Below are 72,089 nucleotides of genomic sequence, written 5' to 3'. Positions count from 1 at the left end.
TCTCCTTTTTCGTGCCCCCTTTTGGAAACTCGAAAAAAGCCCTACAGTTCGGACTCCCACGGTTCTGAATCTAATCTCACAAGCGCAATGAGAAATTGATAAACACCAAAGAGTCCAAATTCGGCAAATCTCTTGGAAAATCGATTTTTGAATCAAAAATGCCAAAATTGGACTATTTTGCCAGAAACAGAGTCGCCACCTAAATATTTTATTTTTGGAAAAATTTAGGAAACCCATGACTCGTGCCAAAGACCACGTGTCCGTCATCACCAAAGTTGCCACGGCTCGGGAACTTGGGTACGAGAGGGAAAGGTCATGAATTGAGCACCTCCGCTCGGCTGATCAAAGATCGACCTCTACTAATCATGATATGATTTTTATCAATATTATGTGTTCTTTTTTTCCAGTTATTAGGCTAGCTTTACTATGTGATGTGCACAAACAATTATAGGCTAAAATTGCCAGAATTAGAACAATTCAATTTCATGTTTGTTTTGTGAAAAGGGTTTGAATTTGCCACCTCAAGTGGGCTTAAAGTTTCTGAATTTGCCACCACAAAGTGGGCTTAAACACAGATTCGTTGAATCGTTCCAATTCAAATAACAAGCCTTTATCCACAGGCATTCAAGTAGTTTATCAATTAAGCATTTAGCCTCATGGCAAGCATGCTAGTCATGGCAATCACTCACATTCGTGCAAGTATGCTAAAGCATTAAAAACTCACCTAGTACCCCAAGCTAATATAAACAAAAGAGTTAGAAAAAATGCATGATTCCTAACTATGCCAAATGTCTAATGTAACACATACACAGAATGCAATTAATAGGCTCGACTACTAATATGACATATGAATTAATTCAAGACATGTGGCCTAAGTATATATTCAAAGAATTATTGAAATGACAATGCAATTTGAATGATGCGCCGAGCCTCGGTGCATGCAAGACAAGATGAATGGATGCAAGCATAAGATTTGCTAATTGAAACATGTCCCTAATCTAACCATCAAAAGCGATTAAATAAAAGGGAGAAAAACGTGGGATTGGAAGACATACATATTATTACATTTTGCTCTCACGAAGGAGAATCCAAATGATTAAACTAACTAGCTAATCAAGCTAATTTAATTAAGCTAAGTAAGCTACTTAACTAATTATTACAAAACTTGTATGAAATAAATAACTAACTATTCTAAGCTAATTAAAATATTACAACAACTAAATAATTTAACTAGACTAAGCTAATTAAATATTACAACACAAATTAATTAGCTACAACTAATTAACCTAATTAATTAATTACAAAACAATTGCAACTATAATTAAACTAAGTAACTAAACTAAGTTAATTAGCTACTCTGCCTCGGAAAATGGAGGACATGCACGCGCATGCTCAATTTTCACCCGAAAAGACCTCCGTTTTGCTCTTGAAAACCTCTATTTGCTCAATTGAACATTTCCAGAACAATTTTGTTGCACCTTACCAACATTCTGCTAAGGTTTGCATCAGTGGCGAGCCTACCACTGGTAAAGACTGCCGGCCACTGATGCACTAGTTTATCATGCTGCAATAGAGGACAAACAGTGCAAAGAAAGGGTATTTCCACAGATTGTTTGCACAATTCACCTATTCTTTTCATGAGCAAATCCAAGGAGTTATGAACTTAAGCCACAAACCACCAACTCAAGCAATTTATTGCATGATGGCTTGTGATTCAAGATGTGCAAGCTCAATAAATGCAAAATGAGACACAAACCTCCTCCCTTTCATGAGAGAACAAGGGAAGAAATTAACCTAGGAAAATTGACACAATTCATCACTTTGAGTATGAAATGTCCCAATCTTCCTTGTGTTACACGCGATTGAACACACAATACACAAGTTATTATCTTGCTCGATTTTAGTCCTAAGTTTTTAATTACTTATTTTAACTTACCAACCATTCTTTAATCTAATTAAGTCCAAAAGATGAATTAAAGTCCTATAATGGAAAGAAGGCTCAAAACACAAGTTGCTTTGGTATGAAATAAGTCTCATACCATTGGTAATGAACCCCCTAAGGGATTAAACCATTAAGAATGAAACCTCAACTCCACACTTAGGTAATCAATTGATTTGAAACCACTTTCAAAGAAAAATTAAAAGCCAAGAAAGGAGGGAGGTTGCAGAGATTATACTTGCTGAAATTAAGCATAAAAAGCACCAAAAACATGCAATCAACTCAAACAAGCTTATGAGGACCTTTACACTACAACCATGCAAAACAAGACTCAACTGACCCAAACAACCCAAAACAGCGCTGAAGCAGTCTAAAACAAAGGAAAAAGCATGCTGGAATATAACTACTAAAAGCTAGAAAAAACATGCTAACATATAGAACCAACTAGGCTAGCAAACAAAACACAAGGAGGGGAGGCTAATCCCTCCAATTTTGGAATTCAAAACAAGTTTTTTTTCACTGAAAGTACTCTGAAATTCAGTGGTTAAAGTCCCAAAAACTTTTATTTGAAAGTGGGAAACAAAGGTACAAAAGCCTTGAGAACAAGGTACAAAGAAAAATGAATCACCCCCTACCTTAAAATGGCTTCAAACCACCAATTTCAGCCCACTTTGACAAAGTTTTTTATAGCCCAACAACAACTCAAAAATAGTAGGGAAAAGGTAGGAAAACAAGTACGTAAAATAAACAAACCAAGCAAATGTTGTACCTCTTGAAGCAAAGCACAACTTTAGACACAAAAGAAAGTCAAAACCGCCTTCAAGAGCTCCAACAAAGCTTCAAGGGACCTTAGCTCAAAGGTGATCAAGTTTGGTTAAGGGATGATATGCAAAAGTGTAGTATAACTAGGTAAGTGTGCACAAAATTTAAAGAGAGAGAGAAATGTGGAGAGAGAGAGAGAGAGAGAGAGAGAGAGAATTTTGTTCTAACCCTAAAAAATGGGGGAGGACACCCCATATATATGGAAAACATGAAATCTATACAAGGAGATCCAGCCCTCCACGTGTGGATAGATACAAGCATCTGTGCAAACAGTTAGCACAGCTGGCATAAAATATTTGCGAAAACCACTAGTGATGGCCGACAAGGCACATCAATGGCCGACATACAAGAAGTCATGGCCGGCAACTTCCAAGAATGGGTGGCAGACCACCAGAGATTACAGGCTGGAAAGACCAAGGCATGGTCCAAAAATGAGACAAAATAGATACAGGGGTTTGAAAGGCTCAAATCTGTGGCATTCCGTTGAGGACTTCGAGCACTCGGCGGGCAAACAGACTTGTCATCGGATGTACCTGCAGAAACATTCAAGTCTTGAAAGGCCGTCAAAACTGCAGTGTTTACAATGGATTATTTTATTTATATACAGGGTATAGATTGTACTAATAATGGAATAAATACAGGTGGTCGAGAAATTAATTAAAAAAAATTTATAAAATTTTTGGTGACTTAGTATTTTGGTAGCCAAAGATGCAAGCAATGGTTTTTTATGATTAAATATTGGGTAAACTACCAATAGGTCCTCATAGTTTGACTTAATTCTCATCGAGTCCTATTGAAAATAAGACTTGGTAAAATTGTCACTAAAAATATTTTTTTTGTGACAATTTTTTATATTTGTCGCAAAAAATTAACAAGTACTAATTTTTTTTTGTCATGATTTTTATAAATTGTTGCTAAAACTTACAATAGTGACATTTTTTAGGACAAATTTTTTCCATATGACCTATTAGACAATAAGTCTACTTATTAGGACCTACACGTAAGTACCCCTTAAATATTTAGTACTAAAAAAGAAACAAAGGACTTTTGGCGACCAAATAGTTAGTAGCCAAAATAAATCAAGATGAGGGAAGAAACTTTTGCCGACTAAATATTTTAGTCACAAAAGAACATTGCATCCATCAGCGACTAAAATTTTTAGTCTTAATGTAATGCCCTGAAATTCCCTCACAATAATATGCTAAAACAAAAACATGAATATACCCAAAAATCATCCTTTTCATTGAACTAAGAGGTGAGGGATTACAATTCACCAAGAACAGTCCTACAATATTCATAATTCATACACCAATTCAATGAACTAGATGGCCTTACAAAATATAAGCCTCTAGGGCATCCAATAACAATGAAATAAATTGATCGTCTTGCTACAAAAATCCCAATTCAAAATAACAAAGTACACGTGAATCAACTATTTCCAAAAGGTGCCACTGCTTGCTCTCATCCATCAAGGAGGTGGTGCTTCGTCAATTCCTAAAAAATAAAAATAGAGTTGAGCTATATGCCTAGTACGAACACATTTACCCAATTATTTAATCCTTTGAATAAGATTACGGTATCCTTACAGCAAGATTTTACAACAAAACTTGTCCCCATATGTGATCTTTAACAATCATATACATTCATAACAACCAAACAATGACAATTACTAATCACGTCATCAATTACAACAATTAAATATTCAGAACCATAGAAAGCAAGCCATGAGTCCATCTGCAAGAGTCCAATTTAAAACAAGCTTTTTCCTTTCGTTCTAGAGACTGCCTCTACATTTGTCAGTTATTATACGGCGGGGAGTGGACACCCAAAGAAAATCATCCATTTTTTCATTTTCGCCGGCTATAATACGGCGGGACTATGTGGACACCCAAAAATCATTTTTCCCACATTCATCCAGCGATAAGCCTAGACAGGTCATTTGGGCACCTTTTTAAACTCCCCTCGTGGGTACCAACACAACACCACATATTCCAAAACCGACTCTTACCCGGACTCATGCATAATCAATAATTCAATCACATTTGCTCTATCCACAAGCATCCAACATCACCAAAGAATGGAATGCCACACAACATTCATGGAAAATAGCATCCATATATTTCATTCCTTCATTATTTATAATATTTCATGAAGTAAGGTAAATTCCATTCAATTTGGTATTTTCTACTTGACTTGAGAATTTAGGGTTTCACCAAATTTGGCAGTTTGTCTCTTTTATCATAGATATGGGTTTCAACAGCATTTATATACATGTTTTGAGAAGAGAGTGTAAAGAAATTTCAAGCAAGAGTCAAGTAAAATGGTTGAGTTATGTTAAATATGGAATTAATCCAACAATATTCTTAAATGGGCTTATAGGTCACAACCACACCATGGAAACCTCTTCGAAACAAAGAAATACTAGGGTAAAAGTATCCCTACCTCAACGAGTAGAAGGAAAATGAAGCCCCTTGAAGAATCCTTGGCGAAACCAAGATTCAATCGGTGGAAAAGTAAGATCTCCAAGTCTTCTTCACTTATTGCTAGGTGATCTAAGCCAAATCTTAGTGAAATAAAAGGTATTTTAGAGTGAGAAACTAGAGTTTTTCGTAAATAAGAAGAGAAGAGGGAAGATAGAAATGAAAAGTGCAAGGAATGATATAGAATCACGTTTTTAAAGTTGTTGAATTCGCACAGTCCGCTCGAGCGCCACCTTCCACGCTCGAGTGTAAAACACAAACATAGAGGCCCACTCGAGTGACAAATCTCTCGCTTGAGCGTAAAATGACAAGTCCTAGAAGTTTTGTAGAGCTATAGGGAAATAACTGGGAACCAACATTCTCCGTTCGAGTGTCCTGCCTGCAAACTCAAAAGATACTGGGAGTTAAAATTTTCCGCTCGAGCGTAACTTTCTACGCTTAAGTGGACCCAGAAACAAAAGTGTCACACGTAAAATACAATGAAATGAAAATATCTAATCTTTTGGAGGCTAAAATGTTTAGTCATGAAAACTAACAACGACTAAACTATTTGATTGCTAAATGTATTACTATTAGTGACTAAAATTTGTAGTCAATAAATGTATCAGTATTAGTAACTAAAATGTTTTAGCAACTAAATATTTTAGTCACTGGAAGAGAATTTCATTTTGATTTAATTACTTTTGGCAACTAAATATATGGCCGCCAAAACGTTATGTTTGGCAACTAAGTCCGTTTTAGTAGCCGAAGATAAGATAATTAACAACCAATGTCAATTTAGTCGCTATTGACTATTGCCGACAAGGCTTTGGTGACCAACGAGGTGACGAAGAACTTTAGTAGCCATTGACTTTCAACGACTAAAAAATAACCTTCAGCGACTAAAAATTTGGTTGCCAAAAGTGTAATTTCCTATAGAGTTGGCCCATCAAAGGCCAATAACTCGCTTTTCCTAACTAAAGAGAGTACTAATTATTTTTCTGCTGAGTTTCTTAATTTTTTAGTATTTTTTTTTTCAAATTGATAATTTTTATTTACGTTTTTTTATTTTTTATTTTTTATTTTTAGCATTCAATAGTTTATGTTGGACGAGATGAGTATTATGGAGCAAGTGCAACCATGAATTTTTGGAAACCCAGAATCCAACAAAATGATGAATTCAGCCTATCTCAGTTCTGGATCTTGGGAGGTTCTTTTGGTACAGATCACAACACCATTGAGAGCTCGTTTGGCATTGACTTTTTAGCTGGCTTTTTTGTGTTGGGACTTTTTTAACTTGGCTAACTTAGCTTCGTTTGGTTTGGCTTTTTTGGCTTTTTGGATTTTTGTGAGAGAAAAATTGTAATGGCTATGTCTTGGATGTGATATTTTGTCTTATTGGCTTATATAGTCTATTTTGTCTTTTTATGCCTTTTTAGGCCCAAAATCTTAGCCAATCAAGGGCTGAAGTTGGTTGGACAGTACTTTCACATTAATTATTATTATAATTAAAATTTTCTTGTCATTTTTTCCTTTTATTTTTATTATGAAAAATTTGATATATACTATCAAGTCTTAGTGTACTGTTTCATCTCTAGGCACAAGCGAGTCTCATTGTCTTGTGTCTAAAAATGAGAAAATTTGGTAATAAATTAGATTGTGTAAAATATTGATATTTTACTATAGGATTAATTACACTTGGCATCTTTATATTCTTGCCAACATTTCATTTTGGTCATTTTATTTTTAATTGTGACACTCAATCTCTTAAAATTTATGAAGTTGTAATATCATATTCTCATTTAATTGATATTAAATGAAACTGAAGGAGATTGACACCTGATACTTTCTTATTTGATTATCACCTCTACACTCGTATAAAATTTTAAAAATCGTTTTTGGATAAATTCTACTTTTAATTGTGACCTTGGAAAATATCACATGTAACCAACATATCGATTTCATTTAGTATAGACACCCCATTTTTTACGGCCCTTACAACTTGGACGTCATTGCTTGCACACCCGATGATGAGTCTATATGCTTGTCAAGTGCTTAAAGTCCTCAACGGAATACCACAGTTTTGAGCCCTTCAAACCTTGTACCCTGTTACTTTCATTCTTGGACCAAGCCTTGGTTCTTCAAGCCTACAGCTTCTGGTGGCCTGCCGGCCACTATTTTGGGTTGCCAGCCATTGATGTGGCCTGTCGGCCATTGATGTGGCCTGCCGGCCACCAGTCTCTTTTGCAGATATTTTGTGACAGTTGTGCCAACTATTTGCACAGATGCATGCATCTGCTCTCACGTGTAGTGCTGGATGTTCTTGAGGAGAATTCATGTTTTCTATATATAGAGGGCCTCTCTCTCACGTTTTAACGTTAAAAAAATTTTAGAGCAAAATTTTTCCTCTCTCTACAATTCTCTCTCTCTCTCTAGCAAATTCCTACACTTTTCTCTACAAATCTTCAACCTTTGCCTATACACTCTTAACCAAACCTCTTCATCTTTGAGCTGAGATATTCTTGAGCCTTGTTGGAGCTCTAGAGGGCGTGTTTGCTTGATTTTGTTGCTTGGAATTAATTTTTCTCTTCAAAGGTATAAGGCTTTACCTATTTGCTTGCTTTGTCTACCCTTTTTCTTGTAATTTTCCAACTTTTTTTGGGCTGTAAAACTTCTATATTTTTGGGCTGAAACTTGCGTTTTAAGGCCATTAAAGGTTGAGGGGAGTTCCACTCTTCTTTATACCTTATTTTGGAGGCCTTTGCCCTTGTGTTTCCCACCCTTTTACTATCTGTTTTTGATCTTTTAAACACTATTTTTCAAAGTTATTTTAGTAGCCAAAATCATGTTCTGAAATCTAAATTTGGAGGGGTTAGCCTGCCCTCCTTGTGTCTTGCTTACTAGCCTAGCTTGTGCTTCATTTTAGCCTATTAATCTAGCTATTTTTGTCTTAATTCTAGCATATTTTAGGACTTATTTTAGACTATTTTATCACTTCTATTGGGCAGTTTGTTGCATTTGAGCTTTGTTTTGCATGCTTGTAGTGTAATAGTCCTCATGAGTTTGGTGTTCTAGGCCTTAGACACCATCTCCTTTGAGTTGATTGCATTTATTTATGTCTTTCCATACTTGTAATCACACTTAATCATCCCTGCAACCTCTCCCCTTTCTTGGCTTTTGTTTTGCTTTGAAAGTGGTTTCAGACAATTTGTTTGTTTAAGCATGAGATTGAGACGTCATGCTTAATGGTTTAATCCCTTTGGGGTTCATTACCAATGGTATGATATCTCTTTCATGCCTAAGACAACACTTGGTTTGAGCCTTCTTTCTATTTAGAGTACTTAAACTCACCATTGGACTCAATGAATTAAAGGATGGTTGGTAATCTAAAATGGAGTAATAAAATTGAGGCTAAAAATGGTGAAAGATAATAAGTTGTTTGTGTTCAATCGAACGTTAATTGAACACATGGAAGCTTGAACCATTTCATACTCATTAGTGATGAAATGACTCAAGGTTCCAAAGTCACCACTTCCCTTGATCATTCATGATAGGAAGGTAGTTTTGAGAGTCTCATTTCATTACATTTATTGAAATTGCAAACTTTGGTTCATGAGCCATCATGCAATGAAATTGCATGAGTTGATGGTTTGTGGACCAAGTTCACTACTCCTTTGATTTGTTCATGAAAAGGAGGAGTGAGTTGTGCAAACAAACCCTTGAAAATACCTTATGCATGCTCTGTTTGTTCTCTGTTGCAGCAAGATGAACTGGGTAGCAGTGGCCGGCAGGTGGCCAGCAGACCACCTTTGATGGCCAGCCAGGTATCAATGGTCGGCCAGCCACTAATGCAAAATTCAATAGTGTGTTTTTCTAGCAGAGTAGAGTCATTCTAGAGGTGGACAAAGGTTTTGGTGTTCTATTGTGCAATAGAGGCTCTCTAGAAGTAAAAACAATGGCTTTTCGAGTGGAAACCGAGCACGTGCATGAACATTTCTTGCATACTGAGCCTATTTAGTTTAAATATTTAGCTTAATTATTTGTTTTAATTAATTAGTTGTAGCTAGTTAATTTTGTAAAGTGTTGTAATTAATTAGTTAGCTAACTAGTTATTCAATTTCGTCTTGTATTAACTAGAATAGTTAATTCATGTGTTGTAATAATTAGTTAAGTAGTTTAGCTATTTATTCATTTCGTTTTGTAATAGTTAGTTAATTCGTAGTAATTAGCTTAGCTAGATTATTCATTCAAACTCTCCTTCGTGAGAGCGTAATGTAATAATGTGTATGTCTTCCAACCCCACGTCTTTCTCCCTTTTACTTACTAGCTTATGATGGTTAGTTCAGGGTATCATGTTTTGTTTACCATTCTCCATGTTTGCATCCACTTGTATTGTATGCACCGGGCTCGGTTCATCATTCTAACTTGCATTGTCTTTTTAATACTTCTTTGAATACGTGCTTAGACCGCATGCTATTTAATTGATGCATATGCCATGTTAAATAGCCGAGCCTATTTAGATTGCATATCGCATGTATTGCATTAGTCATATTGCATAAGTTAGGATCATGTATCTTTCTACTTTATCATTTCTTTTTGGCTTGGAGTACTAGATGAGCCTTTACTCACTTTAGTATATCGCATCTTTTTGATTGTTGTTGTATCTAGTATGCTTGCCATGAGGCTAATTGCTTAAATGCTAAACTGCTTGAATACCTGTGGATAAAGGCTTGTTGTTTGAATTGGAATAATTTGAGTAATGTTTATATGTGATCACTTTTCAAGTGGTACATATTCGAAACAATTTTCAAAACAAACATGAATCAAATATTCCAATTCTTGCAAAGTTAGTCTATACTTGTGTGTGTGCACATCACATAGTAATGCTAGCCTAATAAACCAGAAGAAGAGCATATGATGTAAATAAAATTTATATCATGAGTAGTAGAGGTCGATCTTTAATCAGGCTAGCGGGGGTGCTCAAATTTATTCATGACCTTCCCATCTCGTACCTAAGTTCCCGATCTGAGACAATCTTGGTGATGACGGAAACGTGGCCTTTGGCACGAGTCATGGGTTTCCTAAATTTCTCCAAAACAAAATATTTAGGTGGTGACTTTGTATCTGGAAAAGCAGTGCATTTTTGACATTTTTTTATTCAAAATTGATTTTCCAAGATTTGTCGGATTAGGATTCTTTAGTGTTTATTTATTTCACATTGCACTTGTGGAATCAGATACAGAACTGCGGGAGTCCGACACTGTAGGGCTTATTCGACCTCCGAAAGCGGATGCGAAAAGTCGAGCCATATTTAGCCTCATTTATATCAAAGAGAAACAATAATCACATTACAATTTAATTAAAAATATAAAGCATTAACTATTACAATTAAATAATAAAGCCAAAATAATACTCCTTCCGTTCTATTTTGTTAGTCTTTCTTTCTATTTTGGGTGTTTCAAAAATTGGTCCTTTTTGAAAAGTCAAAGAAAAAAGTTTTTTAATTTTCCAAAATTATCCCTTAAAAAGTGGCTACAACTATACTCAAACTTGAAAAAAAAAAGAGGGGGGGGGTATTCTTGAAATAAATGTTTTTAAAAATTGAATTCAAATGTAATATTCAAATGTCCCCTAAAAAAGTTAAAATTCCTAAAAAATAACAGAATGAGATAGAGGAAGTATGTTGGTGAAAGTATACAATGCTAAATATAATTTGGGCTTATAAAATGTTACATATAATCTTATTTCTTATCTTTTTTTTCTCACACAGGCACAAGTGAATGGACCTCATGTATATTTATCGATGTGGCCCCATATATGGCTTTGAGTCTTGGAATGAGAAAATAAGATAAGGAAGAAGATTATGTGTAGCATTACTCAAAATAATAATATATCACATAGATTTGTGACAATTTTAAAGTTAAGAGTATTGCTATTCAAAACCAAAAATTAGACTCTATTTTCAAACCCAAGGACAATCAATTAGGATATTAAAGGTAATACTCTCTCATATATTCTCTAATTATCAACCAATCATATTATTTACACATCATTGGACCTATAAGATGAGTCTAAAAAGTGGGATTATATATCATTTTCTTAAACTTAAATATCAACCATGCACTTTATTTTTCTTTCAACATTATTTAAATTTATATTTTTTTTCCCTTTCATTTTATTTCTCTCGTTTGGTGACAAAAAAACAAGTTAACCCGCGTTTGTATGGAGATTACAATATCAGACATTTCAACTACTGGATTGTGAGTCTTTGTAACACTCTAGAATTTTTCCCTCTGCTCGAGTGCAAGAGTTGACTCTCGAGCAGTCTTATGAGGCTCCCAGTACTTTTGCAATCTGTCTGAGATTCAGAGAGTTGTGAATTTGCACTCGAGCGCAAGAGTGGTTTCTCGAGCGGTCAACTTTGTTGGTCTGTTCGCTCGAGCGGTCTGCCTGGTTGAGTCTGAATTTCTGGGACTATTGGAATTGCACTTGACATTTTATTATTGTGTTTGGAGCCTCCTTGTTTTATTTTGGGACATTGATCGAAGTGGTAACATGATGGCAAAGTAAGATTAGACCAAAAACCTTAATTCAGATAACTTTCTTATGGACAGCCATAACGCTTTTGGCCTTTTCATTTTCCATACTTTGAATTTGGATATGAGGTAGAACCATTGGAAAGCTTGTTTTCAAGGCTTCGATTTGGACACAAGAATGACCTAAAATGGAGTCCGGATGAGAGAGTTATGCTCGTTTGAAGTTTTAGTATCTATGTTGGAAGCAAGTGCACTCAAGCGGAGAAAGTGGCGCTCGAGTGGACTGTGTGAATTTAGCAACTTAAAAAGTGATTTTCTAAATTATTATCTCCACTTTTCTTTTCCCTCTTCCTTCCCATCATCCTAAGTCCGAAAAACCCTAGATCTTTTACCCAAATACCTTCCATTCCCCAAAGTTTTGGCTAAGATCTCTTACCAAAAAGTGAAGAAGGCTTGCAATCTTACTTTTCTACCGATTGAAATTCAGATTTTTTGATGGATTCTTCTAGAAGCTTTGCTCTATTGCTTGATCATTGAAGTAGGAATTTCTAGTTATCCTTCAATACTCTCATTTATAGATAGATTTGTGGTATTTTTTTTTCATAAACACAAAATTTATATTTTTAAGCATATTATGATAAATCATAAGATTAGGGGTTTAGGGTTTGAAATGTTGGGGTTTAAGTTTTGGGTTATGATCATGGGCTTATGAAATTGGGTGTAAAATTAATAGAAGAGTTGGAATAAAAAAATGTTTGGGTGAAAAGCTTTAATTTCCTTTAAAACCCTAGCTTGATACATGAAGACGATTGATGGTTTTGCCTAAACTGAAAGTAGAATCATGAAATAAAGGTGTTAAATTGCACATATACAAGTTTAATTGAATTGTGGAAGTGTTTGGAAATTATATAAAAGTTGCAATTGAACCCTCTTATTGTGGAAATTATAAATCATGTTATAATATGAAACCAAATTTGGGAAAAAAAATTAGTAATGGCATGGATGACATGAGCCTTGTGATGAAATGATGAATTAGAGATTTAAGAGTTTACCTTGAATTATGTTAAATTGCATTGAGCGGTGTTGAATTGAATTGTGTTGAATTATGTTGAATTGTGATGAATTATGTTGAGTTGTGTTGGATTGTGTTGAGTTGTGTTGGGTTGAATTGTGTTGGGTTGTACTAAGTCGAGTTGTGTTGAGTTGAGTTGGGTTGTGTTGTGTTGAGTTGAGTTGAGTTGAGTTACAAGGGTTGTGTTGAGTTGTGTTGGGTAAGTTGTAATTGGTACTCGCGCGGGAATGTTTTTGGGTGTCCACATCCTGCCGTTTCTGGAGCCGGCAAATATGGAAAAGCATGGTTTTTAGATGTGTGGGTTGGGTTGAAATTGGTACCCGCGCGGGGAGTCAAGGTGCCCAATTGCCCTGTTTGCACATACCACCAGACAAATGTGTGAAAAATGTTTCGGGGTGTCCACGAGCTTACCGTTTCTAGAGCTAGCAAATGTGGAAAAAACGACGGCTTTGGGTGTCCACATCCCCGCCGTTTATAGAGCCGACAAATGTTGAAGGTTGTGATGTTTTGGGTGCCCACTGCCCCACTGTTTCTGGAGTCGGCAAATGTAAGGGATGGTTTTCAAAATAAAAAGGTGATTTTGGGAGTCCACTTCCCGCCGTATCAAGTTGGCAAAAGATGGAAGGTGTTATGAAATTGGGAGCCCGCTATCCCGTCGTATCAAATCAGTTAAAGGTGGAACGTGTTGAGAAATGTGTTGAGTCTGTAACAATATGTGTGACATGTGATGAACTCGTGAAATTCCAATTTGATGTATAGTTTGGTATGAAAGGAAAATGAAAATAGAAATTATTTGGAGAGAATGGAAAATGAAATGGTAATTGGATTAAGGGTTGGTGATGATGAACTCACTAGATTGGTTGTGACTATAAATGAAGATTATGAGTTTTGTTTTGTAACTAAATGAGAAATTGAATTGAAAGGGCTTATTGATCCTGTGTTATGTTGAATTATAATTTGAGAATGCAAATGTTGATGTGATGTAGTTGTTAGACAAGTAGCACTTGAGTGTAGGAGAATTGTTTTTTAATATAAAGGAGATTTGATTTTTTACGTTATGGAGTTATAGCAATAATGGATAGACAAGTGAGAATGGATTGTATGAGAGGTGTTTTTGAATATTAAGGGAACTTGAACTTTGAGGTTATAGAGTTATAATAATTATGAATAGTAAAAAGGGGAAATGGAAACGAAATGAAGAATATTTTGAAATTGGATTAATAAATTTAAAATGAAGTTGTTCCTTAAGCATATTTGTTTTTCCAAGAGGAATTATGGTTTTTCCAATGATGAGGAATAATTTTTAAGGATGAAAGTTTTCTTTAAAACGTTCAAATAAATTTTGAGAAAAAGTACTCTACCTATAATATTTTGGAAATTTCAAAATGTCACCTTACTATATGATATCACCTTGCATGCATTATCATTTCTATCTATGTGTTAGTTATTATTGTAGAACTATGAGATCCCTACTGGGCATTAGTGTGCACCCCTCGTTATTTATTTATTTTATTTTATTTATGGAAGAGAAATTCGGATTCATTAGTTGAAGAGTTATGGAGTCCATGTATCTTTTGTGTATAATTTCATTATAAATATGAAAGGAATGAATAATGTATCTTATTGTTTGTAATTATTTATTTGTAGCTTCACAGCAGAAGCTTGGCATGCATTATTACCATTGTTGTATTCATTAAAAGAGAGAAGATATATTATTATGTTTCTATTACGCAAGGATAATTGATATTTGTTATATAAAAAAAAAATGGACCTAAATTAAAGGCCTTTGGTAATGTGTCCGAGTAATTCAAATCCCAATATTTTGATTTGTTTTCAATCTACACCATCATCCAATTTTTGTTATGTAAAATTAATTGAAAAAGAATATTTTAATCATCAAACTCAATGTGGGCATACATAAAATATATATAAATACATTTTTTTTTGTTATGTTTAATGGCTAAAATATATTTTTTTGTCAGTTTTACTTAACGAAAATAAATAAAAAGTTTACAATTTAAATTGATAAAATTAAAAATTTAGAATTTATTTGTTTTGAAGTTTTTTTATTTTTATTTTTTTATAATTTTCCCTTTACTTATTTATCTTTTTAATAATGTTTTAATTTTTTTAGGGTTAAAAAAGTGCGGTAAATTGACAGAGCGATGATTATAAAAACACAGATGCTACAACTCCTCTGTTCCGGCTTTATTCAAGTCAGCAAGAAAATAATATTGGGGCCCACCATCTCTCCTGCTTCTCGTTATAATTGTTCCCAAGGTGATGTCAACTTACTTGTGTGGAAGGTGGCATTTTATATATTAGGGTAAATTACATTCACATTGAGTGCTAGTTGATTGAAAATGCAATTAGGAGCTAGATAAAGAAAATGAAACCCTATAGCATGGTGCTAAGTAACTATATGTTGGTCATCAAACTGGCGCATTGATTTGGTTCTTCATAGGTGTGTTTATCCTTGATTGACCCTAACTTTTTCCATGAGGTATTTTTAAGAGATAATTTCATCTTAGAAAAAAAATAATAAAAATAATAATAATAATAATAAATTTAACACAAATATAGAGTGGTGCAAGTCACACTTGCACTCTATAGTTTTTACCTTTTCATTTTTTTTATTTATTTATTTTTTTTTTTATTTTTTTTTGATGATAAAACAATACATTCAAATGAATTTTACATCAAAAAATGAAAGGAAGAGCACAAAACATCATAGCAAACAAGCCAATCTCAACTAGATTGACACCAAGAAGAGAGCCCAATCATCTGCAAACTCAACCACAAAGGATTCGTGAGAGACCAAAACCGATAGGAGAAAAAGCAGACAGATCAATTGATCCCAGAAACACAAAAACTGACCCAACACACGAAACATAATCCACCAACAGCAGAGCACACCATCGCAAACTAACCCTATAGTTTTTTACTTATATCCCATTACAGATTCACTTATACCCCATATATTTTTGTAATTTTTCTTTTCTATCTCACTGTGCTATAATTCTCTTTTTTTTTTTTCAACGTAAGAGGGGGTTGTCGAGTATATGATGGGGATTATTGTTGTTATTTAAAAGGTCCACCACCAAAATTAGCATCCACTTCTACTTCAATGTTTCTCAAGTTAAGGTTGACGACGATGTTAAGCGCCCATCTCGTAAGGCTTAAAATTCAGCAATGATTTATAGGATGTCTGTACAAACTTAACTCCCCAAAATTCATTATGGTCATTGATCAACCCACCATTATTGGCCCAACCCGATTTTCCCTTTGTGGCCCTATCGGGATTAAGCCTGAGGTGCCGCAATGCTTATTGGTTCACAACCCACAAACGTGGTTTCCTTATGACGGCGAAAGGGGAGTGGCTTCACCTGAAAAAAACCACACAAAGGCTTTGGCAAGAATGATTGAGGTGAGGAAGTTCAGTATTTAGGTTTCGTTTGAAAAATTAGCTATTTTAATTTTTGACTATTTTAGTAAATTAAAATTTTTGTACTTGGAAGGATGGTTGGATTTTTTTATAGTTAGATGTGATGTTTATAAAAGAAAAAATAAAATAAGTATGAGTTTGATGTGATATTTTATCTTATTGACCATTTTAACCTATTTTATCTTTTTATGAATTTTAGTGAAAAAAAAAAGAAGCCAAAATCTCACTTGTCAAGCAGGGGCTTAGTATGACAATTAGAAAGGAGCTTAAAACAAACTTTCTTGGAAAAATTGCATCATTAGTCCCTATATTATATTTTAGGATAAATTACACTTTGCACTCATGTATTTTGCACCATCCCTACACATAAAATCCTCACAATCAACTCCCTACAGTTCTAGTCAAATCTCACTTTGATCCCTACACATAAAATCGTGATGGTCAACCACTTGTATTTTTTCTCAAATCTCACTTTGGTCCTTACACAAGTGTCAATGTCTATCTTCTGTTACTTCATTTTTAAATTTTTAACAAAATCCAGTCATGTAACAAAAATGTGACTATGAAATGAAGGTAAGAGAGGAAAATTATTCATGTTTTCCACCAATACACTTTGTCTTACATGATAAACATATGAGAGTTATATAATATATATATATATATATATATATATGTTCGTATGATGAAAATTGGGACGAAAATGCAAGAAAATAGAACTTTTGAAATTAAAAAAAAAATGCGACAAAGAAATCAAAAAGAAACAAAAATAAATAAACAGAAGATTGTCATTGTGAAAAACAGAGTTTCGTAATTCTAATTTTTCAAAATCTACGTTTTGTTTTAGCGTAATACAATCATATTTTGATGTAATTTTTGGGATAAAGTGTGTATTGGTGAAAATTGTTGATAATTTTTAGTTCCTACCCTCATGTCGTAGTCACATTCTTATCATATGACTAGATTTTGATAAAGATTTAAACAATTAAGTAACAGAAAAATGGATATTCATACTTGTATAACGACCAAAGTGAAATTTGACCAAAAGTACAGGGGGTTGACTGTCACAATTTCATGTGCAGGGACCAAAGTGGAATTTGAACAGAAATGCAAGGGATTGACTGTCATAATTTCATATGTAGGGGTCAAAATGAAATTTGGTGCAAAGTGTAATTACAACATTGAAAATTTTTACAAAAATATTTGATATAAATTTTTACGATTGACTTTAAGAAATATAAAAAAATAAATGTTCTTTGTAACTAATGTATCATGGACAATAATAATAAATAAATAAATAAAGTCATGGATATAAATTTTAAACTAAATTATATAATGATAAAGTAATTTTTTGTACAAAATAGGAGTAAAAATTCAATATAATAGTAATATTACGTTATCATTGACTTGTGATATCACCAACCAATAATAAAAAAACACATAGTGGATGAATCTCACATGTTAAATGTAACAACAATACAATAACTTCTATATATTTATTGAGATTAATTATGTTTGCATGTCAATAATAATAGATATCATCATTATATTGAAAATTTCATAGGTAATAATATGATTTAACGTAGTCTCTTTATTTTCAATGAAAATAATCATTATTGTTCTCATAATTTTAAAAATGTCATTAACACCTCACTCTAAATAATATTTTATAATTTTTTCTTTATGTTTGAAAAAAAAAAAAAAAAAAGTTTTCCAAAACTCAGGAGTGCACGTGACCCCTAGGCTCTCTTTACCTCTGCCCTTGCCTATACTCCTATATACTGGCCGACCCTAAACATTTAAGGGCCTAAAGCAAATAATGAATATTGGGTCTTGTATTTTCACATATCACTCAAAAAGATAAAATTAACTCTTTAAAGTTATTACAAAAATTTAAAAGGCTAAAATCTAGAATTATTTTTTTTATATTTTAACCATTTACCCAAGAAAATAAATACTATACAAGAAATCTAGAGTTACGACATCAGAGAAAAATTGAACGAATTATATCACAGTATCACTTTAACATTATTGTTCTTGCATTTTTAGTTGTAAAATTGAACCAAGAACTCCTAATGGAGATTTAATTAATTCTTCTATACTTTGTACAAAGTATGATTAAATAAACAATCTATTCCATTATCCAACAAACAATAGAGATTGCAATTTTTAAATAAAGTCAACAAACAATTAAATTAAACTTGAAATGATACAAAATTTAAAAGCATCTCAAGAGAATATTAAAATCTAAGAAAGTTTAATTTCATAATAGTGCATTAGGTTAGAGAAAAGTTTGGCGAAGTAAAATCAACGGCCCTTTCCTGATAAAATTGTGTTGCTTTTAGGTTTGGTATTAGGTGTTGGATTTATTGGGTTTTGGTAAGTTAAAATCAAAATAATTGAGATCCTCCACTTACGAAAATAATTTTGTTTTTGAGTTTGATTTTGAAGGCTGAATTTAGATGAGTTTTGATAAGTTAAAAATTAAAATAATTGAGCCTTTCATTTAATTGAGATCTAAAAAAAATTCAATATTATAAGAATTTTTCTTAAATAGGCCTTAATTTTTAATTGCAATCTGGAGGCTTAAAACGACGACTTCACAGACTTGCCTCGAGAGCCGGCCCTGCCTATACAAACCCCCATCTCCCCGAACCTTTAGCGATTTTCTTCATTAATTAAGCCGATGAAGCTCTCTCGAAAAAAGCATTTGGAAAGGTTGTCTTGCACCTTTGTGCGAGACTTTGGCGGTACTAATCCAAACATTTTGAGTTTTTTTTTTTTTTTTTTTTTGTGAGTGTTGAGTGTATTTGTTTTAACAGCAATGATTGAGGGTCACAATTTTTGTGGCTCAAATGACTCGAAATTGTTAAAACGACGTCGTTTTGAGTACAAAATTATTTCAAAATTGTCAAAACGACGTCGTTTTGACAATTTTGAGCCATTTGAGCCACAAAAATTGTGGCCCTCAAACATTTTCCTTGTTTTAATTTTAACTTTGAACTTCAACAAAAATTGATCAAACTAAAACTATACTAAAGTTGTCGAGACTAAATTATTTAAATTAAAATAATAAAAATCAAAAGAGAAATTCGATTTGAACAACAGGGATTAAAAGTGTAATTTACCCAAACCATATAGAATTTTCATATCTTTTTCACTAGATATTGGAACTACATTTATTTGATACAGAAGAACTTTCCAAAAAAAAATTATTTAATACAAAAGAGCCAAAAAAGCAGGCTGCTCATTGCAAGCTAGTAAAGCATAATTTCTTGAGAGAAATTTGACCAAGTAAATCCAAGGCCGAGTCAAATTCAACTGATCCTGCAAAGCAAACTGACACAGAAAAAACAAAATGGTAGGCGCCAACCAAGAATGATCGAATATCCTTACAGAGCCTTGCTCGATAGTTTTCAATTTCGTTTTCTGTATGTATTATTGAATTCCTGATTTTTTATAGATGAATTCATTTAGGATAAGTAATAGCAGCAGAGTCAGTGTTGTTGAGAGTGATTATATCAAGAACGCTCATGGTGTTGTGGTAGTGGTGCGGTGGTGGTTATTGGTGTTTATAGTACTAGTACTGCCACTGTGTTGTGGCGACAGAATGAGTATTTCTCGTGAGAAGCTTCATGATGTTGACAATTACTTGAAGCACTTCACCAAGCCTCCCCTTAAATGTGAGAGTGTAAATGGCTCCTGGCTCGAAACCCGCATGTGGCTCGAGGTGGGCCTGGCCCAAGACCCTAGGCCTGGCTTAGGCCATCATTTTGATACCCGGCCTAGCCCAGCCCATGGGCCCGACCTAACCCTGCTTAAGGCCCACTCAAGGCCTGACTCGCCCGAGGTCCAGTGTCTTTTTTAGCAAAAAATAATAAAATTTTGAAAGAAAAAAGAAAAAAATACAAAAAAAGTGTATAGGCCCGCTACAACGCCCCACTTTTTATTACTCGTTTTCCATTACCAAACCATTATTTTTAATTTCAGAGATAACAAACGAAAACTCTTTATATTTACCAGAACACATAAATAAAGATTCTCTCATCCGACTACAACATAAATACAACAGAAGTTATAATAAATAAATAGCTCATAGGGTTACATCTTCTAAATGAAGAGAAAAGGGTTTAACCCTTTTACATCAATGGCATTCCGCCCCACAAAAAAAAGGCCCCGTGGCCAACAGATAAGGAAGATTCATGACCTTGAAACACTTCTCGATGTTCACCTAAAAAAGAATTAGCAACGTGAGATGAACATAAAGTCCAGTGGGGATCTCAACATGATCCTAAACAAAAACAATTTACAGCTAGTTATGATCATGAATGCTTAGTCTCATACTATATAAATAATGTGATGGTTTATACAGAATATACATATATAAGAATTTTTCTCAAATTCATTCATTTCATTCAATAACGTAAGCAATTCATTTTTCTTTTGTCTTGTTACCTTTTTGAAAATTCGTATGACAACAAACAAGTTCCTGAAAACAATTTCACCAAGCTCATTATGTTTTCTCCCACTTTCTGGACTTACACATGATTTGTTTTTTCAAATCATGTTCACAAGTATCCGATGTCCTTCACATTATTCACAATCTCAATATAGTACTTACATCCGTTTTCAACACATTCATATCTATACATGTATACCATTAGTACAAAGGAAACAACAAGCAACCAACAACCATCTATTTAACAAATGAGGCAACTCGACCTTCTAGAACCATGACCATCATAACCCATAATATACCCAAATACATTGACGCAATAATGATAAATAAGTTATGCTCTACCTTCCTTAAGCACAGTAAGCCAAGGATACGCCTTTCCACAATGAAATTCCAATTTACCAGACATCGGCTAGAAGGTAATGGTACCTCTGCCAAGTTCTCCAGGCGCTAGCTGGTGTAGACACCCTATTTTTGACCGTCCTCAAGACTTGGACGTCATCGTTTGAACACTCGATGATCATCCATGCTCGTGTTCGTTTTGAGTTCCCGGAGGTCTCGGCCGCGCGCCTTGCCTCAAGATCTCTCAACTTTTCTATTTTGTGCTTGGTTGTGGACCAAGTACTTGCGTTTTTGCTTTTGAGGGAAGAGGGTGGCTTGTTTGCCATCCCCTCAACCCACCGGCCAAGGCTTGAGGCCATCGGCCTTGTTTTCTTTCCATCGGCCAAAAGTGTTGGCCGGTTGGCACTTTATTTGGTCAGCCAACACTTATGTTGGTCGATCGGCCAGGTTTTCTGGCCGAACCCTGTTCATCTACTTTATGCAGATATTTTATGCCAGCCGGCACAGCTGGCATGCACAATTGACCCCCTCCATACACGTGTATGGGGGGATTTGTACCATTTGCTTAGCTTTTCCTAGAAGCCTTGGAATTGAATTCCTATAAGAAGGGAGCTCCTCCTCCCTTCTCAGAGGTTCAAAAAAATTAGGTTAGAGTGATAGATTTGGTTTTGTATCTATCTTACCTTGTTTGATCTTGTTTTGTACTCTAAAGTGTTGTTTTGTCTTACTATTGCACACAAACACACTAGAACACCATCCTCTTGAAGCTGAGGTCCCTTGAGGTTGATTTAAGAGTTCTTGGACTGATTTTGATCAAAGAAAGTAGCTGGAGTGGTGTTCTTGAAGGCGTTCTTCAAGGGTGAGCATTCTTGTTTTTAATACCCCATTCTTGCTTAAGCTTTTAGCACTTCTTACTTATTGTTTTAAGCTTAGATTATAACTGATAAAAGTTCTATTTTTTTATGCTTTAGATCTTTGTTTAAGGTCCTTTTTTGGTTTGGGGTTGTTTCACCCCTCTTAGGCCTTGTTAGGCCTTATTTTAAGCCATCTCTTTTGGCCTTTGTTTTTGTCTTTGCATGACCTTTATACCACTAAAATGTAGAGGATTTTCAATAGTGGAAAGGTAGTTTTGAGATCTTAAATAGGAGAGGGTCATCCCTTCTCCATGTTGTCTTGTATGCTAGTATAAATGACTTATATTGGTAGCATGTTTGCTTGGCTTGTTTTAGCTTCATTTCAGTATGTATTAGGCTTTGTTTTGCCATGATATGACGCTGTTTTGACTTGGTTTGGACGTACCATGTATGCTTCATATGCTTGCCTTGCAATCCTTTTATTTGCCTTAACATGCTTTATGCTTTAAGCCATGTTTCTAGCATGATTTTGGCTCGACTCCATGAAACTTTTAGCCTTGTTGTAGCATGCTTAAGCTCTGATTTGAGTTGTATTAGTCATATATGTCATGCTTTGTATAGTTATCATGTATTCTAGCTTATTAGCTTTGGGTGTTTAAGTCACTAGCATGCTTTGCTTGGGCCATTTCAATGATTTGGCATCATTTGTAATATTATTTCAGTCCATGTTTCATGCTCATGTACTTGCACTTATCACTCCTTTAGTGCTTTAAAGAGTTGGTGTTTTTTTTTTTGGGGGGGTGGGTAAGTCATAAATTAAAGACAGTTTACACGTTTACAAGGGCATACCCCAGGTAATACAACAAATCCGCATCTCCCCCAAAAGAGGGGGGGATTAAAACAAATAACTTATTAAAAAAAAAATACCAAAGTAAAACAAAAATTGTCCATTTATCAATTTGTCCCCAAGTACTTACTATCATCAAAAAGATAATAGATGAATACCTGGGGAAGATATATGGACAATTTATACAAAAGAAATTCAAATAAACAACTAAGCTCGTCACAACACAATATAGAATACCCATTTAGTAATATAACCATAAAGTCCAAATGGGCCCCACCATAAAGTCCTGATCCACGTGCAACCTGAAACTTCACCAAAGTTCACCAATCAACCTCTTCAGGAAATATCAACTTTCCCACCAAGGATCCTCTAGAGTGAAATTTTCCTAAAGTTTCCTAGAGTGTTACATTGTGTGGTTGAGATTTACTGGCAAGTCACATCAGAAAAATTGATGTGACTTGCCAGTAAATCTCAACCACACAATGTAACACTCTAGGAAACTTTAGGAAAAAATCACTCTAGAGGATCCTTGCTCCAACTTTCCTCCCAAAATTGAAGTCAAAATTCAAACAATAACACACGGGCCCACAATGCACCTATGTGCATCCAGCTATACACATGAACTTGCGTGGGCTGGAAAATATCAAAACCGTCCCACGTGCGGCTTGTCCCATACACAAATCCCCGTCAACCAGTTTTGTCTTCCCCGTGTATCTGCAACAGATAGCTACAACACGCCTGCCTAGTGTACGCAATACACCTAGCGTCGTGGACAGAACAACACGCACCTACCAGACGTGAATGGCCGAAAGTACATAAACGCTCCACCCCAGAGGATAAAAAAAACACGCGGGAGGCCGTGAGGCACACGCCTAGCAAAAATTCACCATGGCCGTCACTGGTGTAGCAGCGATGCCAACTGTCTGAAATCATAGCACCGGCACCGAAAAAGATACGGATGGCGCCGGATTCCATTGCCAAACCAATACCGCAAGAAAACTCGGAAAAACCCAGCACCTGAGCAACAACCCAGATTCACAAAGTCCAGCGGACGTTAAGTCACACCCAGGCTACAACATCATCACCGGCGATGGCAACTGAACAGAACCAGCAATCGAAGCTGGATAACATCATAGCTGGGAAACAAAAAGCAACAGAAAATCCAGACCTGGATCATCACCGACAGCTCTTGGACATGGCAAAATCAGGCTGTGCTGGAGAAGAAACACAACATAGGTTCACCAAAAGCAATCACCTGGCAAAGACCGACCATACAAACACTGAAATAGAACTAGCACGCCGGTGTAGAAACTAAGCACACCAACCCACGGAGAAACATCCAACAATTATCGAAGGCATTTTCAGACCTCTTCTTTCAGCAACTAGGTTACTCAACCACATAAACCACAGACAATCAAAGAACCCGCCAAACAATGACCAAACTCCGAATTAGGCTCAACCCATGGACGATTTGACCAACGGGGGTGACAAATGATAGCCATGGCTAACCGTAGCTCAAGAGACCATGGATATCGAAGTAAGATTGGACAAGAAAACCTCCCAAAAACTACCAGAAAACTCCAAACAAATATAAAAATTACACACAAAATCAGCAAAACCCCTAACCGGGGCTTACCAGACCTAAAACATACTCACTCACCGTCAGAAACATGGGTAGAGGAGCTAAAACAAGCTGGCAGGAACAGTACCAGTGCTTTACCACCATGTTACACCTCCGGGGGGAGCTTTCTCTCTTTAGAATCTAGAGAGAGAGGCTCTAAGAGTTGGTGTTTTATGCCTCATAATTGGACCATTATGCATGCCTCCATGTTTAGGCCTCTAGGATGCCATTTCAATATGTTTTTGGAGTTATTTTGCCATGATATAACTCTGATTTTGGTTTCTTAAATCATGCCATGTTTGGTTTTACTAGGTGTAGTGTAACACCCACTTTGTAGCCTTGCATGCCTCATGCTTTTGGCCCTTTGTTCTAGCTTATTTTGGCTTTGGTCCTTGCATGTTTTAGGCTCATTTTGACATGATCTAGGACTATTGTGGATTATACTTGCCATTTGCTTCATGTTTTGCATAGTCTTGGTTTGAGTCTCTTGGCCAGTTTCAAGTTTTGGGCTTTTTTGCATGCCATGCTTGCATCATTTGGTTGGTTTGGCACCTTTCCATGCATGATTTCAGAGCTTATCATGTTTGTCACATGTCCATATTTGCCTCCTTTTAAGTGCTCTTGAAAGTTACCCTTTTATGCTTAGGTGATAGGCCATCACATGCGCATGTTTGTATGTATTTTTGTCCATCATTTCTTAGCATTTTGGCCACTGATTTGGGCATGTTTAAGAGCTTTCCACTTTAGTTTAAGTCCATCTTTGCATGTTGTTGGATGCTTGTCTTGCATGTTGTTGCATGCTTGCTTCATTTTGCATGTTTGTTGCATGCCATGTATGTTTACATGTTAGGTTGCATGCCTATTGCACATTAGATGCATTGCATGATCTTGTTGCATACTTATTGCATGCTTGAGTTGTTCGCATCATGCTTGCATGTTTGCATTGCATTATGTGTGCATCCCTTGCCTCTTGATCAAGCATGATAGAGATTGGGGCCCCTTGTGTGTTTTTCTGCATTTTATTCCATATTGAATTGCACACTTGGCCTTTTTGGCCATCATGCATCGAAATGCGTGATTCGTGGTTCGAGGGTCGAGGACTACACTCCTTTGAGTCTCAAACATGATAAGGGGTGTGGTTGTGCAAACATTATCTTGCAAATGTATTGTCATGCTCTGTCTGTCCTCTATTGCAGCAAAAGAAGCATTCAGCAGGAAGAGATGGCCGATCGGCTATATTCAGTGTCGGTCGGCTAACAATGTTTGGCCGAGAGCCTTATTTTTGGTCGATGACCAATTTCTCATGGCCGATGGCCCTATCTTTTGGCCGATGGCCTCTCAGCATGCCCACAAGGTGGTTCAAAAGTGTCACAAAAGTTGGCACAGTCTTCAAAGGTACAGAGCAGTGCAAACAGAGGCAGCATGAAGCATGGCAACGGATTTCTGAGGGAAGCCGACCGAGCATGCATGTGTCCCTCTTCCTGAGGCTACTTTACTATTTTCATAGCTTACTTAATTTGTTTAATTAGTTAAGATTGTGTAATAATTAATTAGCTTGTTAGTTAGTTAATTAGTTAATTTGTATTATTCTTTTGGTCCCTCCGTTGAGAGGGTGCAATTGTGTAATAAGCGTGCGTGTGTGTGATGCATGTCTTCCAACCCCCATTTCTTTCTCCCTTTTATTTCACCGCTTATGATGGCTAGTTCTAGGGCACGTTTCATTTAGCATACCTTATGCTTGCATGTTTGCATCCATTCATCTGTATTGCATGCACCGGGCTCGGCGCATCATACTAATTGCATTGTATTTTAATACCGATTTGAATGCATGATTATCAATTTGCATCTCACATGCCATTTTAGAATAGCTGAGCCTATTTCTAGCTGCATTTTGCATGTGTTGCATTAGCCGTCTTAACATGAATTAGGATCATGCATTGATTACTAACTAGTTCTTTGTTTTGGCTTGGAGTACACTGTAAGTGTTTATACTTTAGCATCTTGCTTGTATGTGAGTGTTAACATGACAGCATGCTTACCATGAGACTAATTGCTTACGTGATATAACTGGCTGAATGCCTGTGGGTGAAGGTTGGATTACTTGAATTGGGACAATTCATTGAACTCCGTGTTTTAGCTTACTTGCGAGTAGCAAACTTCAAACCATTTTCCAAACAAACGAATATGCGATACTTTGTTCCAAATTAGGCGATCTAGTCTATACTTGTGTGTTGTACGCATCACATAGTAATTTTAGCTAATTAATCGGAATAAGAACGCATGTGTTTTCAAAAACAAGATATCATGTTTAGTAGTGGCCGATTTTTGATCGGGCGAGCGGGGGTGCTCATTGCATGACCTTCCCCAATCGTACCCAAGTTCCCGAGCCGAGGCAACTTTGGTGATGATGGACACGTGGCTTTAGGCACGAGTCAGGGTTTCCTAATTCCCAAAAAAAAAAAAAAATTTAGGTGGTGACTCTGTATCTGGCAAAGCAGTCCATGTTTAGCACTTCTTTCTTAAAAATCAGTTTTCCAAAACAATTTGTCGAATTTGGACTCTTTGGTGATTTATCGGTCTCGCATTGCACTTTGCGAGATTAGATTCAGAACCGTGACATTTGAGCCCAAACTATAGTAGCAAAGCCCATGGGTGCATCTACAGCTGGAAAGTAGTGGTACCTCTTATTCTAAGCGTAGCCAATTCTCCAGGCGCTAGCTGGAAGGTAATGGTACCTCTCATTCTCAGCGCAGTAGACATTACCAATCATCACAACATGACAAAGTACAACCAATAAGGGCAATGCATACACATAACTATTCAACACAACAATGTCGTCCTCCACCGATGACCAAGGACAAAACCTCTAAAGGTGTGTATTCAACACACGTATTATAATAATCCAACTCTCATGAGGTTTTAAATCCAACAACAATAGTAAAATAAAATATTCATAATTCATTCTCAAGTTAATTTCTGAAATTCACATAGTGTTATCATTCCATTCTTCCATTTCCAAAAAAAAAAAAAAAAAAAAAAAAAAAAAAAAAAAAATTCACTTATTTTCCAAGTTAACATACTCCACCCTTTATCTCAATCCATTCTTTTCAACTCAATAAAAGTGTAACCCAATGATTTTAATCTCATGGTTAAACCCCCTTTTTAGCAACTAACAAGCTACCAATTGGTTATACTTAACTATGAACAACCCAACACAAAGTTCATACTAAAATTCATGAAACCGACAAATCTCAAACTAATCACCCACTCATCAATCAAATCCCTTAATTCATAACATAATTATTTCACTATTTCACCCTTTTTACCCATTAAACATTATTATAAAAATTAGGGCTTTACCTCTTTCACAACACCAACATGTTAAACCACTTCCAAATTAACCCAAACAACAATTCAATTTCACAAAAATCTCAAACTCGAAATCAAGTCTTAGATCTTCTATCATGGTTTTTATGCAATAAAACCTACCACATGTCTATTTATAGACGAGGTAATGAAAAAGATCAAAGAAATCCCTACCTCAAAGAGAGAAGAGGAGAAAAGCTCAAAAATCAACTTTGTCGGAATTCGATCTCCACTGGTCAAGACGAAGCCCTCGGTATGCTCGTCGTTTTGGTATGAGGAACTAATACCAAAATCTCCATGGATTCTTGAGATCAAAAGAAAATGCAAACATTTGGGAGTTTGGATAGAGAGGGATGAGAGCAAAAGAGAGAAGAGATTGTAGAGAGAGAGACACATTCAGAAAATTAATGGAAAAGGGGCAAGAGATCAAAACATAGCTGAAAAGCACAAAAAATGAGACAATTTTACGCGTCTGGCCGCACATGTGGAGCCCCTTCCCGCACATCTTGTGGGTGGCCCGGCCCGGCCCGGCCCGGCTCGTGCCCCGTGCCCACATGTGGAGCCCCTTCCCGCCAGGGCCATCATTTTGAAGCCCAGCCCAGCTTGTGGCCCGGCCCGACCCGACCCCACTTAAGGCCCACTCAAGGCCCAGCCCGCGCCGAGGTCTATTGTCCTTTGTAGTGAAAAATAATAAAATTTTGGTAAAAATAATAAAAAAAAGTGTTCAAGCCCGCCCAAGCCCGAGTCTAGGCCCACCAGCTCGTCCAAGGCCCAAAGACCCCTTGGGCGAGGGCTTAGGCCTAATTTTCTGGCCCATGGCCCGGCTTGGCACGACCCGGTTCAAATTTTGACGAGAGCTCGCGAGGCCCGACAAGGGCCAGGCCAGGCCAAGCCAAATTTACACTCCTACTTAAATCCATCAAGGTCCTCTCCCCACTAACACCCTTTTTTGTTGATTTAATTTTTTTTTTTTTAAATTACATTAGTGGTGTCTGCATTTATTGTTTGTGTCATTTGTTCTCTATAATTTCCATTAGCTTATTGTTGACCCTTAATTTGAAAAATTGTATTAATTTGGTCTAATTGATAATGCCCATTAGAGTTTTCAAAAGAAAATTCTCACTGAATTGGTTGAGGTTAAACAAATTTTCAATTTCACCTACAAAAACATAATACATGCCGATTATGTCCACATTTTTCATCAAAGAAAAACTAATAATTGTAATCAATCAGATCACAATGAGACAAAATCATAAATTGAAAGTGAAAATTGAGTCAATTAAAATTACAGAAACTAAAATGACATTGAGTCAAAATGTCATGATCCAAACCTGTCCCTAAAAGTTTAGGCCATGACCGGCTTGTGCTTAGGCCTCAAAACAAAAATTCAAAAGAAGGAAATCACATCGGGGCCTAAAGCAGAAATAAACAAAAATTAGAACGTCTATTGAGCAGTGCATATATGCCAGGATCATTACACATCCTATCGTTAATGGAAAAGTCCACATACACAGTTCAAATAGCTACAAGTCCAAGCCACATATATACATATACAAAGAGTTAATAACCCAAAAGTTGCATAATCACAAAATGTTAAACAAAAGCCACCAAGTACTAAATAAAAATTTTCATGAAATTTTCATGAAAGGTTTTTCATGATACCTAATATTACTGAAAATTTATATATGATGAAATAGGATAATATTTATAAATAGTTTATGCAGTGATGGCTTCAACAATTGCGTCTTATTTAAAAATTTCTTGATTACCTCAAGACCCCCCTCAACTATTAGAGAGTATTATTTCACTCTCCTCATTTATGAAGCCGTACATATTGATCGTCTCATTATAAAAAATCGTACAAATATACTCCTTTTGTAGGTAGTCTAGAGAGGATGAAAGTGATATATTTTTATAGTTGATGTGGTCAAAATGTATGAATTCATAAATTATGAGAATAAAATAATATTCACTAATAGTTGAGAGGATCTTGACATAAGTTCCTGATTACACTATGACGAAAGAGTGATTGTGGGTTTAGTCCCTTAGTGCTGAAAAATTTTACCGGCCCTTCTCTTGGCTTTTAAGATTTTGAAGGTAGATGGCACGAGTTGACAAATGTGACTTAAGATCTAGGATTTCCAGACTCTTGCCCCCCTCCCCCTCTTCTCCCTCCTTGGAGCTCGTCCATTTGTTGGTTGATCATTTTGCTCTCATGTTTGAGTGTTTACTCGTTGTTTAGGCTGGTAAGTGAGATATCTGCTCATTGTAGTCACCTCCAGGGTGGTGAATCAATCATTCAACATCCCTTTACTTATGAGAGGATCGAATGAAAAAATAAATAAATAAAACTCAAAAATAAAAAAAGTAATGAAACCTGCAATGGCTAATGAATAACTTTTTTTTACTTTCTCAATAATAAAGCCTTTGACTTTTGTATTCATTCTCCAAATTTTGTCCAATTCTATCCAAGCCCAGTTTTAGTGTAATTTACTCATTTTCTTTTCACAAGTTGAATTATATGAAATCAACTTCTATTGAATGAAATTATTCATAAAATTGTTTAATTTCAATTCAATTCAATTTCCTATGATTTCAATGAAGTAAATTGTAATTTGTAAATCCTTTGGGTTATTTTGTAATGTAACTCCAAAATAAGGGACAAAAAGGACTAAATCAACCTCAAAGAGTAAACAGGATTAGAATAACCCTAAAATTATAGTATTTTTCATTAATTCAATAGAATCACATGAAAAAACTTGGGAATTTTTTTTTAAGGTCTCTGATATTAAGATTTTATAAGATAAATGATATATGATATTTTCAAAGTAGTTGGGATCCCTTAGTATTTTTATAGAGAAAATTCAATACAGAAAAATTTCAATTTTCATAGAGAAATTTCTCTAGTATGATCATAAAGAAATTTTATCGAGGGACCTTAGCTAATAAAAAAAATATTGGACCTCTTCTACTACTCAAAGTTTGAGAGAAATGTCTTACTAATTTTTCTAAAAAACTCATAAAAAAATTGTGAACTCATTATATATATTTTAAATTTTTTTTTTTTTTTTTTTAATGAGGCCAACTGGCCCCATTTGATTATACTTAGTGCTACCCTGAGGCAATGAACACTTATCATTAATAAAAATAAATAAATAAAAAATCTTATTAACATATTTTTAAAGTATATGTTATATATTTTTTTAAATTGTACATTTATTAAGGAAGTTTTTTTTTGATAAACTCACTTTCTAAGAGCTTTATTCCATCCAATCCATATTTTTTTTTACTATTCCATTAGGTCCTATTTGAGATAAGAAGATCAAAATATCCTTTTCATCTACTTATGTTCTATTTAGCTCACATTATTTTCTTATGTTTCAATAAGTCTTATGGGTGACATAATTACCAAAATACCCATAATGTAAATGTTCACACCGTCAATGTAAATGTTCATGTCATCAATGTGTAGGGGCCCGACCCATGTACAATGTGAATATTCACATTGACATGTTAACATTCATATTGATAGGAGTGTAAAATTAGCCCGCGGCCTATGGGCGGCCCGAAACCCGCACGCGGCCCGTGGGCTGCCCGGGGCGGGCCTGGCCTGCCCCGTTGACAATGTGAATATTCACATTAACATGTTAACATTCACATTAATAAGAGTGTAAAATTGACTCGCGTCCCATGGGCGGCCTGGGGCGAGCCCGACCCGGCTTGGCCCGTGACAATGTAATATTCACATTGACATGTTAACATTTACATTGATAGGAGTGTAAAATTGGCCCGCGGCTTGTGGGCGGCCCGAAACCCGCCCGCTGCCCGTGGGCTACCTTGGGCGGGCCCGACCCGGCCCGTTGATAATGTAAATATTCACATTAACATGTTAACATTCACATTGATAAGAGTGTAAAATTGACTCGCGTCCCATGGGCGGCCTGGGGCGAGGCCGGCCCGGCCTGGGACAATGTGAATATTCACATTGATATGTTAACATTCACATTGATGGGAGTATAAAATTCGCCCGCGGCCCGAAGCCCGCTTGCTGCCCGGGGCGTGCCCAGCCCGGCTCGTAGACGATAGCCTCGGGTCGGGCCGGTGGGCTTGGGCCTAACCTTGAGCTTAGGTTGGGCTTGGGTGGGCCTGGCCATTTTTTTTTAATTCTTTTTAATTTTTTTTACCAAAATTTTATTATTTTCCACAAAAAAAGACATTGCACCTCGGGCGGGCTGGGCCTCAGACCGAGCCTTGAATGGGCCTTAAGTGGGCCGATGGGCCGGGCCGGGCTTCAAAGTGGTGGCCTAGGCCCTAGCCTAAGGTCTCTGACATGGTCAGGCTCGGACCCAGACGAGCCTGCCCTAGGCCGTGGGCGGGCTTTGAGCAACTCACGGGCCGTGGGCCAATTTTATATTTCTATTAATGTGCATGTTAACATGTCAATATGAATATTCACATTGTCAATGGGCCGGGCCGGGCCGGGCCTACCCGTGCCGCGGGCGAGCTTCAGGTAGTGGGAAAATTTTACACTCCTATCAATGTTAATATTAACATGTCAATGTGAATATTCATATTGTCACGGGTCAGGCCAAGCCCGCCTCGGGCTGCGGTCGGGCTTCGGGCCGCCCATGGGCCGCTGGCCAATTTTATAGTTTTATCAATGTGAATGTTAACATGTCAATGTGAATATTCACATTGTCAACAGGCCGGACCAGGCCCGTCCTGGGCCGCGCCACGGGGCGTAGGCGAGTTTCGGGCAGCTACAGGGCGCAGGCTAATTTTACACTCCTATCAATGTGAATGTTAACATTTCAATGTGAATATTCACATTGTCAACGGACCGGGCCAGGCCCGCCCTGGGCCGCAGGCGGGCTTTTGGCCGCCCATGGGCCGCGGGCCAATTTTGTACTTTTATCAATGTGAATGTTAACATGTCGACGTGAATATTCACATTGTCAACGTACCGAACCGGGCCCGCCCTGGGCCGCTATCAATGTTAATGTTAACATGTCAATGTGAATATTCACATTGTCACGGGTCGAGCCAAGCCCGCCTCAGGCTGCGGTCGGGTTTCGGGCCGCTGGCCAATTTTATACTCTTATCAATGTGAATGTTAACATGTCAATATGAATATTCACATTGTCAACAGGCCGGGCCCGGCCCGTCCCGGCCCGAGCCATAAGTCGTGGGCGGGCTTCAGGCAACCACGGGGCGCGGGCTAATTTTACACTCTTATCAATGTGAATGTTAACATGTCAATGTGAATATTCACATTGTCAACGGGCCGAGCTGGGCTCGCCTCAAGCAGCGGGCGGGCTTTTGGTTGCCTATGGGCCGTGGGCCAATTTTATACTCTTATCAATGTGAATGTTAACATTGTCAACGGGCCGAACCGGGCCCGTCCCGGGCTGCTATCAATGTTAATGTTAACATGTCAATGTGAATATTCACATTGTCGCGGGTCAAGCCAAGCTCACCTCGGGCCGTGGGTGGGCTTCGGGCCGCTCACGGGCCTTGGGCCAATTTTATACTTTTATCAATGTGAATGTTAACATGTCAATGTGAATATTCACATTGTCAACGGGTCGGACCGGGCCCACCCCAAGCCGCCCATGGGCCGCGGGCGGGTTTCGCGCCACCACGGGACGCGGGCCAATTTTACACTTCTATTAGTGTGAATGTTAACATGTCAATGTGAATATTCACATTGTCAACAGGCCGGGCCCGCCTTGGCTCGCAGGCGGGTTTCGGGCTGCCCACGGGCCAATTTTACATTCCTACCAATGTAAATTTTAAAATATGAATGTTCACATCATAAAATTACTAACCGTTCAAAAAATATTTATAAGGGTATCAAAATTAAATATAAGGGTATAAGTGTCCAAGAAAATAGTGTCAATCAAGAAAAGGGACTTTATGGAATAAAACTATACATACATGAGACTAAATGAGTTAAAATATTCATTCATGGACTTATTAGGTTAAAACACTTTTAAATGAGATTTATTAATAAAAATCTCATTTATTAATGTATATTATTTCATACAAAATGAATTAACATTTTAAAACTCCTTTAATACACATTAATAAAATTCATAAATGAATAAAATACTTTTTCTATACAATTGGAATTCTCTCTCAATTTTTGTGCTAAAGAAGATCACTTTGAATAACATAGGCCTCGTTTGGGAAGTGGCTATTTTAGAAGTTTTTTTGGTTTTTTAGCTATTTTAGTAGGTTATTTTAGTTTTTGTGTTTGGGAAGATGAGATTTATTTTTATTTGAGTTGTTGTATTGAAAAATGTGTTGAAATAATGTTTGAGGTTAAAATGACAAATTTGTCCCTAATCTCATTTTTTTCAAAATTAGTGTACAGGGGCAAAAGTGTCATTTTGTACCGATGGAACAGCCATCAAGTGACAGGGGCGGGCTGCAGAGCTATTTTCTATAGGCTGTAGAGCTATTTTCTTTCTTTTTTTTTTTTTTTTATAGGTCTATCAATGATTTAGGCCAAGTTTGGGAAGACTAAATAAGTGCACTTTTTGACTTTTTTTGTATTATGTGTAGAAAAAATAGAGAAGAGATGTTGATTGATGTGACCCAAAAAAGATAAAAAGATGAAATAAATACACTTTTTTTGATTAGCCAAACTTGACCTTAGTTTCAGTGGTAGGCTAAATGACTTTTTCTCATCCTGAGACTATAATAGCCTACTTGACTTCCCAAATACCGCCATAAAGAGCACTAGCCATTTGAAAATATTTGAAGTGGGAGGTTGACTTTAGAGTCCCAAAGTTGGTGGTGTTTGGGAAGTAAGTTCCCAAATTTTTTTCTCATTTTTTCTACTAAAAGACAAAAGTTTTGCAAAACCAAAAAAAACACATCCAAACAAAATATCACATCCAACCCCATAATCATTTCACTTTTTCTCTCACAAACATCACATCCAACCACATAAAAACCCAAATATCTTCCCAAACACTAAAAATTTTTTATCTCATAAAAACCTCCATCTACTAAAATCTACATAAAAACTCACTTCCCAAACACCATCATTAACTTTTTTATTTTCAAACAATTGGCTTTAGTTCGTGGCCATATATATTGCTTGCATTAAATGTACCTAAGATAAGTGAAACAATAAACGAAGTAAATGAAATCCTAAATCCAAAGTGAAACAATAAACGAAGTAAATGAAATCCTAAATCCATCATGCTGCCTAGATTAGCCAGTAGATCAAAACTTGCATTTGCTTCCCATGACTCTGGTTAATTTTTAAAATCTCCAGCTCATTCAATAGGAACCTGCAGTAAAAAATCGGGTTTGTTTGGTTTGTTTTTGGAAGAGTTGTTTTTGAAAAAAATTTAGGAGAGTTGTTTTAGCAATTTTTTTGATTTGTTTGGTTATATATTTTGAGAGAGAAATTTTTTGTGAGAGTTTAAGATGATTTGATAGTTTAGAAGAATTGAGTAGATGTGTGTGAGAGAAAAAGTGATTGATTGATGTATAGGAGAGAGAAAGTGATTTTGGAATTTTTTTTTTAAGAAAAACTCATACCAAACAATTTTTGAAATTTTTTTTTCTAAAATTCACGTCCGAAACTCAAACCAAACAAGCCCCATATTTTTAAGCTTAGAATTCAATTTGTTATTATCGTGAACAGTGTCCATAACCATTTTTGCATCCAGTTTCACAGTGAGTTTTCTGATGTTCGCTTCAGTTTCTAGCCTAAGCCAATCTTACAATGGATACTTAAGTATCATCTCACTCACTGTCTCTCTTTTTCTCACTCTCTTCTCATTTCTGCACACACCGATCGATCACTCTGTTTCTCACAGCCGATCTACTTCATCGCACAGCCGATCTACTTCATTCACAGGTGACCTCTCTCTCTCAATCTCTGTCTCTCTCTCTCCCGATCGTTGATTTTTTGTGGATGAACAACTTCACTAATTTTTTTCATCTCCGATCTACTTCACAGGTGATCTCGCAGGTGATCTCTGATTTTTTTCATCATCGCACAGCCGATTTTTTTCATCGCACAGCCGATCACTCTCTTTCTCATCTCATCGCACCGATCATCATCGCACAGCCGATCTGCTTCACAGGTGAACTCTCTCTCTCAATCTCTGTCTCTCTCTCTCCCGATCGTTGATTTTTTGTGGATGAACAACAGATCTGATTTTTTTCATCTCTGATTTTTTCATCGCACAGCCGATCTACTTCGTAGGTGATCTCTGATTTTTTTCATCATCGCACAGCCGATCTACTTCACAGGTGATCTCTCATCTCTGATTTTTTGTGGACGAACAGATCTTATTTTTTGTGGACCAAAACAGATATGATTTTTTGTGGACCAAAACAGATTTGATGGGATCTGATTTTTTGAATCTGCCTGTTTGAATGTGTTTGTTTGAATGTGTTTGTTTTATTTAATTTTTGGAATTCAGATTATTTAATCTGTCTGTGTCTTAGTTGAATCTGTTTGTTTGATTTAATCAATCAGTAGAATCTGTTTATTCTGTTGCTGATGTATAATTGTCTCGTCTGAATTTTTTCTCATTATACATTCCATCTGCATCCAATGCTAATGTGCTTCCTTCTGAATATACTTTGGCTGGAGAAAGGAACAAAAGATATTAAACTGTGTGAACATTTTGTACATCCTCCACGATTACTATACTGAATCATATACCAGACAATATAGTCAAAATGGTTTTTCTCTGTGGGAACATGTGGAGAGGTGTTGGGTATGGTGAGAGTGTTGTTGCAGTGCTTCTTCGAAGGTGGGTTGTTGAAGGTGAAAGCGAGAAGATGATGATGAGAAGAAACGAGGGGAGAGATGGAAATGAAAATTGAAGTGAGAGAGAGGAGAAGGGTGTGAGCGAAGGAGATGTAAAATTGCTCTCATTGACTGACACTCTGTTTTTGCATCTCAGTTGAGTCTCGAATCTATAACTTTCAGTAATGATTCCAAACATTTTCCTATAGCCTTGGCTTCCAATTCCAACGTCCAAATTTGGAACAAACAACACTTGACATACTTGCACTTCTTTTTCTCAAGCGAAATGACAAATGGTTTTGATTTATTATGGAGAGCCTTCAATCTTTACCATAAAAAAAATTAACTTGATTTCATAATTTTAATATCTTTATTTTATTATAATTTTTTTTCTAAAAAATTGATTGGTTTATTTCAAAAATATATGATACTGGATTGAACTAATTTTTTTCATAAATTATATAAATTGGTGGCTTTACAAAATGAATAATTTGAATTATCAAAATAGGACCTGTGATGAATTCTACAAACGACTAAGAAAGGCTTAAGCAGCGAATCAGAATAATCGTCTGGTAGATTTGCCAAAACAAAGAAAGAAAGTATAGTTCGTAGTCTCCTTTGAGGCCTTACGGCGGAGATATCAACCCGGGACACAGAGAGGAGGAGAGAGAGAGAGAGTGTTTTTGTCTTTTTGACTCTAATCTCACTCGAAAATTTTCTCATTTATTTTTCAATTTGCTCGATTTGATTGAGATCTCTGAAAGGTAATTACTTCTTTTTTTTTCTCTGTATAATCTTTGTAGATTTTGATCTATATTTCTTGAAATTTGTATCATAAATGTGATTTTTGTATATTTGTACCTTCGGATTTATGATTATCGTTTATCAATTTGTTCTTATCGATTTTTTGTTTTGAATTGCACATTTTGATGTTATTTTTTTCTTTTTCTTTTCTATTTATTGGATTTGTGAAGTTTAACTTTTCTGCTAGTTATATTATCTATATTTACAGTTTGCTGATATGGTTGTTGTCAATGCATATGATGATGATTTTGAGGTTTATAGTTTTGAAGTTTTAGATTTTTCTTCAAGACAAACACAGATTAATGTCGTTACCTAAGTTTGATTATTAATAAATATAGAATTGAACTATCAAAGTAGGTTGGCTGGATAGGAGTAGTGTTTTTTGCGTATTATTATATTATATATCAATACCTACAAAATTTAAAGGAAAATTTTATACAATAAGGTGAATGATGCTTTATGGGACAAAAAAAAAAAAAAAAAAAAAATTTCCCATTATAATGAAAAACCTATTGCAAAGTCTACTATGTAGGCCCAATGCCATAATAATTGCTCCCTTTTATTTGCATTCAAATTTTAGTGCTTTGCTTCTCTATTACTCATGGATTGCCCAAGTCAAATTAAGCTTTGATGGAAATATTTTAGATGCCCTTTGACCATGCGACTGGATTACATGGGACTATTAGTCTCGACCCTCTCGTGATTAATAATTATGCAATCATCAATCTCATAGAATTATGTATCATATCTCACGTTTAGAATACCTTTGAATTAGGAAGAAGATTAGTAATCTCACGTTTATATGGAATCACTTGGACTACATGGAGTAATAACCATAGTTTGAGGATATTTTGGTTAAAAACCCCCTAATCTGGATCTCTTTGAACCTCCCATTTTGTATCTCACCCCTCCATTGGACTCAGTTGTCCAAATATGGAGATATACAGTTTGAGGAACTGTTAATCTTAAGGCTCACTTTTGATCCAAACGCCAGATTTGGATTGGCACGACACATATTTTGCTTGACATGGCAAGGTCTCTCTCCTTGTGACTAGATGCATGCGTACCCTACTACTGCTTGTGTGGTAATTCGTCAACAACAAAGCGGAGTTTTTTTTTTTTCCTTTTAAAGAATTTTAAGGCAGAAATGTTGCTCAAATTAAAGCCCTAGGTAATTCTCTCTCTAGCAGCCCTCCAATAAGCACCTTTGGTAATTCTCTCTTTCTGTCTCTTATCGGGTTTTCACTTTTCTGTTTAATGTGGTGTTGCAGATTTGCCTTTTTGAGTAGCCATGTGAATGACTTTATAAGGTTTCATAGCTTGGCTTAGTTAGGGGGCATAAACTAATTTGGAACCAAATATGGTCCTCGACCAAGGCTTTTTTTGTAGGACTCTTTGTTTCACCATCAATTGTTTCCCAAGCAGCTTTGGACATTTCCCTTCTCTTTTTGTATCTATATGTGTGTGTGTGTGTACATGTATGTACCTAGACATATAGAACAAGATTATACATATGTGTTAAAATTGCCTCTCGAATAACCTAACAGAACAAGGATACACAGTCGCCGTTCGGTCCAGACAGACGTACAAACTAAAGAGAGAGAGAAAGAATCTCTCTGACTCTCTCTGAATCAGTTTGAGGGTAAGGAACTGTTACCTTTCTCTGTTCCTCTGTTAAATTGCTTCGGATATAAGTATAATAATTTTATTCTTATTATATTTGTTATATTTATTTTCATTAAATTTATTTTTAATCAATTTTAAAGGCTTTTTACACATTCAATATCAAAATTGTTTATACCTACACTATATGTATCATTGAGAAATGTATAGGTTGGACTGGCCAGTACTTTAGTACTGTGATGGTAATTTATGGTAATGGAGCTTGTTGGAGTCTTTGCCATGAGCCTTTTAGGTCATGTACAGCCTTGACTCCTATTTTTACTGGTAGTAAAGTTATTCTGTTTTTTTTTTTTCCCCCTTTTTTTGGTCCTGTTCTGGTTTTTCTTGTACCATCAGTTTCAGTTTTTTTTTTTTTTTTTTTTTTTTTCCCTTTTTTGATCGTTTGTAACATTTGTACATCTGAGGTTCATTTTGTGTTTTTAGAATAATTTAAACTGATTGAATAATATTCTTTAGTTCAAGTGGTTAATACATCAATTTTTTGACAAATAAGTTCATTTTTGTGATTTTTTATATCTAAATTCTAATTAATGACATGGTAGCTACATATGTGCTGATTGCATGTATAGTCCAGCCCACTTTTGTGTCCAAACGTGGTTTTCAGGATTGGCCATGATACATAATCCAATCTCATGACCCTATCCCCTTGAACAAAAACAGCCTTTGTGTTTATATGAATATTTAAGTGGAGTTGAGTTGATAACAAACTTGTAGTATAGTGGTGGTGAGTATTCATGTATCATGCAAATGACTTGGGTTCAATTAGTGCTATTGAAAGCGATAAGCGCACCAAGGCGCCAAGGTCTCTTGAGGCCTTAGGCGCAAGGCAAGGCGCGGGCTTTATCAAAGTAAGGCGCACTATGGCAAGTTAAAATAATATAATTTAATATGGGACATATAAACAAATAACTAACTAGTATTAACATAAACAAAATGCAATTACCAACAAATATCGCAATTTAACATAGACAAATGAGTATAAGCATGCATTTCAAAACATAAAATGTGAATATCCATAATCTAAAGGTCAACTAATAACAATATTTCAAGTTTAAGCATGCATTTCAAAACATTAACAAATTAAACCAACAAGAAAAAAAAAAAAAAAGCCCTCAAGGCCTGCGCCTTGGGCTTAAATGCGCTTAACTCGAGGCGTGCGCTTTAATCGCGCCTTAGTGAAATCGCCTCGCCTTGACCACTGCAAGGCGGAAAGGGTGGGCATGGCTGGGCTTTGTGCCTAGGCGCGCTTTTAATAACACTGGGTTCAATCCATGACGACGGCGTTATTATTTTTATATTTTTTTTACATGGCAACATGACTCTGCACGTGACTGGATGTGCTCTATTACTGCTTGTGATACAAATGATTTTGTTGAACAACAAATAGGTTTTCGGCCTTTTCAATTATTTTTAAGCAAAAATGTCGCGCAACTTAAAAGTGTAGGTAATTCTCTCTGTAGCAGCTCCTCCAGTAAGGCCCTTTGTTTATTCTCTCTCTCTCTCTCTCACGCCCACTCCGGGTTTTCTCTATTCTGTTTTATGTGGTACCCTATGAAGCACGAATACTCCAAAAATGGTTTCGTACGGGTACTTACTGGGTGTGGGTATGCATACTGGTACGGCAGTACGCATACCAGGTACACCGAATACATGCCGGGTACGGCAAATACATTTTGGTATGGCAAGGTGATTTTTTTTTTTTTTTTTTTTGTTGCAGCTGTTAAAATTTATTGCAGCCTTTATTATTCTTTTTTCAATTTTGAAAATATTAAATAATTTATTTCCAACACCCTTTATCCGTGAGTCATGGTTTTACTCTATTTTGCATCCTGTTTTAGACAATCAAAAAAGAAAAAGAAAGTATTATATAACTTTTTAGACAAATTATTCTCTTTTCTGTTTTGATATTGAAACTTTGATTTGTATGTTGGATGTTTAGCTATAATTTAATTAAAAAACATTGACGTACCCAACCGTACTTGTACCCTACTTTTTAAAGAATTTTTCATATCGATGTACCTATATCCGTATCCATATTTGTATCCGCACCTGTGCTTCATAGGTGGTACCACAAATTGCCTCTTTGAGTAGCCATATGAATGACTTTATAAGGTTTCATAGTTTGGCTTAGTTAGTGGGCATAAACTAATTCGAACCCAAATCTGGGTCTTCAACTAAGGCCTTTTTGAGGGGACTTCTTGTTTTACCATAATTGTCTTCCGAGCAGCCTTGGACATTTCCCTTCTCTTCTCTATTTATATATGTGTGTGTGTACATATATATATATCTAGACATATAGAATAAGATTTGTATATATAGCTATAGAGGTTAAAATTTAATATTGAATAATGGAGCAAGGATTTTTAGGGTTTTCTCTTTCCAGTTAAATGTGGAGTTGAAAATTGCTTCTTTGAGTAGCCATATGAATGATTTTATAAGGTTTCATAGCTTAGCTTAGTTAGGGGACATAAATTGGTTTGGACCAAAATCTGGTCTTCGGCTAAGGCCTTTTTGAGGGGACTCTGTTTCACTATCAGTTGTCCTCTAAGCCACCTTGGACATTTTCTTTCTTCTATTTCTCTATGTATGTGTGTGTACATATATACCTAGACATATAGAGCAAGATTTATATATATATATGCACTAAAATTGCCTCCTGAATAACTGGATGGAGCGAGAATTTGTAATGTTTTCTGCTCTTTTTGAGTGGCCATATGAATGACTTTATTGGGTTTCATAACTTGGTTTAGGGGTTGTTTGGAATGTTATAAATAAGTGTAGTTGTTGACTTTTTATAAAATATGGGTTGGGTTTGAAATGATGTGGTAGAGAGTTGATGTGACTTAAATATGATGATATGACTTAAATATGATAGTGACTTAGTGACTTTTTAACTTTTTGACTTTTTTAGGACACCCCAAACAAGGTCTATGATAGTGTTTGGTAGAGCTTTAGAATTATGATTGAAGAATAGAGTTGTATTTTGAGTTTGTGAGTTTTGGAATTATGATTTGAGTGTGAAAAATTTGTTTGGTTATGAGTTTTGAAAAGAGTTTTGAATTGAGTTTGAAATGAATGATGTGATATATGATATTTGATTCAAAAACTTACAACTCATAATTAAACACACAACCCAAAATTCTATTCAAAGCTTATAAGAAATTTTTAAAAAACAAAACCAAAGATATTTTTTATTTAAAATATAAAAATAACTGGTGCAAAAAAAAAAAAAAAAAACCGAACATTGGTCCGATCAACAAGTCGGACGTCCGGAGCAGTGTTTTTAAAGGCTCAAGGCGCACTAAGGCGCTGAAGGTCTCTCGGGGCCTAGGCGCAAGGCGAGGCGTGAGCTTTATTGAAATAAGGCGCACAGTCTTCGTAAAAATAGAAAAATTAATATAGACTAAAATAATTAATTCATAAATAAAAATTATTATGATTATATGATTATACAATTAATTCAAAAAATAAAAATAATTAATTATTATGATTATAACAATTTCAGTATAATGAATGTAATGTATCTAATTTATTTATTTCAGTATAATCTATTTATGTAAGAGTCGCACCCTCAAAAGGTGTGCCATCAAAAGGCGCGCCATCGAAAGGCGTGCCATCAAAAGGCGTGCCATCAAAAGGCGCGCCATCAAAAGGCGCGCCCATGTTGTCGTCGAGCGCCGAGCGGCGCATGATGCGCGTATCTGCCTTGGTTATTTAACCAAGACGGATGCTGAGACTGAGGCAGAGACAAAACCTGCTAAAAAATCTCTGAGAGATAAACTCTGTAATACTCTGTAACACTCTGTTGCCCAGGCTGAAACCGCTGAACACTTTCATTCGGAAATACTCTGTAACCAACCCTTTCTCTGAAACACTCTGCAACCCATAACATGGACTCTTCTTCCCGTCCAGCTACCCAGAACATGGCCTCCTCGTCCCGTGGTCTGCTCACTCTCTTTCCCGACCTCAACGAGTCAACAAGAGAGATAACTGGTGTGGTGGCCAGTGAACCTCAACCAAGCGCCCCAGGTTTTACTCCGTTGAACTTTCCTATGCGGTCTGTGGAGCAAAATATGGTTTGTTGTGCAAATTGGAAAATGGTTTTGGGTTTTTTTTTATTTTATTAATATAGCACAATTTTTAACATAAGTAAATATTTAATAAGAAGAGAAGAGAAGAAGAAAAAAAATCATTAATTTTTTTAATATATATAGTATTTTATTTATTTCTTAAATTTTAAAATTTTTTTTATAAATATTTTTATTTTGAAACATATATATAATTTATTTTAAAACATATATATAATTTATAAAGGTATATATATAATATATAAATAAAAACATATCATATATATAAATATAATTTATAAAAACATAAATAAAAATATATAATAAAAATAAAAAATAAAAAATAAAAAGTTATAATAATATAATATAAATTATAATTTATACTATACATATATCTATACATATATATAGAAACAGAGTCGAAGAGAGAGAGAGGAGAGAGAAACAGGCAAAGTGAGAGAGAGAGAAGGCGAAGGCGAAGGTCGATGGAGGTCGTCGGAGCTCGTCGAAGGTCGATCGAAGCTCGTCGGAGGTCGATCGAAGCTCGAAGGTTGTCAATCGACTGTCGAAGCTTCAAACTCGACTGGTTAGGGCAAACTCGACTGGTCGGAGCTTCAAACCCAGCTGATATGGTACATGAGTTCTGATCCTCTGTGATTTTATGCCATTCGAAAGCTTCATCTGAGTCGAATCTGAGTCGTTCGATCTGATCTACAGATTAAACGCTCAGTCGCGCCTAGGCGAGGGCCTTGCGCCTCTCTCGCCTGGCTCAAGGCACGGCTAAGGCGCTCGCCTGGCTCAAGCCGCCTCGCCTGGTACCTGTACAGGCGCAGATGGTGCGCCTCGACTCGCCTTGCGCCTAGGCGTGCGCCTAGGCGCGACTTTGACAACACTGGTCCGGAGGGACATCTAGGTGGATGACCGGATAGATGAGTTTTCAAACGCAGGTGTGGAAATGATTTTTGAAACGCGGAACCAAACGTCACATTCAAATCAGTGGGTGGAATTATGATTTGAGAGCCCAACCAAACACAACCTATGTTTTCCTCCAAACAACCTTGGCAATTTCTCTTCTCTTTCTGTGTGCGCGCGCGCGCGCGCGCGCAAGATTTATATCTATATATAGGTTAAACTTGCCTCCCAAATAACTCAATGGAGCAAGGATTTGTATGGTTCTATCTTTTCTGTTTAATGTTATGCTGCATATTGCCTTTTTGAGTAGCCATATGAATGACTTTATAGGGTTTCATAGCTTGGTTTAGTTAGGGGGCATAAACTAATTCAGACCCAAATTTGGGTCTTCAACTAAGGCCTTTTTGAGGGGACTCTATGTTTCACCACCATATTGTCCTCCAAACAGACTTGGACATTTCCCTCTTCTCTTTTCATAGTTAGATGTGTGCATGTGTACATATATATACCTAGACATATAGAACAAGGTTTACATAGATATATAGGTTAAAATCGCCTCTCGAATAACCGGACGGAGCATGTATACACAGTTGTCGTTCGGTCCAGACAAAGGCACAAAATGAGAGAGAGACTCTCTCCGAATCAATTTGAGGATAAGGAACTGTTCCATTTCTCTATTCCTTTCCTAGATTGCTTCGGATATATATATTTTCATCTGTAAAAAGTTTGTTCTTACTATATTTATTGTTGAACAATTGTAAAGGATACTTTATACATTCAATATCAAAATGATTTCTTCCTCTACATTATATGAATCAGTGAGAAATACATAGATTGGACTGGCCAATACTATAGTACCGTGATGCTTATTGATAGTAGTGAAGCTTATTGGAGGCATTTTCATGAGCCTTTAAGGCTGTCTCCCCCATTTACTCCTGTTTTTACTCAGATTTGAGTAAAAGCTGCATTTGATATAGTATGCTCCAATAGTCAAACTCAGATTTGAGTAAATGCTTGGCAAGTGTTATAATTGTTAAATTTTGAAGTGGACATGTCACCACCACAAAGTTGTCTTTAGAAATTTGAGTAAAATAAGTCTCTTGATTTGAGTTAAAAATTGAGTATAACAAGTCTAAGCAAATGTTGGAGAGTTGTTTAAAGGTTTTACTCAAATTTAAATTTGATGGGTAGATGCACTTTCTCAAATCATGACTTTAGTTCAAATTCGAGTTAAAAACAGTCTAAACCAGTCTTCACTATTTCTCTCAAACCCATACTGAATTGGGTTTCTCATTTTTCACCCATATGAAGGGAGAACTTTTTGCAAACTCAAATCCTAACAGTAATATTTGGTGACATCCCAACATTATTTAATTACCCGCGTACCACCCCAGATGCTTTAAATGAAACTATAAAACTTATGTGACTTCAATTCTAGAACTGTTCCAGAAACAGCTCTGACATAGGATACTCGTGTGGTTTCTTTATGTTTATGATGTCTAATTCTCTATAAATTATTTCCCTAACTAAATTCCCATTTTTGCTTTCATGTGATGATCAAATTATCATTTCTTAAACTTGTATACTGATTACTTTCTTCCTTTTGTGATTCATTTCATTTGAATGCATTTGAAATAGAGTTATTCTTTTTATTTATTTTTTTCTGTTTTGGTAGTTGTCTTTATCTTGCCCCATCCCATTATTTTCATTTTTCTTATCCTTTTTTTATTGTTTGTAACATATTTACATTTGAGGTTCAGTATGTGTTTTTGCAATAATTTAAACTGATTAAATAAGATTCTTTAGTTCAAGTTGTCAGTCAATACTTTGACACTTTTGACTTGTTAAGTTTGGTTTTTTTAATTATTGAGTTCTAAATTCTAATGACTGACATGGTAGCTGCATATGTGCTCTTTGCACGTGTTTCTCTATTCCTTATGTTTTGTTTTAATTTCCATTTTCATTATGCTTTTCTCTTATTGTTGGAGCTGCAAAACAGGTTCAATTCTTTTGTTTATCTCTATGAGTCTCCCCCCTTTTGCCTAAATGAACTTGAAATTTTCTCTGTAAGTGTCACTAAAGTCTTTTCTATTGTAACTGATCCTTGTGTCTTTGATTCCTGTCCCCAACTTTGGTATGTGGCTTATATAATAATCTATCCATTTTTTCTTGATTTGTATAATTATTTAGTAGCTTATGTTTTCTCTTGCGACCTTCATGTGGGAATCAGAATTCTATTGCTTCCAAGGTGAAGCATGCTTTCAATGTTTTAGGTTTTGATATTTTTTATTACCTATTGAATGCTTTTATTGCCAATGATATATTGATTTGTTTGTTTAAAATCTGATGCTTTGAGTTTCTAACCTTGGAATATTGCATCATCTATGTCAGCTGTAAATGGGTGTGTGATATACATTTGTGAACTTCAACTTATACGCAAATGGAACTGGAGGTTTCAGTACCTTGACTCATTATTTTTTTACGCATTATTTTAGTATCAGTCTCTTGTCTAATTCTGATTGTTACAAGGCCACTGTTTATTTGCAATTCACACTGGGGCATATCAAATATTGTATGGTTATGAACTGGAGTACTATAAATTGTGCTTTTTTTTATCCAGCTTCATTAATTATAAAGCCTGTGAACCAATGGCGTACATGTTTGCATGTTTAAGTATTCTCAGGTGTTGTTATTCTTATGGTAAACAACAGAGGATCAACTGTTGTGAAATTTATGTTGAATCCCGGCCAGTTTAGCTTAGCTTATTAAATTCTGATATCTGGTCAAATATTCTACACACAAGACACTGATACTCTTCTTGCTTGACAGAGTGCAAGATGGCAGCAACATCCGCAACTACATTTTCAGTCAGATCAACCATGCCCTTAGGCTCCAAAGTGAGCCCAATTTCACAACCAAAGGCTTTTGGTGTGAGATTCAACTCCAAGAACTGTGTCAAGAACTTCAGTGGTCTCAAGGCAGCAACTTCCGGAAGCTGTGAATCAGACTCATCCTTCTTGGGCAAGGAAAGCAGTGCAGCTCTTAGAGACTCCTGCACACCAAAAGCTCAGAAACAATACCAGAGATCTTGGAAGAACCCTCAACCCCAGGCATCTTACAAAGTGGCAGTTCTTGGAGCAGCTGGGGGGATCGGTCAGCCACTAGCACTTTTGATCAAAATGTCCCCATTAGTTTCAAATCTTCGCCTTTACGATATAGCAAATGTCAAGGGAGTTGCTGCTGATCTCAGTCACTGCAACACCCCGTCTCAAGTTTTGGACTTCACAGGAGCTTCTGAGTTGGCCAATTGTCTCAAAGGTGTTAATGTGGTCGTCATCCCCGCTGGAGTTCCTAGGAAACCGGGTATGACCCGTGATGACCTCTTCAACATCAACGCCAACATAGTGAAGACCTTGGTTGAGGCTGTTGCTGATAACTGCCCCGATGCCTTCATCCACATCATCAGCAATCCAGTTAACTCTACGGTTCCCATTGCAGCAGAAGTTTTGAAGCAGAAGGGTGTTTATGATCCGAAGAAGCTCTTTGGTGTCACCACTCTAGATGTTGTGAGGGCAAACACGTTTGTCGCACAGAAGAAGAATTTGAAGCTTATTGATGTTGATGTCCCAGTTGTGGGTGGACATGCTGGAATTACTATTCTACCCCTTCTGTCAAAGACGAAGCCCTCTGTTAGTTTCACAGATGATGAAATACACGAGCTAACTGTGAGGATCCAAAATGCTGGGACAGAAGTTGTGGAAGCAAAGGCCGGTGCAGGGTCTGCTACCCTGTCGATGGCATATGCGGCTGCAAGATTTGTGGAGTCCTCTCTCCGTGCTCTTGATGGAGATAGCGATGTCTATGAGTGCTGTTTCATCGAGTCTGATTTGACTGAACTTCCATTCTTTGCATCAAGGGTCAAGCTAGGAAAGAAAGGGGTTGAGGCAGTGATTTCTTCGGACTTCCAAGGATTGACTGAGTATGAGCAAAAGGCTCTCGAAGCCCTCAAGCCGGAACTAAAGTCCAGCATTGAGAAGGGTATCGGGTTTGCACAGAAGCAAACGGTGGCTGCATAATAGTTGAATAGCTGAAACCACCCCAAAGAAAGAAGAATAATACTGTAGCAGAGATCAAATGCTGTTGAATCCATCGTTAACATGGGTATATTTCAGTTTTGTAGACAACTTGCGAAGCTTTTTTGCATTTACTCTTTTGTTGTGTTGAAGTACTTTTGTTTCGTTGATGCATTGTAACACCGATAATCTTGATGATATCTGTGGAAGAAATCTTTTATTTCCCTCTGCAGGTTGCTTTCTACTTTCAAGCAAGTGATGTGCTTTTTCTTTTTCATTTTTTTTTTTAATTATTGTGTTTCATAAGTTTACAAATGGGGTTTAAGTTTTTGAATTCTTTGTCGTAAGCTTTTCAAGATGATGAACACAATTCAGCTGAAGACTTGTTCACTTCCTGTATTAGATTGGTGATTTTACTTTGTGCTCAGTTCTAGGGGCATTGCTTGGATAGGCAAGCAGTGGTCAAATTCTCCAGATTGGGGAAAGCGTACACAAGCACAATATTGATGAGGGTCACAGGAAACATAAATAAAATTGAAAAAGAGAAAAATTGACATGACATTTGCCAACATAATCCAAATACAAACTCCCTACAATTGTCAACAAAGACTGGGCAAACTATTTCTTATCCGATTGAGGAATGAGACCAACATAACATTTAACTTGCATGATTAAAAAAATTCAAGACTCGCAAATCCAGAAGACCCCCCGACATGTTTGGCACTCAAAATAGTCTACTGGATGGATGATCTGGGCTAGCTTCAGCGGTATCAAAGGTCTACGGACAGAAACAAGGCTGCAACCGATGACGAGCTCCACTTTATGAACCTACATCCTCCATCAATTCATAGTTTGGTGTCTACAGATCCTCTTGTATTTACCATTGCCTGGAAATTGAATTACTTCTCTGTATACTTTAGACAATCTATTTTTGTGATTGCCTGCTTCAGATAATTATCCCACAAGATCCATTGGGCTTCCAAACACTGGATAATAATGGAAGTTCATTTGCATTAACAAACTGCCTGGGTGGAAGGAGCAATCTTGCCAGGGTAGTTCAATATGTTTCCCTTCAGTGTTTCTCTGGCACCTAGATCAGAGGCCCGGGTAACTAACCCAAAAGCGAGTGATGTCTCAAATCCACATGAAAATCCCTTTTCTACCAATAGTCATTGCAGGAGCAGTGCCCTTCTCGGAAATGATGAAACCTGGTGCGATCTCTAATAATAACCTCACGGTTATAAACCCCAGAAAGCACTTTTGCAAAATTGTGGCAATCAACACAAGTCCGGAGATTTTTCGCCACTCTAATTGTCGTACCCGGTGGAGTTGCAAGAACGCCAAAAGCGATGGCCAACTTCTCACTGTGATAAGATAGTATAGTTTCCTTTTCGTCAGCACCCAAATTATGCAACTCAGATGTTACTTCAGCGATATAACCGCCAATTTTCAGTTGCATTCCAATCTCATCCAACATCTCATAAATCTCATTCTTTCGTGGATGTGAAATATCATCGACAACAAACTCATGTACTACTCCTTTCAATTCAACTGTACTACATCCCGGTGTGGTTTGGATTCCTTTCTCTTTCATCAATTTTCTCACTTCTATCACTTTCTCCCAATCGTCAACAGAAGAATAAATATTCAACAACAGAATATAATCCCCTGCTTCTTGTGCTTTGAGTTCAATCAAATGTTCGATAATGCGTTCTCCGAGGGTAACGTGACAGTGAATCCTACAAGCTCCAAGCAAAGTCCTCCACATTGTAGCATCTGGCTTAACAGCCATTGAAAGAATAAGATCATAGGCCTGGTTAAGCAAACCAGCACGACCCAAGAGGTCAACCATGCAACCATAATGATGGAGATTGGGCATTATCCTAAATTCTTTACTCATAGAATTGAAAAACATCCAACCTTCATCAACAAGCCCAGAGTGACTACAAGCAGAAAGAACCCCTGTAAACGTTTGATCATCAGGCACAATACCCATTCTCTGCATCTCCCTAAATGCTTCAATAGCTTCTTTTCCATGTCCATTACTTGCTAAACCCGAAATCATTGCACTCCAAGAAACCACATCTTTATTAGGCATGAACTTAAACACCTCGTAAGCCTTATCAACACATCCACATCGCGAATACATTGCTATAAGAGAATTGCATAGATTGAGAGCATTTCCATATCCATGTACTCGAATAAAACTATGAACCCGCTCGCCAAATTCCAATGCACCTAAATTGGCACAAGCCTGAAGTACAAGCAGACAAGTAACATCATCAGGTTGAGAACCACAGCGCGACCTCTGCATTGTATCAAACACACCCAAAGCATCCCGGGTTCGACCATTACGAGTGTAGCAAGAAATCAAGACATTCCAAGCAACAGTATCTCTGTGAGACATTTCATCAAACACCTTACAAGCATCATCACACTTCTGACAAATTGAATACAAATCCATCAGAGTAGTCATCAAAAGACTATCAGATTGGTGCCCATCACTCAAAATCTTAGCATGAACTTGCAAACCACCCAATAACGAATTCATTCTAATACAAGACTTGGTTACAAAGGAAGAAGATAATGGGTCAGGGCTTATACCATTTCGTCGCATTTCTCGGTAAAATTTGAAGCTTTCCTCAGGAGAATTACTCAATGAGTAAACTCTGATCATATTGTTGTAATGAGAGATATTGGGCTTCGGAATTTGAGAGAAAAATCGAAGGGAATAGCTCAGATTGCGGGACGGAGAGAGAGCGATGTGGGTCAAGAAGGCGAGAGAAATGATGGGGGACTGGAGGAGAGATGTTCGGAGGAGATGGGCATGGATTTGAACCAAATGGGTATTTCTTGAACATGATTTTATGAGAGAAATAAATGGTTTTTCTCTGTGGGAACATGTGGAGAGGTGTTGGGTATGGTGAGAATGTTGTTGCAGTGCTTCTTCGAAGGTGGGTTGGTGAAGGTGAAAGCGAGAAGATGATGATGAGAAGAAACGAGGGGAGAGATGGAAATGAAAATTGAAGTGAGAGAGAGGAGAAGGGTGTGAGCGAAGGATATGTAAAATTGATCTCATTGACTGACACTCTGTTTTTGCATCTCAGTTGAGTCTCGAATCTATAACTACCAGTAATGATTCCAAACATTTTCCTATAACCTTGGCTTCCAATTCCAACGTCCAAATTTGGAACAAACAACACTTGACATACTTGCACTTCTTTTTCTCAAGCGAAATTACAAATGGTTTTGATTTATTTTGGAGAGCATTCAATCTTTACCATAAAAAAAATTAACTTGATTTCATAATTTTAATATCTTTATTTTATTATAATTTTTTTTCTAAAAAATTGATTGGTTTATTTCAAAAATATATGATACTGGATTGAACTAATTTTTTTCATAAATTATATAAATTGGTGGCTTTACAAAATGAATAATTTGAATTATCAAAACAGGACCTGTGATGAATTCTACAAACGACTAAGAAAGGCTTAAGCAGCGAATCAGAATAATCGTCTGGTAGATTCGCCAAAAAAAAGAAAGAAAGTATAGTTCGTAGTCTCCTTTGAGGCCTTACGGCAGAGATATCAACCCGGGACACAGAGAGGAGGGGAGAGAGTGTTTTTGTCTTTTTGACTCTAATCTCACTCGAAAATTTTCTCATTTATTTTCCAATTTGCTCGATTTGATTGAGATCTCTGAAAGGTAATTGCTTCTTCTTCTTTTTTTTTTCCCTGTATAATCTTTGTAGATTTTGATCTATATTTCTTCAAATTTGTATCATAAATGTGATTTTTGTATATTTGTACATTCGGATTTATGATTATCGTTTATCAGTTTGTTCTTATCGATTTTTTGTTTTGAATTGCACATTTTGATGTGATTTTTTTCTTTTTCTTTTCTATTTATTGGATTTGTGAAGTTTAACTTTTCTGCTAGTTATATAATCTATATTTACAGTTTGCTGATATGGTTGTTGTCGATGCATATGATGATGATTTTGAGGTTTATAGTTTTAAAGTTTTAGATTTTTCTTCAAGACAAACACAGATTAATGTCGTTACCTAAGTTTGATTATTAATAAATATAGAATTGAACTATCAAAGTAGGTTGGCTGGAGTGGAGTAGTGTTTTTTGCGTATTATTATATTATATATCAATACCTACAAAATTTAAAAGAAAATTTTATACAATAAGGTGAATGATGCTTTATGGGACAAAAAAAAAAAAAAAAAAAAATTTCCCATTATAATGAAAAACCTATTGCAAAGTCTACTATGTATGCCCAATGCCATAATAATTGCTCCCTTTTATTTGTATTCAAATTTCAGTGCTTTGCTTCTCTATTACTCATGGATTGCCCAAGTCAAATTAAGCTTTGATGGAAATATTTTAGATGCCCTTTGATCGTGCGACTGGATTACATGGGACTATTAGTCTCGACCATCTCATGATTAATAATTATGGGATCATCAATCTCATAGAATTATGTATCATATCTCACGTTTAGAATACCTTTGAATTAGGAAGAAGATTAGTAATCTCACATTTATATGGAATCACTTGGACTACATGGAGTAATAACCAAAGTTTGAGGATATTTTGGTTAAAAACCCCCTAATCTGGATCTCTTTGAACCTCCCATTTTGTATCTCACCCCTCCATTGGACTCAGTAGTCCAAATATGGAGATATACAGTTTGAGGAACTGTTAATCTTAAGGCTCACTTTTGATCCAAACGTCAGATTTGGATTGGCACGACACATATTTTGCTTGACATGGCAACGTCTCTTTCCTTGTGACTAGATGCATGCGTACTCTACTACTGCTTGTGTGGTAATTCGTCAACAACAAAGAGGAGTTTTTTTTTTCCTTTTAAAGAATTTTAAGGCAGAAATGTTGCTCAAATTAAAGCCCTAGGTAATTCTCTCTCTAGCAGCCCTCCAATAAGCACCTTTGGTAATTCTCTCTTTCTGTCTCTTATCGGGTTTTCACTTTTCTGTTTAATGTGGTGTTGCAGATTTGCCCTTTTGAGTAGCCATGTGAATGACTTTATAAGGTTTCATAGCTTGGCTTAGTTAGGGGGCATAAACTAATTTGGAACCAAATATGGTCCTCGACCACGACTTTTTTTGTAGGACTCTTTGTTTCACCATCAATTGTTTCCCAAGTAGCTTTGGACATTTCCCTTCTCTTTCTGTATCTGTATGTGTGTGTGTGTACATGTATGTACGTAAACATATAGAACAAGATTTATATATATGTGTGTTAAAATTGCCTCCCGAATAACCGAACGGAACAAGGATACACAGTCGCCGTTCGGTCCAGACAGACGCACAAACTAAAGAGAGAGAGAAAGAATCTCTCAGACTCTCTCCGAATCAGTTTGAGGGTAAGGAACTGTTACCTTTCTCTGTTCCTTTGTTAAATTGCTTCGGATATAAGTATAATAATTTTATTCTTATTATATTTGTTATATTTATTTTCATTAAATTTATTTTTAATCAATTTTAAAGGCTTTTTACACATTCAATATCAAAATTGTTTATACCTACACTATATGCATCATTGAGAAATGTATAGGTTGGACTGGCCAGTACTTTAGTACTGTGATGGTAATTTATGGTAATGGAGCTTGTTGGAGTCTTTGCCATGAGCCTTTTAGGTCATGTACAGCCTTGACTCCTATTTTTATTGGTAGTAAAGTTATTCTGTTTTTTTTTTTTTTTTTTTTTTTTTTCCTTTTTTTGGTCCTGTTCTGGTTTTTCTTGTACCATCAGTTTCAGTTTTTTTTTTTTTTTTTCCCTTTTTTGATGGTTTGTAACATTTGTACATCTGAGGTTCATTTTGTGTTTTTACAATAATTTAAACTGATTGAATAATATTCTTTAGTTCAAGTGGTTAATACATCAATTTTTTGACAAATAAGTTCATTTTTGTGAATTTTTATATCTAAATTCTAATTAATGACATGGTAGCTGCATATGTGCTGATTGCGTGTATAGTCCAGCCCACTTTTGTGTCCAAACGTGGTTTTCAAGATTGGCCATGATACATAATCTAATCTCATGACCCTATCCCCTTGAACAAAAACAGCCTTTGTGTTTATATGAATATTTAAGTGGAGTTGAGTTGATAACAAACTTGTAGTATAGTGGTGGTGAGTATTCATGTATCATGCAGATGACTTGGGTTCAATCAGTGTTATTAAAAGCGATAAGCGCACCAAGGCGCCAAGGTCTCTTGAGGCCTTAGGCGCAAGGTGCAAGGCGCAAGGCGAGGCGCGGGCTTTATCGAAGTAAGGCGCACCATGGCAAGTTAAAATAATATAATTTAATATGAGACATATAAGCAAAATGCAATATTGAACATTTTAAAAAATAAATACCAACAAATATCGCAATTTAACATAGACAAATGAGTATAAGCATGCATTTCAAAACACAAAACGCGAATATCCATAATCTAAAGGTCAACTAATAACAATATTTCAAGTTTAAGCATGCATTTCAAAACATCAACAAATTAAACCAACAAGAAAAAAAAAAAAAGCCCTCAAGGCCTGCGCCTTGGGCTTAAATGCGCCTAACTCGAGGCGTGCGCTTTAATCGCGCCTTAGTGAAATCGCCACGCCTTGACCACTGCAAGGTGGAAAGGGTGGGCATGGCTGGGCTTTGCGCCTAGGCGCGCTTTTAATAACACTGGGTTCAATCCATGACGACGGCGTTATCATTTTTATATTTTTTTTACATGGCAACATGACTCTGCACGTGACTGGATGTGCTCTATTACTGCTTGTGATACAAATGATTTTGTTGAACAACAAATAGGTTTTCGGCCTTTTCAATTATTTTTAAGCAAAAATGTCGCGCAACTTAAAAGTGTAGGTAATTCTCTCTGTAGCAGCTCCTCCAGTAAGGCCCTTTGTTTATTCTCTCTCTCTCTGTCTCTCTCTCTCTCTCACGCCCACTTCGGGTTTTCTCTATTTTGCTTTATGTGGTACCCTATGAAGCATGAATACTCCAAAAATGGTTTCGTACGAGTACCGGGTACTTACTGGGTGTGGGTATGCGTACCGGTACGGTAGTACGCATACCAGGTACGCCGAATACATGCCGGGTACGGCAAATACATTTTGGTATGGCGAGGTGATTTTTTTTTTTTTTTTTTTTTGTTGTTGCAGCTTTTAAAATTTATTGCAACCTTTATTATTCTTTTTTCAATTTTGAAAATATTAAATAATTTATTTCCAACACCCTTTATCAGTGAGTCATGGTTTTACTCTATTTTGCATCCTGTTTTAGACAATCAAAAAAGAAAAAGAAAGTATTATATAACTGTTTAGACAAATTATTCTCTTTTCAGTTTTGATATTAAAACTTTGATTTGTATGTTGGATGTTTAGCTATAATTTAATTAAAAAACATTGACGTACCCAACCGTACTTGTATCCTACTTTTTAAAGAATTTTTCATATCGATGTACCTATATCCGTATCCGTATTTGTATCCGCACCTGTGCTTCATAGGTGGTACCACAAATTGCCTCTTTGAGTAGCCATATGAATGACTTTATAAGGTTTCATAGTTTGGCTTAGTTAGTGGGCATAAACTAATTCGAACCCAAATCTGGGTCTTCAACTAAGGCATTTTTTAGGGGACTTCTTGTTTTACCATAATTGTCTTCCGAGCAGCCTTGGACATTTCCCTTCTCTTCTCTATATGTATATGTGTGTGTGTACATATATATATCTAGACATATAGAATAAGATTTGTATATATAGATATAGAGGTTAAAATTTAATATTGAATAACGGAGCAAGGATTTTTAGGGTTTTCTCTTTCCAGTTAAATGTGGAGTTGAAAATTGCTTCTTTGAGTAGCCATATGAATGATTTTATAAGGTTTCATAGCTTAGCTTAGTTAGGGGACATAAATTGGTTTGGACCAAAATCTGGTCCTCGGCTAAGGCCTTTTTGAGGGGACTCTGTTTCACCATTAGCTGTCCTCTAAGCCACCTTGGCCATTTTCTTTCTTCTGTTTCTCTATGTATATGTGTGTGTACATATCTACCTAGACATATAGAGCAAGATTTATATATATATGCACTAAAATTGCCTCCTGAATAACTGGATGGAGCGAGGATTTGTAATGTTTTCTGCGCTTTTTGAGTGGCCATATGAATGACTTTATTGGGTTTCATAGCTTGGTTTACGGGTTGTTTGGAATGTTATAAATAAGTGTACTTTTTGACTTTTTATAAAGTATGGGTTGGGTTTGAAATGATGTGGTAGAGAGTTGATGTGACTTAAATATGATGATATGACTTATATAAGATAGTGACTTAGTGACTTTTTAACTTTTTGACTTTTTTAGGACACCCCAAACAAGGCCTAAGTTATGGGACATAAACTAATTCATACCCAAATTTGGGTCTACTGACTAAGGCTTTTTTGAGGAGATACTATGATAGCGTTTGGTAGAGCTTTAGAATTATGATTTAACAATAGAGTTGTGTTTTGAGTTTGTGAGTTTTGAAATTATGATTTGAGTGTGAAAAATTTATTTGGTTATGAGTTTTGAAAAGAGTTTTGAATTGAGTTTGAAATGAATGATCTGATATATGATATTTGATTCAAAAACTTACAACTCATAATCAAACACACAACCCAAAATTCTATTCAAAGCTTATAAGAAATTTTTTTAAAAAAATCCAAAGATATTTTTTATTTAAAATATAAAAATAACAGGTGCAAAAAAAAAAAATGAACATTGTTCCGATCAACAGGCCGGACGTCCGGGGGGACATCCAGGTGGATGACCGGATAGACGAGTTTTCAAACGCAGGTATGGAAATGATTTTTGAAACGCGGAACCAAACATCACATTCAAATCAGTGGGTGGAATTATGATTTGAGAGCCCAACCAAACACAGCCTATGTTTTCCTCCAAACAACCTTGGCAATTTCTCTTCTCTTTCTCTGTGTGTGTGTGTGTGTGTGTGCGCGCGCGCAAGATTTATATAGATATATAGGTTAAACTTGCCTCCCAAATAACTCAATGGAGCAAGGATTTGTATGGTTCTATCTTTTCTGTTTAATGTTATGCTGCATATTGCCTCTTTGAGTAGCCATATGAATGACTTTATAGGGATTCATAGCTTGGTTTAGTTAAGGGGCATAAACTAATTCAGACCCAAATTTGGGTCTTCAACTAAGGCCTTTTTGAGGGGACTCTATGTTTCACCACCATATTGTCCTCCAAACAGACTTGGACATTTCCCTCTTCTCTTTTCATATTTAGATGTGTGCATGTGTACATATATATACCTAGACATATAGAACAAGGTTTACATAGATATATAGGTTAAAATTGCCTCTCGAATAACCGGACGGAGCATGTATACACAGTTGTCGTTCGGTCCAGACAAAGGCACAAAATGAGAGAGAGACTCTCTCCGAATCAATTTGAGGATAAGGAACTGTTCCATTTCTCTATTCCTTTCCTAGATTGCTTCGGATATATATATTTTTTCATTTGTAAAAATTTTGATCTTACTATATTTACTGTTGAACAATTGTAAATGATACTTTATGCATTCAATATCAAAATGATTTCTTCCTCTACATTATATGGATCAGTGAGAAATACATAGATTGGACTGGCAAATACTATAGTACCGTGATGCTTATTGATAGTAGTGAAGCTTATTGGAGGCATTTTCATGAGCCTTTAAGGCCGTCTCCCCCATTTACTTCTGTTTTTACTCAGATTTGAGTAAAAGCTTCATTTGATATAGTATGCTCCAATAGTCACACTCAAATTTGAGTAAATGCTTGCCAAGTGTTATGATTGTTAAATTTTGAAGTGGACATGTCACCACCACAAAGTTGTCTTTAGAAATTTGAGTAAAATAAGTCTCTTGATTTGAGTTAAAAATTGAGTATAACAAGTTTAAGCAAATGTTGGAGAGAGTTGTTTAAAGGTTTTACTCAAATTTAAATTTGATGGGTAGATGCACTTTACTCAAATCATGACTTTAGTTCAAATTTGAGTTAAAAACAGTCTAAACCAGTCTTCACTATTTCTCTCAAACCCATACTGAATTGGGTTTCTCATTTTTCACCCACATGAAGGGAGAACTTTTTGCAAACTCAAATCCTAACAGTAATATTTGGTGACATGCCAACATTATTTAATTACCCGTGTACCACCCCAGATGCTTTAACTGAAACTATAAAACTTATGTGACTTCAATTCTAGAACTGTTCCAGAAACAGCTCTGAAATAGGATACTCGTGTGGTTTCTTGATGTTTATGATGTCTAATTCTCTGTAAATTATTTCCCTAACTAAATTCCCATTTTTGCTTTCATGTGATGATCAAATGATCATTTCTTAAACTTGTATACTGATTACTTTCTTCCTTTTGTGATTCATTTCATTTGAATGCATTTGAAATAGAGTTATTCTTTTTATTTATTTTTTTCTGTTTTGGTAGTTGTCTTTATCTTGCCCCATCCCATTATTTTCATTTTTCTTATCCTTTTTTTATTGTTTGTAACATCTTTACATTTGAGGTTCAGTATGTGTTTTTGCAATAATTTAAACTGATTAAATAAGATTCTTTAGTTCAAGTTGTCAGTCAATACTTTGACACTTTTGACTTGTTAAGTTTGATTTTTTTAATTATTGAGTTCTAAATTCTAATGACTGACATGGTAGCTGCATATGTGCTCTTTGCACGTGTTTTTCTATTCCTTATGTTTTGTTTTAATTTCCATTTTCATTATGCTTTTCTCTTATTGTTGGAGCTGCAAAACAGGTTCAATTCTTTTGTTTATCTCTATGAGTCTCCCCCCTTTTACCTAAATGAACTTGAAATTTTCCTTGTAAGTGTCACTAAAGTCTTTTCTATTGTAACTGATCCTTGTGTCTTTGATTCCTGTCCCCAACTTTGGTATGTGGCTTATATAATAATCTATCCATTATTTCTTGATTTGTATAATTATTTAGTAGCTTATGTTTTCTCTTGCGACCTTCATGTGGGAATCAGAATTCTATTGCTTCCAAGGTGAAGCATGCTTTCAATGTTTTAGGTTTTGATATTTTTTATTACCTATTGAATGTTTTTATTGCCAATGATATATTGATTTGTTTGTTTAAAATTTGATGCTTCGAGTTTCTAACCTTGGAATATTGCATCATCTATGTCAGCTGTAAATGGGTGTGTGATATACATTTGTGAACTTCAACTTATACGCAAATGGAACTGGAGGTTTCAGTACCTTGACTCATTATTTTTTTACGCATTATTTTAGTATCAGTCTCTTGTCTAGTTCTGATTGTTACAAGGCCACTGTTTATTTGCAATTCACACTGGGGCATATCAAATATTGTATGGTTATGAACTGGAGTACTATAAATTGTGCTTTTTTTTATCCAGCTTCATTAATTATAAAGCCTGTGAACCAATGGCGTACATGTTTGCATGTTTAAGTATTCTCAGGTGTTGTTATTCTTATGGTAAACAACAGAGGATCAACTGTTGTGAAATTTATGTTGAATCCCGGCCAGTTTAGCTTAGCTTATTAAATTCTGATATCTGGTCAAATATTTTACACACAAGACACTGATACTCTTCTTGCTTGACAGAGTGCAAGATGGCAGCAACATCCGCAACTACATTTTCAGTCAGATCAACCATGTCCTTAGGCTCCAAAGTGAGCCCAATTTCACAACCAAAGGCTTTTGGTGTGAGATTCAACTCCAAGAACTGTGTCAAGAGCTTCAGTGGTCTCAAGGCAGCAACTTCCGGAAGCTGTGAATTAGACTCATCCTTCTTGGGCAAGGAAAGCAGTGCAGCTCTTAGAGACTCCTGCACACCAAAAGCTCAGAAACAATACCAGAGATCTTGGAAGAACCCTCAACCCCAGGCATCTTACAAAGTGGCAGTTCTTGGAGCAGCTGGGGGGATCGGTCAGCCACTAGCACTTTTGATCAAAATGTCCCCATTAGTTTCAAATCTTCGCCTTTACGATATAGCAAATGTCAAGGGAGTTGCTGCTGATCTCAGTCACTGCAACACCCCGTCTCAAGTTTTGGACTTCACAGGAGCTTCTAAGTTGGCCAATTGTCTCAAAGGTGTTAATGTGGTCGTCATCCCCGCTGGAGTTCCTAGGAAACTGAGTATGACCCGTGATGACCTCTTCAACATCAACGCCAACATAGTGAAGACCTTGGTTGAGGCTGTTGCTGATAACTGCCCCGATGCCTTCATCCACATCATCAGCAATCCAGTTAACTCTATTAACACAACCTTCTACTCGTCTTCGTAATTATATCATTGGTTCCACTGCTTTTTCTACTCATGAACCTACCTCCTATTGTGAGGCTTGCTCTAATCCTCTTTGGCAGCATGCTGTGACTGATGAATTGCAGGCTTTAGACAAAACTCATACTTGGGACATTGTTGATCTTCCTTTTGGCAAGACTGCCATTGGCTGCAAATGGGTGTACAAAATCAAGGCACACTCTGAAGGCTCTATTAAAAGATACAAAGCCTGCCTTGTTACTAAAGGCTTCAACCAGGAATATGGTATTAATTATGAGGAGACCTTTGCTCCTATTGAATGTTTCACCGCTGTTCGTAGCTTGATTGCTGTTGCTGCCACCCGTCAATGGGACCTTTATCAAACAGACGTGAAAAATGCATTCCTTAATGGTGATCTTCTAGAGGAGGTCTACATGCAACCTCCCCTTAGGTCTACTTATCCGCCTCATAAGGTATGTAGACTTCAACGTGCATTATATGGTTTTAAGCAAGCCCCGCAAGCTTGGTTTGCCAAGTTCAGCTCTACTATTCATGATTGTGGTTTCACCTCCAATTTTTATGATACTACTCTTTTTGTGAGGAAAACTGCTCAAGGTACCACCCTACTTCTGCTTTATGTGGATGACATGATTATCACTGGTGATGATGTGGATGGTATTCTTCGCCTCAAATAGTTTCTTAGCCATCATTTCGAGATGAAAGATCTTGGTCCTCTTAGTTATTTCTTGAGTCTTGAAATCTCTCATGATTCCATAGGTTCGTTTCTCTCTCAAGCTAAGTATACCTTCGATCTTCTCGTTCGTGCTGGTCTTATAGATTACAAGACTGCCTTCACTCCATTAGAGACTCAGAGTCATCTTACTTCTCTTGATGGCAATCTATTCTCTGATGCTACTATGCATCGTCAACTGATTGGCAGCCTTATCTATCTCACTGTTACTCGTCCTGACATCGCTTATGTTGTCCATATTGTCAGCCAGTATATGTCGGCTCCTCATATACCTTATTATGATGTTTTAGTTCGTATCTTTTGCTATCTCAAAGGCACCTTGTTTTATGGTCTTCATTATTCCGCCTGCTCATCTCTTCAGTTTCGTGCCTTCTCCAATGCTGATTGGGCTGGGGATCCTATTGACCGCCGCTCTAATTCAGGTTTCTGCTTCTTCTTAGGCGATTCTCTTATTTCTTGGCACAGCAAGAAACAATCTCTTACTACTCGTTTAAGTATAGAAGCTGAATACCATGCTCTTGCTGATACTACTCAGAAGCTTCTCTGGCTTCGTTGGCTTCTTACTGATATGGATGTTACCCCTTCTGGTGCTACTAACCTCTATTGTGATAATCAGATTGCTATTCAAATTGCTCATAATGATGTTTTTCATGATCGCACCAAGCACATTGAGATTGACTACCATTTTATTCGTCAACATGTCACTCATGGTACTGTTCATCTACATCCGATCTTTTCTGTTGATCAACCTGCTGATATCTTCACCAAAGCTCATTCTCCTGGCCACTTCATTGAACTTGTTTCCAAACTCAAGTTGGTTGATGTTTATCCTCCTTGAGTTTGAAGAGGCCTGTTAATGTATATCTATATAATGTTTAATATATATCTCTATGTTTAGGTAGTTGTTAATCTATAGACCATGTATATCTATATAGATAGATACGTATGTATGTTTAGATAGCTATGATTTCTCCTATATAAAGGAGACCATGTACATTGGTTTGATATAATACATTTTATATAAAGACTCTCTCTCTCTCTCTCTCAACTTGTTTAACAATGCTCATCACTTTGTTTCATATGTCATGCAACTACATGTCAATGACATTTGGAGATTGGCGGGCTTGGTATATGTTTATGGTCGTAGCAAAAATTACTTTCTGTTCTTATTTGAGCATGAGCATGACATGCATCGTATAATGGCAAATGGTCTGTATGCTATTGAAGGAGCATTATTTATTGTTGATTATTAAAAACTAGATATGGTGATTGATCAGCTGGTTATGGATCGAATGGCAGTGTGGGTACGGTTGTTTGGACTACCCTTGGAAAGTTTTACAGAGGAGGCCAGCTTTCGGCTGGGTAGAGCCATTGGAGATGTTAGAAACTGGCCGCCCATGTGGCTTGACCCTTCTTTGAACCTTTTGAACCTTATCCAAATAAGTTTTGAATTTGAATTCAAAACCTATTTGGATAACCACTCAGGATATTGTATATATCTGATATAACTGATATGGATAAATGAAATAAAAAAATTATATATCTGATAATATGGGATATGGGTGATTAAAAGAAAAACAACGTATGTTTGAGTTTTTCCTATATACTGACTCTCTCCCAAAAACCAACGATCAAGAGCCATTTCGCACTGTGACTTGATATTCATTTTGTAATATCACTCCACTGCTAGGTTGATTGATCAAATTCAGGAAGCACGTGATTTACCCACGAGGTTCTATCATCTAAAGGTATGATCTAAATATTTTATCCGCTGCATTTTTATACTTTGATTTACATTGGTATCAGAGCCAATATGGGTATTTTCGTGCTTATTTTTATGCATTAAAATATGTGTATATTTTTATATAAATATATATACATGATATATGCGTGAATATTAATGGAGGAGGAAGATGAAGTGCATGGTTTTTTGCACTTCAACTCCATTAGATTGAGAGAGTGATACACCTCATTTTTATGTTCATTAAATGTCATTTTTAATGTCATAAATGTTTTTATTGTGAAAAATGGAGTCCGGCAGTACAAAAATCGAACCAGAAAACACCCTGGAAGGCGGAGCGTAGGCCTCACGCGCCACCTGACGCCATGGGTGGCTTCCACGCGCCTCCACGTGCTGCCACGCCCTTGCACGCGCCTCCACGCGCCAGATACGATTTAGACGCGCTTCCACGGGTCGTCACGGGCGCGTCAGCCGCGCTGTCCACGTGCACGCCCTCTGCGCTACACGCGCGCGCCGCGTGCTGAGCCGCGCCGTTTTCCTCTGTCAGCTTGGCTGGCTTGGCTGCTGATGCATAAGGCACTGTTTGTTTTGTTTTTTAATTCTGAATCGCGTTAAATGGCCATAATTTATTCGTTATAGCTTTGTTTTAAGCATGGTTGGTTCCGTTAGACTCATAATTAAATTTTATATCTTTTGTAAAATTTTGAAAATTTTATGAAAAGAAAAAATATTTTTCCTGAAATAATAATTCATTATTTCTACTTTAAAATGCATCTGTTGTTGCATGATTAAGTTTCTGGGGTTGAATTTTTTATTGTAAACCACTATAATGGTTTAATATTTACTGGTATAGTTTTTGCATTTTACCAGATTCTGAAATATTTATTTCTAATTTGATGTGTGTTTATTAGTTATTTAAAATTCCAAAAAAATTCAGAAAAATTTTAGAAAATTTCATAATGATGTACATTATGTTATGGCATAATTTGAATATTAAATACAACATATTGTTTTTTTAGAGTTTCTAATATGTTGTAATTAGAATAGCATGATTAATTGTTATTTGTTTAAATTCCATTGTTAATTGTGACATAGCATGAGTTGGTTGTGAATCTACATTCAGTGGGAGGTTATTCGGTAGAGAGAAATCTTTGTAGATTAATTCCTGAAAACCAATATTTTGCGCAAAAATTAAATTAAATTTTGGATAATTGCCACCTGTGGCGCAAGAGATGATTACGAGCATAGCAGATTTTCGATCTTGCGACTTGTGTAATATTGTCACTATTTAATTTAGATTTTTGTGGCAAAATTATATTATGCTAATCAAATTAATCCCAATGGGAATTTCTCTCTAAATTGACTTAGCTTATGGAAGTTAATTGGTTGACCTAGACTTAGTAGAGATGTTCAAATATGAACAATGTAATCCTATTCTTTAGATGAGCAAAAGTCTTGGAGATTTTAGGTCAGACCTTAATTGAGCCAAAGTAAGGAAACATGACTCAAAGTCGCCATGGTTTTGTTGCCTTATTTGGCACAATAAAAACTAATGTGTGGGCTATCGTTAGCGGCATGCTACGTAGTTTTGGTTGGCGAGTTTTGCAGTTATGAAATTATTAAGCCCTCAATAGATCTGTATATGATCTTGACTATTCAGCTGCGCGGATTGACTTTTAATGATGTTGCATCATTGGATGAAGTAACATTCAAGAGTCACGTCATCCAAGAAATGCGAGCTTAAATGAATTAGTCATTAAGTGTAAGATAAGTAGCCAGTATGAGCAGTGTTTTGCTCTTTATCCAACTGTTGGGATTGGATGGAGCAAAATTTCATGCACTATAATAATTTGCATTGAAGTATCATTTGAAGTTAAAAGATTAGCGCTTAGTAGTAGCAAAATCTATTAACACTAAGTGAAAAGATTAGCGCCAAGTGGCTGCAATATCTATTAGCATTGCCAACTTGTCTTAGTCTGGACACTTATTATTTCCAGACTTGAGTGTGAGACATGAAGAGGTGCTCCTTTGTATGATTCCTTAGCTAGGCTAACATTTTTTGAATAACGTTTACCACTAAGCGCAAACGTTGCAGCATAGTAATGAAAAGGTCAAGGCCGACAAGGTTGTTATGACTCTAAGAATTTGACGCATGGCTCGTGAGAGCATTGTGTTGAATTAGACTCTTTAGCCTAATTCGCGCTTAAGTTACTTCAGAAGCTGTCATAGTTGATAGCTTATTCTCTCCTTCTTGTGGATAGTAGAATTAATTGCAAGTAACTATGAAGCGAGAAACAGAGATGGCAAGAGAAGTATCGTCATCTTTCAACTAGATGCATTAAAGTGTATGGAGAATAAAATTAACTTGAAGGTGCAGAGGATTAACACTTACTAGTTAAATTTGCGACTTAGGCGCACTTGATATCTCCATGACATCCTTTTATGATCTAGTGAATATGAATTAGTCGTGAGTCATTACCTAGTTGGGCTTAAACCTTTAAAACTTGTCTTCGAGAACTCACACATTAAGATGATTGGAATTAGTTTATGGCATTGGACATAAACCGGTGGCTTGTTGTACTTAATCACATTAATGAGAAGATGACATGGATGGTTTGAGTAGGCCCTTTCGAGCCCACTCGCTTGTGATATCATGCTCTCATATGAATGTGTAACTTTGTTCGCAATGGTTGCGCACAAGTAAGTAGGAAAGCCGGAGAAGGTCATTTGTATTGGCGCGTTTAGTCCACTATGATATTTGTGACTAGATATGTGTAAAGGTATGATAGCTAAGCCTCAATCTCGACACATTTATAGATTACGATACGCATCTGAGTCAAGACTATTTGATCTCCCATAAGTCAAAAGTTTTGAGATGATTTTTGACATTGCACATATGAGGTCGAGATCGATTAGATAAGAGCTTTTGTGCTTTTAGTTTTGACCAAGGTGGCGAGTATCTATTTGAGTTATTTTTTAGAAAGCTCTGTGAAGAGAAATGGATGCTTGAAAAATTGATTATTCCTAGTACTCAACAACACAATGGTGTAGTAGAGATAAGGAATTAAGTATTGTTAATGTTAGGTGGATGATGGCGCAAAATGTTTCCCAATTAGGAATTGCACTTTAGTTTGTTGCCTATATCCCTAACTAAGTGCCCTCCATATCAGATTTTACACTCCATTTGAGTAATGGGTTAGCGGAGAGCCATCTATGGGCGATCTGTAACCGTTAAGCCACTTATCTTTATTTTACTTCTCATAAGATTGCGAAGTTAAGACCTAGGGTTCTATAGTGCATTATTGTATGCTGTCTTGTAAACACATAGGGTTATGTGGCGCATTATTGTATGTTGTCATGTAAACCCTCCGGGTCATGTGCATATAGGTAAGCAGCTTTATGGTAGTGTAACTAAGTCACATAAAGTTTTCTTAGTAAAGATGACGTGAATAGAGTTTTGGAACTCTATAAGATAGAGAATTCTAAGCATAGCGCTTTTATGTAGCCTAGTTGAGAATGGAAAGAAATCTCCAATATCCTAGGGAGAGTGGGAGCGATGTGCCTACTAATGGATTACTCCATTAGAGAAGAATACTCTACATTCTTAGTTGCGTGGTAGCAAATGTGAAAATTTTCCACGTCATCACTGGGTGATTGAGAAGGAAACATTCATGATTGCTCCGCAAGATGATAAAGAGCCTAGGATAATGCCAAAGGCTCTAGTCCTCTGTTTTTAGAAAGTGGATTAATGTTGCGCGGTTTAAGACAAAGTCTTTGAGGATTAACCATTTCTATAATTTGGTTGACTTTCCATTATGACGCAAAACTATTCTAAAGTTATGCGTAATTTGGATAGTCATTGTTGAGGCATAAGGCTCGCTAGATACCGAAAAGTCGCACTATTGAGGAAAGTGTAGACCATGAGAAGACTTCCTCCTGGGGAGTGAGGTTATTTTGACTTAGGCTATGATTGACATAAGTTCGGAACATTGATTTGTGGACATTGTGACCCAACTTTCTCGTTAGAGAATTGGATAAGTAGATCCGTAGGGATTTACCTTCTGCTTTTATGGTGAAAAGTTAGGAGCGCAAAAAGGTTGCTAGTTCCAATAAATTTTTTATAGCCTAAAACAGTTATCCAAATAGTGGTTCTTAGATTTCGTCAAGCCATGATAGGCAAACGATGATCGATAAAGACCACTGAGGCATGATTAATGGTCCAAAAGAAGTTTTTTCCTTACTTAGTCATTATGAGCCAGGAATTTATAGGGTTGTCGCCACCTAGGGTGGGCAATCCTCTATTTTAGATATGATGGACATGGGTGATGTAATTTATATGCTCGGATGTACGATACTTAGGGATTGTTTTGGGAGAATTCCTATTTTGTCTTCGATGACTTACATAAGGAATATCCTAGAACAATTCTAGATGCAAAATTGCAAACCCATTGACTTACCTATCGGTAAAAGCCAGAGCCTTAGCTATTGAGTGAATCCTCGGATTGTCTTTGGGAGAAACAGATGACCTATATTCCTCGATCTTTTCTTTGTTGTGGGAGCCTAAAGTACGCTATATGGGCGTATTCGGCATGATAAGTGTTATCTTTGGTAAACGGTCAACTGATTTGCTTAGACATTGACTTTGCTCATTAGATTGTGGATAAAATACTTTACTAGTAGTATATTAATTTGCTCATTGTAAGATTCAATGCGCTAGTTGGGCGCATCAAGAATGAACGCAAATTGGTCACCAAAATATCTTTAGAGAGGTTATTGCGCAAGAGGTAGTGATCTTAAATCACTTCATGTGAGGCGCACATGGTGGATTTCGTTGTATATACTTATCACAAGAGGTGCTGATAAGGCTTATGTTTGGAATCTAGAATTGTGATCTTGAATCACTTCATGTGAGGCGCACATGGTGGATTCCGTTGTATATACTTATCGCAAGAGGTGCTGATAAGGCTTATGTTTGGAATCTAGAATTGTGATCTTGAATCACTTCATGTGAGGCGCACATGGTGGATTCCGTTGTATATACTTATCGCAAGAGGTGCTGATAAGGCTTATGTTTGGAATCTAGAATTGCGCAAGCTGCGGTCAAAATTAATTTTTTTTTAAATCGATCACTTATTTTGAGATGATGGGATGTTGACACTGTTATGGTTTGTGTCATAATGATTAGCAGATGATGATGTCAACAGGCAAGATTGGCTGACTCACACGAGTAATCGCCCTTGGCGCTTGGGAGCGAGCAAGGATGAGACTAGTGGTTTATTTTTATTTGGAGCCAAGAGAGGCTTAAATAATCCACTATACATGTTGCCTTGGTTAAAACCAAGATGAGGTCGTGTTAAGGACCAAACATAGATGTTAGTACCCACTTTCCATGTTGTGTCTGTTACGATTAGCCAGATGCGATATCTCATTTGGCGTCTAGAAGGCGAGCAAATAGAGAATTCGGGTTAAGCGCTAGAAAGCGACTAGACTAATATCTGTACGGTGTATTGAGTATGACGTCACTCTTTTTGAAGAGTCACTCCACCGTAGCATGTATTCATACTATATGTGCTTGGTGACCGAGTAATGATGTGAGAGAATGGATCCCTATTTCCTCACCGTGTGAGTCTTACGTGTCATTATTGATATGACTTTCATTTATGTACCCTTTTGTGACTTTTGACTATGTCATAAGGTAAGAGGTTGATGTTCTGCTACTTTGGTATGTTGCCTGCGGTCATGTATGATTCGGCCTTAAGGGACATCATTGGGAAAGCGGTCAATCCTAAACTAAATGACATGAGGGCAAAGAGAAGATCATCTAGTATTACACCACTGTTGTATATTCACTGCCGGCAACTCACATCGCTCTATATGAGAGGCGGATTGAGTGTGAATATATTGCAAGAATTGAGAGGGTCAAACATGCTCTTTTTGAGGGATTAGAGATGTTTTTTTGGACCGGTGTAATTAGATGGATCGGGAGTATATGAGACACTATTTCTATTTTTTGGGTTGATGTCTCTATGTTGGCTCATTTTGAGTTTCTAGTATAGAGCTCCCACATGCAGGTGTTCTCAGCAGTCGCACGGTGCAGTGGCTAGTATGAGATTGTTCATTTTTGGGAGAGATTGAGATAGAGATGTGGCAGTGTCATGCCAACTCATGTGCGAGTGGGAGATGTTAGAAACTGGGCGTCCATGTGGCTTGACCCTTCTTTGAACCTTTTGAACCTTATCCAAATAAGTTTTGAATTTGAATTCAAAACCTATTTGGATAACCACTCAGGATATCGTATATATCTGATATAACACTACAAGAAAATGGGGCTTAAAAGACGGAACTATTTGCGACGGTACACTTGCCGTCGCAAAAAGTCATTTTTTGCGACGGTAAAAAATACAGTCTCAAAAAATCAGAGTATTTGCGACGGTAAAAAATACCGTCTCAAAAAACAGAGTATTTGCGACGGTAGAAAAATACCGTCTCAAAAAAGAAGAGTACTTGCGACGGCAGAAAATACCGTCGCAAATACTCTCCTTTTTTGCGACGGTATTTTTCTACCGTCGCAAATACTCTGTTTTTTGAGACGGTATTTTTTACCGTCGCAAATACTCTGATTTTTTGAGACAGTATTTTTTACCGTCGCAAAAAGTCACTTTTGTGGTTTTTTTTTTTAAGTGAATATTTTTAAATTTTTAAATATTTTTTTTAGATGCACTTTACTTAAATGTATCTAAAAAAAAATGAAAAAATATTTTTAAAAATTAATAAATACATACAAATATAAAAAAAAATGTATTGAATTATTGTATTTCTTTTGTATTTTTGGTATTTAGTAAATTTTTAAAAGATTTTTTTACTTTTTAGGTGTATTTATGTGAGGTGTGTCTAAAAATGAAAAAAATTAAATATTAAAAAAATTCAGTAAAAATAATATAACACGGAAAACAAGAAAGTATAATTTTCTCAAAAGAGTTTTTGGAAAACTCTAACCTAGCATAGTGATTGTGGTTTTGAGACAGCTTCATATATATACAGTCACAAAATAGTTTGAATAAATTCAACGGTATTTTTCTGTCACAAAAAAAATAAAAAAAACGATGTCGTCTTACTCTTTTAATATAACATCTCTTTTCATTCATTTTTTCATCTTCTTGTCTCTCTGTATTTATCTCTCTCTGTTCTCTTTATCTCTTTCACTCATCACTTTTCTTTCTCTGTCTGTCTGTGTATCTCTCTCATTTTCTCTCTGTGTCTCTCGCATATCTTTCTTCTCTCTATCTCTTATGTCTTCTCTCTTTATCTCTCTCGCTCATCTTTCTTCTCTCTATCTCTCTCATTTATTTATTTTTTTTCTCTCTCTCTTATTTATATCTCTCTCTATCTCTCTCGCCCATCTCTCTTTTTCTGTGTCTCTCTCTTGCTCATATCTTTTCGCTTTATTTCTCTCTTTTTGTCTATTTTTCGCTCATCTCTTGTTTCTCTCTCTTTTTCTATCTCTCATTCTCTCTCTCTCTCTCTGTCTCTTTTTCTGTTTATCTCTCTCTCTCTGTCTCTCTCTCACTCTTACTCTCTCTCACTCATCACTCATTTCTCTCTCTGTATGCTTGTCTATTTGTGTATTTCTCCCTCATTATATTCGTCTTGCTCACTCTCTCCCTCTCATATTCTCTATTTATCGAGCTTCTTCTCGATTTATCTATCTTTTCTCTCATCTCTTTTCTCTCTCTGTCTCTTTTTCTGTCTCTCACTCTCTATCTTTTTCTCTCTCTGTCTCTCTCTCTCTAACTCATCACTCTTCTCTGTTTGTCTGTCTGTCTGTCTCTGTCTCTGTCTTTCTCTCTTTCTCTCGTTGTCTCTCGCTCATATCTCTTCTCTCTATCTCTCTCATCTGTCTTCTCTCTCTGCCTCTTTATCTCTCTCGCTCATCTCTTTATCTCTCTCGCTCATCTCTCTCTGTCTCTTTCTCATTTATCACTTTTCGCTCTTTCTCTCTTTGTCTATATCTTTTTATTCATTTTTCCATCTTCCTTTCTCTCTTCTCTTTCTCTCTTCTCTTTCTCTCTCTCACTCATCACTCTTCTCTCTCTGTCTGTTTGTCTATCTATCTCTCTTCTCTCTATGTCTCTCTTTTTTTCTGTGTTTCTCTCTCGCTCATCTCTTTTCGCTTTATTTCTCTATCTTTTTTGTCTATCTTTCGCTCATCTCTTGTTTCTCTCTCTTTTTCTATCTCTCCTTCTATCTCTCTCTCTCTCTCTTTCTCTCTCTGTCTATTTTTCTGTCTATCTCTCTCTCTTTGTCTCTCTCTCACTCTCACTCTCTCTCACTTATCACTCATCTCTCTCTCTGTATGCTTGTCTATTTGTCTATTTCTCCCTCATTATGTTCGCCTTGCTCACTCTCTCCTTCTCATATTCTCTATTTATCTATCTCTTCTCTCATCTCTTTTCTCTCTCTGTCTCTTTCGTTCATCTCTCTTCTCTCTATCTCTCTCGTTCATTTCTCTTCTCTCTCTATCTCTTTTTCTGTCTCTTACTCTCTATCTTTTTCTCTCTTTTTCTCTGTTTGCGTTGCTCACTCTCTCACTCCCGTCTTCTCTATTTACTGAGCTCCCTTTCGATTTATCGATCCACTATCAGAAAATGCACTTTTAGCGACCACTTTGTCTCTCTCTCGCTCATCACTTTGTCTCTGTCTGTTTCTCTCTCTCTCTCTCTTCTCTATCTGTCTCTCACTTATCTCTCTCTCACCACCCATCTTCTCTACCATATTCACCACTACTGCAAATGTCATTCCACTACTACCACTGTTGTCACTCCACCTCTACAACTATCATTACTACCATCATCGCTACCACTTCATTACCACCACTACTACTACCATTACCTCTCATCTACCACCGCTATTCTATCTCCTCTACCACTACCACAACTTCACCACTTATCTCATTCACCATCACTACCACCACCACTATCACCTCTTATCCACCACTTTCACCACTACTGCCACTTCTATCCTCTACCACAAAAAATTAGTTCTTGATTTTTAGTATAAAAAAAAAAAAATGAGTCACAAAAAAGTTATTTTCATTGACCACAAAAAATTAACTTTATTTTAATGGAAAATATTATCCCTACTTCTACCAAATAAAAAAAAAATATTTTTTATTCATTAAAATAAATATGAAACAAATAAATTTTCAA

At 36.3% G+C, this 72,089-nt stretch overlaps 2 protein-coding genes, 1 non-coding gene and 8 pseudogenes across 8 annotated transcripts; 10 read left to right on the top strand and 1 right to left on the bottom strand.

Moving 5' to 3' along the window:
* Positions 1–34,893: 34,893 nt before the first annotated feature.
* Positions 34,894–48,301, top strand: LOC114319347 (malate dehydrogenase, chloroplastic). Of its 6 annotated transcripts, none has more exons than XM_082915673.1 (5): positions 35,367–35,635; positions 35,750–35,864; positions 35,971–36,033; positions 37,047–37,302; positions 46,834–48,301. In XM_082915673.1, exon 5 carries the CDS (start codon positions 46,842–46,844, stop codon positions 48,078–48,080), a length of 1,239 nt encoding a protein of 412 aa, XP_082771799.1. In that variant the 5' UTR covers positions 35,367–35,635; positions 35,750–35,864; positions 35,971–36,033; positions 37,047–37,302; positions 46,834–46,841; the 3' UTR covers positions 48,081–48,301. The 6 variants fall into 6 exon arrangements, with proteins under 6 accessions (XP_028122154.1, XP_082771797.1, XP_082771799.1 ...); XM_082915672.1 differs by having other exon boundaries at positions 35,738–35,864; XM_028266353.2 differs by lacking the exon at positions 37,047–37,302 and having other exon boundaries at positions 34,894–35,635; positions 35,738–35,864.
* LOC114319459 (small nucleolar RNA U19) lies at positions 38,661–38,779 on the top strand (annotated as a pseudogene).
* On the top strand, positions 41,146–41,264 carry LOC114319476 (small nucleolar RNA U19; annotated as a pseudogene).
* On the top strand, positions 41,473–41,589 carry LOC114319509 (small nucleolar RNA U19; annotated as a pseudogene).
* On the top strand, positions 44,344–44,464 carry LOC114319493 (small nucleolar RNA U19; annotated as a pseudogene).
* LOC114319336 (pentatricopeptide repeat-containing protein At3g47530) lies at positions 47,744–51,355 on the bottom strand. The gene has a single exon (XM_028266338.2). It carries the CDS (start codon positions 51,154–51,156, stop codon positions 49,237–49,239), a length of 1,920 nt encoding a protein of 639 aa, XP_028122139.2. The 5' UTR covers positions 51,157–51,355; the 3' UTR covers positions 47,744–49,236.
* Positions 51,356–53,147: 1,792 nt separating this feature from the next.
* Positions 53,148–53,266, top strand: LOC114319483 (small nucleolar RNA U19; annotated as a pseudogene).
* Positions 53,267–55,666: 2,400 nt separating this feature from the next.
* On the top strand, positions 55,667–55,785 carry LOC114319450 (small nucleolar RNA U19; annotated as a pseudogene).
* Positions 55,786–55,991: 206 nt separating this feature from the next.
* Positions 55,992–56,108, top strand: LOC114319471 (small nucleolar RNA U19; annotated as a pseudogene).
* A 1,130-nt stretch (positions 56,109–57,238) lies between these two features.
* LOC114319497 (small nucleolar RNA U19) lies at positions 57,239–57,359 on the top strand (annotated as a pseudogene).
* Positions 57,360–57,450: 91 nt separating this feature from the next.
* LOC114288377 (small nucleolar RNA snoR138) lies at positions 57,451–57,604 on the top strand. The gene has a single exon (XR_003638244.2). It is a non-coding gene; the product is annotated as a small nucleolar RNA snoR138 (small nucleolar RNA).
* Positions 57,605–72,089: the final 14,485 nt, after the last annotated feature.

The sequence above is a fragment of the Camellia sinensis genome, chromosome 2 (assembly GCF_055761805.1).
Source record: "Camellia sinensis isolate YWXY chromosome 2, ASM5576180v1, whole genome shotgun sequence".
Classification (NCBI taxonomy): domain Eukaryota; kingdom Viridiplantae; phylum Streptophyta; class Magnoliopsida; order Ericales; family Theaceae; genus Camellia; species Camellia sinensis.
This window is presented reverse-complemented; position numbering and strand designations above follow the sequence as displayed.

Excerpts from the sequence above, each read along its gene's own strand:
- LOC114319347 (XM_028266353.2), top strand. The coding sequence starts at position 46,842 with ATGGCAGCAACATCCGCAACTACATTTTCAGTCAGATCAACCATGCCC.
- LOC114319336 (XM_028266338.2), bottom strand. The coding sequence starts at position 51,156 with ATGAGATCAATTTTACATATCCTTCGCTCACACCCTTCTCCTCTCTCT.